Source organism: Parus major, chromosome 3 (genome assembly GCF_001522545.3).
Source record: "Parus major isolate Abel chromosome 3, Parus_major1.1, whole genome shotgun sequence".
Classification (NCBI taxonomy): Eukaryota; Metazoa; Chordata; class Aves; order Passeriformes; family Paridae; genus Parus; species Parus major.
Window position 1 is genome coordinate 9,559,545 of NC_031770.1, and position 70,491 is coordinate 9,630,035.

Here is a 70,491-nt window from a genome sequence, read left to right on the forward strand (position 1 = left end):
GTGCAAAAGGAACCCCTCTATCTTTGCTGCAGGCCTTGTACTTTTAAATTAAAGTACTTTGTTTTCCCCTGAAGATTGGAGTGAATCTGTTATATTCTTGAGAGTGTTTTTTTCTACCTAGAGCCATACTCTGTCCTTTGTTCTGGTCTAGATCTCTCTTAGACAGCCATTATCTTTCCCACTGGACAGAAAATTTCTTAGAGAGCAGCCAGGAAAGAATCCTCTCTGCCTCCTGGAGCATGCAGTGCTGGAGCTGCTACTGGAGCTTGTCATACATTATAATATTGTCAGCACTGGCTTTTTGCCCATCAGAGGGCTTTTTGAAGCCAGGCAAAGGCAGAGACACAGAGCACTGTCAGAAACCTCTAGCAATTCCCATCCATGCTTGGCAAGAGGCTGCTCCACAAGAACGGAGCTTTACTTCTCTGCTCCATCGAAGCAACTCCAGCTCGTGGCCCTGCTGCTAGTATCAGATTGCTTAGTATTGAAATCCTGCTTTTCTCTGCTGCTTAGATCTACTGCTCAGCTTCAGTGGAGTTTCTCTGATTAACCAGGCTTTTGTTCCTGCCTTTCAGAGGCACAAGGAAGCCCTGCTCTGCCAACCAGGAGTCAGCATAGCTCTGGTTTGCTGTTGCTTCTTACTCCTGAGAGAGAGCAGCAGGTCTCCTTCAGCCTGCTGGGAAGCAAGCTGCTGAAAGACACCTCCTTCTCGAGGTCTTTCACAGAATGACCCCTTCTGGATCACAGCCCTGGTCTAGCAAGGCACCAGTGAGGAAACTGGAGCCTCAAAACTTCAACAGGATAAGAAATGTGTAACTTCTGAAGAATGCTGGAGCCGATGTGATGTTTCAGAGCCAGACTCTATTCTTAGAAAAGTGGTGGAAGTCCATAATTTAGAAAGAAACTCAAGTGCAGTGCTATCAGTCATATTGGTGGTATTCCTGTGAGTAAATCCTTCAACATAAATTGGCTTCACTTGAAGCTCAGAAACATTCCACCAAAATAAGGCCCAGCTGAGAGATGTCTGTAGTACTGATCTGAACGGGGGAGTACACATGGCTGTTGCCACACCAGGTGTCCTCCCCGCCCCTTCTCTTTCCCCCAGAACATGCCTGTAGTTTACTTTAGTGTTACAGGAGAAATGAGAGCCTTCCAAGGGCCTCTGCAGGAGTTGGTCCATGCAAGTGGTGAAATTTAACGTATATCCCCCCAGGCACTTCTGCAGGAGCTGTGCTTCTGCTGTCTGGTGTGCTTTTATACCATTCACAGCCATTTCTGGTTTGCATTGAGGTTACCCAATGCTGTGTTTTATCTCAGAATCTCCAGATGTCAATATACTCCTTCTTAGGGTTGTGTCCAGTAAGCAAAGGGCCAATCTCTGTCTGGCTTTGAGCAGGGATGGCCACAGATTAATACTTATGGTTTACAGCTAGAATGAACTTCCTGTGCAGCATTTGAATCAGTCATTTTACTGGGAGAAAACCACAGAACTAGCTGTATTCAAATCCTGTTCATCTGCTGCTTTAGTACTGTTCGAATTTTGAGGTTTCCCTCAGAAAACTTCCCATATGTTTTACAGCCACAAGAGGGTGTAGGGCATAACCCTTTACCCACTTGGGTCATGCAGAATTTTTCCAATAACTTTAACTGGGAGAAGCTGAGACCTCAAAGTTTCCTCTTGCACTCAGTCAGGCCAATGTGAACTTTACTTATGGTGACACCAAAAAGTGAAACACTGGATCTCACATTAATGTGCCTCTGGAGCTGATCTGGTGGTTTTACTCACCCTGTAACACTCACCTATGAATCCAGCCCCACCAGGGTGAGCTGAAACACAGTGAGTAACTCACCTGTGTGAGTTACACTGCTGTTTTACCCTGGGCAGAAGTGATCAGTGACCTGTGCCTCATAGCCTGGCTCTGAGGTCTGAGTCGTGCCTGTTAACTCCTGAGGCTGCCACTGCCCAGTGATGCCACCAGGAGTCTTGCAGGAGTCAGCAAGCTGTTCTTTCCTCTAATGAAGATATGTGATTGTTCTGCATGGTGCATTTAAACTGTAAAAGCAGTTTTACACAAGCTGCTACCAAAGCTGCACATCTCATTCTAAAGTTTCACCCTACAGTCTAATGAGGGAAAGAGTCTGAAAACAGTCAGGAGATAAAAAAGCCAGAAGTTAAAGAAGTCAGGAGGGTATGTAATGAGCTTTGACAGTTCAGATAAAAGACAGAACAACCTAGTGAAGATTTCATGTTTTATTGGTATTAAAAGTTCATTATGAAATCAGCACAAGACATAAAAATAGATCTGTGGTGAATGATACATATTACTGTTATTGCCCGGTCATTTTGTGCACACTCTCACTATTTAAAATCAGAAGATAATGAATACAAGACATTTCACCAGCAAACTGTGAAACCAGTGTTCCTGCAGCAGAGAGAGGCTGTGCTTCCTGTTGACTCTATCCAATGTATAATGCAGTCAGAAATAGTCCTCTATTCACACTTAAAAATAAACTCAGTTTTAGAGTATGCCCCAGCTGAAAATAACTGGAGAGTGAGAGCTAGAAATAACTCTTCTCTTAGGGACCTATTTCCATGAAAGTCAAAGAGATTTTTGACATGGATTTTGAAAGCAGAAGGACATAGTTATTTGTTGACAGAGAGATGGATAGGCCTAGCAACAGGAGCTAGGGAGGACCTGTGGCAGAGTAGGAGTTTATTATTTTGATCTCGCACATGCTGCTGAATCTCCTTGTTGTAGTAATTGTCTATGTTCATTACAGCAGTGATTGCTGGGAGGAGCTGGGAGGGTGTATCAAAGCCAGATAGGGCGTCTGCAGCTCATTTTTTTCCCTCCCTGTTTGGGTTGGCCTTAGTTCTAACCCTGCACACCATTCATTGCAAAGTGACTTTCACCTGTGCAGCTTTCTGATCCACATGAGAAAATCAGAACAATACCATGATTACAAAACCCCTCATCAGGTCATTTACTGCTCCTACATTGGTGTAAGCTTTTCTTCCTTGCTTCTGGGCTTATCACAGCAGGCATTTGAAGCTGCCTTCAGCCCTCCTCTCTTGTTCCTTACCTTGTCATGTCAGCTCCAGGGGTGCTGGAAGGGTGCTAACTGGCTCAGCAGAATTGTTGTTCTGCAGTTTTCTGCATGGAAAGGTCTCTGTGTAGTGCAGAAAACAGTGCTGGAATTCTCTGGGGGAGTGTTTCCTGTGGATAGGAGGCCAAATGAACCCCACATCAGATATACTGCTTGAATGTGTGTGGGGAAGAAATGACTTAGTGGCATGGCTACTCCTATATTCTCCTGTTATTTATTTGGGAGCTTCTTTTACATCAGGTGAGTAGGAACATGAACCAATCCATGCTGTCCAAGCTTGTAAGCAATGCTGGTTTTTCGCCACAAGTCCCGGTAGGGGGGTGCAGAAGGTGGCAGCTAAAAATGTGGAAAAAGCCCATCCCTGGGAAGCTGCCCTGCATCTCCATAGCCTGTGTCCTTGTCTGGCTCTGAAATGCCCCCTAATGCCCTCTGAACTCCTGCTCTGTTGGGGCTACAGCACATCATGTCACCCCAACCTCACTACCAAGCTGATGAGCGCTGTGGCTACTCTGGCCTTGTTTCCCCCACACTGAATCGTTTCAAAGCTGAAGATAAAAATCTCAGCGCTGTTCTCTGCGTGAAAATCTCTGGGCTTCAGTCTCAGCCTCACAGCAGGAGAGTGACAAGGGTGGAAAGCTGGCACAGCAGAATGATGATTCAGGCTCTCCCTTTGGTTTTCAGGCTGTTTACTCAAAACAGCCTTTGAGAAAGATGCTAGGCCTCAAGCACATGTCACATTCAACCGGTTTAGCAATATTACGCCTGTTTCTGCTCAAACTAGCCAGGGAGGGGAGGGAGAATATAATATGTTAGTGCAAGTTCTCATGGACAACATATGAATATTTAGTACAAAATGTTCTTTCAAGGTGGGGCAAACATTTCTAATTGTGACACAAAAAGAAGGTATTTTGTAACAGTTTTAACAAGTTGCCTGTGAAAAAGCGTTTGTGTGAAATATGTTTAGACAGACTACCTCACATGACACTGAAATATTTCAAGGCTCTTTCTGAGCAGGCAATAACCTAGTTTTGGTTTTTTTAAATCAAATCAGCTTTATCACAGCCAATCCCAAACATAACTAAATAATTTGGTTGCGATTTTTTTTTTAGTTAGTTGTATTTTTTTTTCTTTTTCCTCTTTGGAAAAATAAAGCTATGCTGAGTGTTTCCACTCCACATGGGTTTTACCCATTCAAGACTTCTTTCACTGCAGAATCAACTTCCTCATTCAGAGGAAACCACAGAAACATTCAGCTAATAAATTTTAGCATAAGATTTTAAGGGCTGGTTTATTCACTCCTGAAGTCCTGAAGAATTGTAGCTTCCAAGAGGCTCACAGACTACCTGTCCCTACTGAAAAGCATTTTATAAATGTGGCCTAATTTGGAAACAGTCTTTATTTCATGTCTGTTAGGGCTTACATCCAAAATGAAGATATGAATAACCCTTAAATTGTGGAGACTGAAAAATTCAGGTATAAATTTTTGCAACCCAGTCTCCCATTTGAAACATTTGGATTTGACCCAAAGTCCAGCATGGTAAAAACAATTAAGGCCCTGGTTTTCTCTGATTTACACTGCATGTGCAAGTGCTCTGCAGTTGCTTCTCAACATGATCAGCCAGTGTAAGTCAAGCACGAGTGGAGCAGCCCTTGGTTACACAGACATCATCCTTTTTTTGTCTGGTATCGCCCAGTAGTGCCAAGAGCAAAAGAAAAATAGAAAGGCTTTCAATCAGATGATAGATGGACAGATAGACGGAGGTGGAAGCTTTCTTTAACTGTGACTTTATGCCCTTTCTTGAGCTCCCAGCCAAGCCATAACCCATCAGAAGAGGATTCACAGCCATTCTTGCCTCGAAGCCTGGCTCTGAAACCACAACAGGGCAGGATCAGGTGGTGTAGTTATGCAAAGGCAAAACCAGAATCAGGGTCAAAAGAGCATTTTCCCCAGAGAGCAAACTCCTGGAGCAGGAACAAATAGGAGCACCCAGCACAGCAGGTGGGAACAGGAGCAAGGCAGGATCACCAGGCCCTGGCTCCCACCAGAGATGCCCCTGACAGTGCACTGAGCTCACCTTGGCATCCCTGGTGTAGGCACTGTGCTGTGCCAGGCCCCCGCGGGAGAGCGAATGTGTGGGGGCTGTGAAAATCCAAGGCAGCCAAAATGCTTTTTCTGGGATGCAGTAAAGGCATGGAGGGGGAATCTCTGTTGGTGGGCTGTCAGGGAGATTCCCCTTGCATTTGTGCCACTGTAGGGTCATGGTGCTACTTACACTTCCCACTGGCCCTGCATTGGCAAATCTGGCTTTGGATGTCCAGCTGGAGAAAGCACTAGGCACAGAGGGTGCTAAATTTCTCTCCAAACAGAATTCATTTTATGCCTGCATCAGCTTTGGAACCATAGGGAATTTCCAAGCTGGAGAAAAATCCAAAATACCTCATGTAAAAGCACCTTTCCCTCGGATTTTTATTATCATAATTTTTAAGAATATATTTTGTACCGAAACACTGTCAGCATTCTTTATACAATGGAAAATGACACAGTCATTATGTATCATGTAAAAGAGTAAAAACAGAGCAAGACAGGAACATTTCAGTTCAATCTGGAGTACAAACAGAATCTGATGTACAGCTTAAAAGCCACACACCAGATAAAAAGTTCATCTGGAAAACAATAGGTTCTCTTTCATTTTGGAAGTAAGAAGAAAAGTCAAGGAACGTCAAATGTTAAGGCTAAAAATTAAAATTTTAACTTGCATTTTATAGGTGGCAGCCTGATTCTTAATTCATTTGCAGCAGCAGCAACAACCCCCCCTTGCTTTACAAAGAGATTTGCACTTGCAAGAAATAAGAATCAGGCTTCTATGCTCGGAGGACTCTGATTGACCTCAACAGGCTTTGGACTAGAGCCACAGTTGGAATTTCAGCTTGCAGTCTAAGGCTTCTTAACTGCAGGCCAAATTAGCACAAAATGAGGCTTTGCATTGGCATTCTACCCTTAACTTTGGATATTCCAGTTCTGGTTGCTTTAAACCACACTTTTATTGCAGGTTTAACATAGTTCCGTTTGTGAGATATTTTTTTTTTTCCTCTTAAATACTGTGCTACAAAGGATGTTTTATAGTCTGTGTTTTAGTCCCTATATTATGAGTTTTCAAAATTGCCTAAATGTATGTTTATACCATGATTATAGCTACTCAGAAAGACCCACTAAAGTCCACTGTGAGCAGCCAAGGAAAAAAGTATATTTAGTCCTAAAGAAGTCAAGAAAAGTGGCTGTGTTCATTTATAGTGTAGCGCACTGACTGTGTTTATACAGCTATACCTACTATTTTAAAAGCTACTTGAAAAGTTATTATTCATGTGCAGTAGCTGATTTTCAAGCATTAATAACTTGGCTGTCTAGACAAGTTTTAATTGCCATATCAAAGGCCAAATACGTTCTCAAACAAGTGTAAAGAATCTCCCATCTCCCTTGGAAAGAGGCTGGTTCCCTTCCTGAAGTAAGAGATTGCCAAATTTAACTTTTTCTCAGGTTATGAAAGCACAGTAAAACCCACAAATTTGCTGTTTAAATTTTTAAAATGGATCAACTTCAACTCAAACCCATCCTGTGCAGCAAAGTTAGTAAGCCCTGAAAAACAGATTCTAGTGAATATGCAGAGTTCCCCCCCCACCAACTACCATGCCCACGTTTTCCCAGGGCCTAGAGGGCTCCATTAAAATGTAACTAAATGCGTGATAGGAAACATGGTTTTTCAAGAACGATATGTAAAGTTTACCCAAAGAACCTAAAACATTTTGTACATTCAAAATGTTTACACTTTTGCTGTTCTTAAACTTCAGTAAGATTGTTCATTTTTACTAATAATACATACAATGAGTATAAATAAATAAACTACAGATAAGTTTTAAAAATTGCATTAACAATACGTTGTGCAAAAACTCATAACGATCTACATTCTATGCAAATACCCTGACTAAAATACACAGGCTGTGTCCACACACCCTCAGTCAGTTTTTGCACAGTCCTTGGGCCAAACCAGTGGCTGAGGGCAATCAGCAAAATTCCATCACAAGCTATGGAGGTAATGCTGATTTACACCAGCAGAAGGGCAGGCCCCAAGGTGTGTGCAAAAATGCCATAGAAATCAGTGGGAATTGTGCTTGACTAAGGACTAGACAGTTTGATTGTACCCCATTAAAGTGAGTGGGAGTTTTGCCATTGATTTCCATGGAACCAGGCTCAGGCCCTGGGTAAGGACGTCAGCACGTGGCCCTATGTTGTGCTACACTACTCCACTTCAGTGCAGAAACAATATTTGCAAAAGAAAAACTTGTTTTTTGTCGTCACTACTGTTCAGTAACCGGTTTTAGCGCTGCATTTCAGAGATTGCCTTTTCTGTGAGATTTGAAACGAGACTGCAAGTCTTTCTGAATCCATTCCAATTTGATTATCCAGCACAGGTGGGCTATTTTGATCCAAGAAAAACGGCTCAAAGTCTATAAACCAACAGTGCTCTTCGTTAGGATAAAAAACAGCCCGGTTCATCGGCACAGGAGTGAAGAACTGCATGCGGAAAAGGAACAGGGCAGCCTTCCTACCATAGCTGTGTCCAGAGCTGGCTGTCACTGCTCCCAACGGACGATGGCACCTGAGCTGGTTTGGAATCTGCAGTCCTAACAAGCTCAGCCCAGTTTTGTAAGCTGAAGATCTCCATTTATCTTTATTGTGTCAATTGCTGACAGTGTTTCAATACGGTGGTAAAAATCAAAGAGCTGATGTCCATCCACAAATATTCTAAAACGGGGATGCTCGCAAAGTATCTCAACCTGTAAAAGATAAGATGTTGAAGCATGTTGTTCAGAGTGTAACTGGGAAGTTGTTTCACAGCACACAAAGAGCACTTCAAATAGCATTGGTGCAGCTGCACATTGTGCTGCTTATGTGCCACACAAGAGACCAAGGTGAGACCAGTTTGTCCCCTTGACACCTGCTACACTATGGATGGATCTGCTCTTACTGCACAGGGACGTTAATCCAATCTCACATTGTCCTAGCAGTAAGCACCCTGCAACCCACTGGCTACTGGGAGCTTTTGTGTCTTGGAATAAAGCCAGAAACAGACTCAAACTGCTAATCACAGCAGGAGGAAATTTCACCTCCAACCCAAACCTTTCATTCCTTGCTACAAAGTTGTTGGCTTCAGTGGTTTGGGTGGGTTTTTTTTTGCTGCTTAAGGAGGCAGCTCCCTCTGCAACGCTTTCCACACTACTTTTAACTTACTGAAAGGGAGTAAACACGGAGAGGGGGTGTAAGTTTGTCCTCCCCTCCCACACATACACAGCTGCTGCAGAAGTAACAACCCTTTACTCCTGTGGCTGCAGACAGTTCTTGTCACTAGACTCCATCCTGGGGCTGCAGTGAAGGAAATGCAGTGAAGGATTGCTGGGAATTCAGCTAGACTGTTCAGAGGGACACAGCTCATTCCTCCCCCTGAGAGACCTACAGAATTGCTCTGGAAAAGCAACAAAGCCTGAAGCTGAACAAGCTTGGACACGTTGGGAGATTCCTGATGTTTCGAGTGGCTTGAGAGGGTGCCCTGTTAAGCTTTGCTGGAACTGCCCCAGCAGGAATCTTGGACATGAGGGCACAGAATGTGCACTTTTACAGGCCCTTGAAGACCTCCAGGTCTAGACACACTAAGAGGAAAATCTTCAGGGAAGCCACATGTAAATCCTGGGTCATTTCCAGAAGCTGGAAGTCCAGAGTGAAGTGTTGCTACCAGGCACTCGACTCTGCTGCTATTACAGTGTATAAAAATGGGAACAAGGCCCGTGACAAACTGACTGTGCCAAAGCCCAAGCGACTTAGAGCACGTTGCACTGGGAGAAGTGGCAGCAGGCAGCCCAGGAGAGCTGGAACTCCTGGATCCCTGGTACACCCAGGTACCAGGGAAACGGCTGTGCTGCTATGGAGCTCCTGTGTCACTGCAGCAGTGCCTGCCTGAGGCCTTGTTATGTAAAAGATATGGTTAACACTGCTCACGGTCCGCTTTTCACATCACCCGCGGCCACGCCACAGTGCTAATTGGACTGGATCACAAGTAATTGGCAAGAACACTTAATAATCTAATTTATTCACTGAGAGGGAGACCATCAAAGGTACAAAGTCAAGTGGGAGCCTCAATTCTATTTGGGCATTTGGGAAAAAAAGGAGGAAAAAAAGGCAAAATAACAACTCCCTTTCTAGTCTCCTATGCTAGATGTGCAATATTGCTGTCCTGTAACGTCATCTGTCATTAGTGGGACACACACAAAACTAGCTCTGGATAATTTGTCTGGCCCGTCTGAGGGCCCAGTCACCACCCAGTGCAGAAAGCAGTGGAACCCTCTCAGATGGAGCAGGACCCAGACTCCAAGCCTTTTCAAGTACATTTCCCACACCACCAAAGGGTGTTGCCAGTTCTGATGGGAGGGTGAGTTTGTAGAAGCAAGTAGAGCGCAATCAATTTGCAGCAAAACCAGTCATAAACACCCTCTTAACACCAAGCATCTGGGGAGATGGTGAGCTTTTGGGGTTGGGGGAGATTATCTTTGGGGCAAGAAGGATTAAGAGAGTTTGGCAGCTGGTCATAGCGCTGGCATTTAGCAGAGGGGCCAGTGAGGTTTTGTAAGAGGGACAGGGAGGAGAAGGAGGAGGGGTTTTCTGGGTCAGCTGCATGGAAGAGGCATGCAGTCTTTTTTCCTCAATGTAGTGAGAAGGAAGCAGCCCTCTGCAGCCGCATACTTTGTTATTCCTGATTTGCAAAGACATCTTCACATAACCATAAACACTACAGATGGGAATCTGCTTCTAGGTCAACCCAGTCCATCCACAGCACCACAGCACTTCCATGTATACCATTTTCAAGTGACTACTGATTTAAATTTCATGGAAGGTTTAATCCCAGAGTTCAGAAAAGAATACCACTATTGCTTAGCTGTTTAATCTGCTAACATGAAGAGCTACGGTCAGCCTTAATGTAACATCCCTGGAGACAAAGGATGAACGTGATCCTTATTAGCTGCACTAAATTACAAACAGTATGTCCATTAAAAAAACCATCAATACATACAGCAGTCTCACTGAATATTAACATTCTCCAGTAATAACTTGTAATGCACTAATAACATAGAGGTACTTCTTAATTTATGGTTATAAAACTAAGCTCAGGAAGTTGCGCTTCATCACACAGTATTACAACCTCTGACTTGTCATAGCGCCCAGGTGAGGTGTTCACAGCCCCTTCTGAACTGCCTGCAGCTGCATGTAGCAGCGGGATCTCCAAACAAATCGATGGATACAAACAAACCAGCAACTGGTGTCTCAGCCGGAGCAGTGAGGGCTACACTGTGATTTCATGAAAGGCATGTCAGGTTCTGCTGCAACTCGTATCAAATGACACTTTATCAGACATGGTGTAAGCCACTGCCATCCTGGTACTCACCCTAAAAGGCTGGTCCGGTATAAATGGAAAGTAAGGAATAGACGACTGCTCTTCCCCCCATTCTCCGGCTACACAAGAGTTTCTGACAAACTGTCTCTCTGTAAACACAGCTTTCAGTTCTATGGCTACATCTGCAGGAGGATCTTCTGACTCCCCACAAGTCAGACTGATGCCAAAGCTGCAACACAAACAGAACAGATCTCATTCAGCCAGAAAAAAAAGCACGTAAGCCCCAAATGCCACCAGTCTTATTTCTCAGCTTATTAGAGCCATATAGCGGCACAGGCTGGAAGACAGCTCACAGCTTTTCAGCTCTCTGAAAGCTCAACGAGGACAAGAACATGGTTATGGAATATATATGTGTGTGTGCGTGGCGTTGTGCATATATCTGTACATATATGCAAATATATATGCTTGATATGCTCCTTCACTCCCAAGTGAAAACGGAATCCCTTGAAGAAATGCCCCCTCTATGGGTCAAAGGAGAAATCAGCATGCTATATTTAAAATGATAAAAATAATCCTTTCCAGAAAGGAGGGATCCGTGCGGATGTGTGTGTGTACGTGCGGGTGGCCGTCCCCCTTCGCCCCCTCCCCGGGCCCGGTGCCCCCGGCACGGACAGCCCTGCCCAGGTGTTACCTCTCGGGGTTGAGGTCCACTATGCCCATAACTAAGATCTTCTTTCCCGGCCTCATTCCTCCTTTGATGTGCCCACAGAAGGGGACGATCTGGAAAGGACAGGGGGAAGGTGGCGAGGGTCAGCTCGGCATCAGCAGCGACCGCCCTTGTGCAGCCGGAGCTGAGCGGGGGCGGGGGAGAGTAAAGGGGTTGACAAAATAAAACACACCACCACCACAAAAAAAACCCAACAAAACCAACAACCCCACAAAGGTGATTTTTACCAGGCGAGGGAAGTACACATCAGCCTGCACCGGAGATCCCAGGGAGTTGTTTAAATGCCCGTCCTCTATTTTCTGCAGGTAAAAAGGAGAGCGCTGAGGCAGGGCCGGGCGGAGCCCCCCAGCCCGCCCCGCTCCGCAGGTGCCCTGCCCGGGCCCCAGCCCGGTCCCGGTGCCCGTCCCGGTGCCCACAGCCGCACTCACCAGCGCGTCCCGCTCGGCCACGGTCCCCGCCATCTTGTGGAAGCGGTGGCGGCGGCGCTGGGGACAGGGCGGAGGGCGGGGGAGAGGGAGGGAGGGAGGGATGGAGGGAGGGGGGTCTGTGGCAGCCCCGGCGGCGGAGGGGTAGCGGCGGAGCCGGAGCGGAGCCGGTGCAGAAGTAGGAAGGCGAGGAGGAGGAGGAGGAAGAGGAGGAGGGGAGGTGGCCGGCTGGCACTGCCTCGCCCGGCGGGGAGCCCAGCCCTTGGCCCGAGGGGGAGCCGGGCAGGGCGGGGCGGGGGCTGCTGCCGCTTCCTCCGCTCCGCAGCCCCGCGGCGGGGCCGTCCCTCGGCGAGCGGCGAGAGCGCTGGGCCGGGGGCCGGCGGTGGGCCCGGCCCCTCACCTGGCGCCTGCAGGTGATGGGCGCCTGGGGAGGGGCCACAGCAGCCCCGCACCCATCGTGTCAGGGACCACCTTTATGTCCGAGCCCGCACACCTCGGCGAAGAGGATGTGCCGAGCCGGGCGTCCTGAGTGAGTCCCTTCCTCCAGAGGTGGGGACACTGCTCGGCCCCTCCGAGATGAACCTCCACCCCTCTCCTCTCCGTACCCCGTTGCCAGCGCCCTCAGGGGGCTGAGGCCCCGGGCAGGGTGGGTGGGCAGAGCCCCGGCCTGAGGGTGAGGGGAGTCTCCCGGCCGAGTGCGGCCGCAGCCCCGCTGGGCCCGCCGTGCCCGCAGCCTCCGGCGAGGTGCGGTAATTGCATAAGCCGGCCCGTGCCGGGGAGCTGCCATTGACATGCAGTGGCCGTAGTTACGCAACGCGGCGGTGTCTGCGGGTGTCCCGCTCTGCGGGAGCACGGCCACCTCCGGCCGAGGCCACCGGCCTGTACCACTGCAGGAGCGACTCAAACGTGCTGTCATGGTCCTTTGGATGAGTTCAGGGTCTTGGGTGGGGGGAATTGAGGAAGGCTTTCTTGTCGCTTCTTCACCGCTGGGATTTGATGGCATGAGCATCCCTTTAGGAACGTGACACAGCAACTGGATTTGGCCTGTGCTCTGCAGGACCTCACACGCTGCCTGGGCTTCTTGCTTACACACTGGGCTGGGTTGGTGAATGTCCCTGTCCTTCCTCCTCCGAGGCACTGTGAGGATTAATTACATAGAGTAAAGTGGAGTGGGAGAAGCAAAGTCACTGCAATATTTAGGGTTTCAATATGATGGTGTCTGTTGGGAAACGCTTGCAATCAGTAGGTGATGCCATTTAAGAAATCAAGAGGTACTGAGTGTAAGAAGAGATTTTGCAAGTGTTTAGATGCTTGGCTATTTTTTTCAGTAGTGCCCACTAATTTGGGCATGTTTTGTTCTCTGGATGTCCAGCTGGAGATGGCTCATAGAAGCTCATGTTTGGAAGTCAAATACTGAAGTCATGGCTTCTTCAGGGTGTACCAGCACAGCTGGGCACAGAGGCAGTGAGCATCCCTGTGACCCAGGTCTCAGCATGGGAAAACCACTGGACTGTTTTCTTCTTGCCAAAACACTGTCTCATCACTGCACAGGAAAGCATCTCGCTGGTGACTGAATTTGTAAATAGTGCAGTAACATGAACCCATCACACATCAGAAACAGCTGGCTTTACAGTGGTCAGGTGAGCACATTCACAAGTTTACCACAAAGTGGAACTGGAATTAGCTTGATGTATTTCAGCTCTTGTATGCTGCTCACCTCACCACGATGATGATACTAACTGCATTATGTTTTCTTTTTCTGTTGGCCTAAGATACGACAGAAATCGTCCTAAACTTTTTTTTTTCAATTGAGTTGTATGGTGTTACACATTGTCCAAAGAGCTCTTTTCAGAACTCTTTGTCTCCTCTGCTGTACAGAGAGACACTGTTGGATAAAATTAAACTCATTGTACATAAAATCAGGCCAGCCAGTTGTTTGTGCCAAAGCATGGTGTTTTATGAAGGGAGAGGCCATCATTATGTATTTGTTTTGTCGCTGGTTTTAAATGAACTTTTTCATTTCAAAATAATTAAATAGCAAGAGTTGTCCATTTGGCTAGCTGCTTTGCCTTGTGCTTGTCTTTTTGGCGTGTTTTCCCAAAACTGGCATAAATGCAGCATTTGTTTTGCTGGCCATGGTTTGACTGGAACAACCCGCACTATGAAATTTTGATGGAAAAAGACATTCATGAGTTTTTAAAGCTCTGGTGGCCTCTGCCTGTCTGTTTCTGTGCCATGTTATCCTCTTAGCCTGTAATAGTCCAAGGGGGCACTGAAATCCTCTGTATACCATGAACAATATGAGGCAGCCAGAGAGGAGCTCTGCCTCTGTGTGCTGCTGTCCTGCCTGTGTGATGGTCATTCCTGTAGTTTCTCTGAGGGAAGTGTTCTCCAGCAGAAGATTCCCTGCACTGCCCAGCAGTCCATGGAGCAGAATTCCATGTCTGGGTAGCACTGTGCCTCTCACCCATGGAGGGGCTTCCTTGGGACCCAGGTTCCCAAAAGGTTCCCCTCTGCAAAGAGCTGCAGGGTAAGTGCTACACCTAAGCTCCTCTACTTGTCCTTCTGAAAAAGGAGAGGTCTGAGCCAAGTCTGTTCCCTCACCCATGTAGTGCTTGTTAAATCATCTGTACAAAATAGACCCCCTTCAGTATTTTTAACAGCTTTCTTGGCAGGGAAGCCCTTGAGTTATCATACTTGAGGGCCTGAGCTTGCAGACCTTGTGGTAGTAGCTAGAGCAACATGATAAATATTTGTGCACCACTGAAATGGTGCTGATGTACAAGCTACCAAACTTGTCTGGTTGACCATGTGCAAAAAACCTTGTGGATAGGTATTGTCTTCCATTTCTGGGTTTGTACAGCCTTTTGCTCAGTGGGAGGCTGGGACTCTTGAAATGCAGAGAATCATATAAAGATTAAAAAGAAGTGGCATGGCGTGAACACCATTTGGGAGCAGTTAATGACATGCCCAGCCCAGCCACCAAAGCCATTGCTGAGAACTGGCAAACCCAGAACTTCATCTTAATCCCAGCACCTTGTATCTTGCAGCCACTCCCTTTGATGATTTAAAAAGGTGTATCTAATTCTTAGCTGGCCTTCACTGGTAAGGAATGCAGCACGATTGCAAATTTGGTGTGGTATAATTACCCTGCCTTTCTTGCCCCATTACCACTGACATTACCCTCCTCATGCCTGGGTTTATAGGCTGACTTGTAGAACCTCTCTGGTTTGTTTTGCTTTTTTAATGACAATGTTGAGGGGATGGGAGGTGTTTGCTGGTTTCATGGAAGCTTCCTTTGGTTTCTGGGTGGCAAGGCACCCTGCTCCTGGTTTTTGTAAGACTCGGAAAAAGCTGAGTAATACAATAAAGGAGAATGTCTGGGAATAAATGTGATTCAGTGGTTGGAGCCAAGTGTTTAATAGTTCAGAGGAACTATTTCAGAATTACACCTGAATGGCAGTGCTGATAAACAATTACTTGGGTTGTATGGTGGGTTTTTTTTTACCTTTGTGGCTTTGCCACTGCAAATCCTCAGTTAGAGTTTTTTTTTTCAAGTATAAATTTACCCTGGATGGAGTGTCCAGAGCAGGACTTGATAGAGGATGGTACTGACAATTACAGGGGTTTGGAAGGGGCAGGGGACTGGAGAGCAGAGCAGGAGATGTTGTGCATGCCCTCTTGCTGCGTGGCTTCAAAGTGTTCCGACGACAGGTTCCTCTGGCACTGTGCAGCGAGGCAGAACGAGCGAGGGGCGCTGTGTTCTGGTGGAGATGTCCCTGAGCCTGCCCTCCCACGCTCACCCGTGGGAAAGACAAGTGACAGTTATCAGTACAGACAGCGTGGAGGGAGTGTTTAGCAGCCTGTGTGCTTTCACAGGCTTGCGCTGTCACATCCCTGTGGACAGAGGAGGAAAGCCAGGGCCAGGAGCAGCACCCCTTTCTTGACATTTATTTCATGTGGCTTCACTGCTTCTTGTTGCCCCCTGAATTATTGAGGTCAAGGGTTTTGCCCTTAGGGTTTGAGCTCTGTCTGTGCGTGAGCCCCTTGGAGAAGTTGGTTTTCTGGGACTCCCAGTAACACATTGTGTAAACTGGTGTTTATGGAGATGGTCCTTGCAGCTGAGTCACTTGGTCGCACACAGAACTGCTGCACATCTGGTGCAGAACACGTGTGTATCAGAAATATCTGTCTTGAGGACTGTTTACTGAAGTTTGCCGCAGGATCTGAAGGCATGTACATAAATGCATGTCAGACACAGTGGAAGTTACCTCAAGCTTACTACTTGCCTCTCCTTATAGCAAACAGGGCACCAAACTGCACCCACAGCTCCCTCTGTCCCCTGGAGCAGCTGTGGGTGCTGGGTGGGAGGAAGGAGCTGGCTGGGGAAGAGGAAGAGCAGGGAAGTCACCATGAAGACATGACATTCATTCCCTGCCTCTTTCCCACTGTCTCCTGCATTGCCAGTTTCGGATGAGTTGTGGTTCCCACATCCAAGAGGCAGGCAGGAGAGGTTCCCAGCTGTGCTCATGCCACACAGAGGGCAGAGAGAACCAGAGCTTGGGCAGCACCTCTGTTCTGCCACCATGCCCTTCCCCATGAGTGCAAAGACCCTTCTCTGCTCTCCTTCTGGGGGCAGCAGGGCCTGAGGCTTTCTGCTCTCTTTCTGCAGAGGAAAGAGCTGTGGGTGGACACACTGCTGGGGTAAGCTGGGGGATGCTCCAGGCACAGCTGGATAGGGGAACCCAGCTCCCCACATGGGGAGAGGTCTCCCTGTGGCTGCAGCAGGACTTGGGCAGAGTTGCCTGACAAGAGAGAAGAGATGGCTTGGAGGTCAGCTCACTCCATGTCCATTCCTGCTGCACAGGACACCACAAGGAACTGAGAGAGCCTGGGTGACCCACCTGGAGTTGAGCTGCCTCTATGTCATGGAGAGTCTCTCTGCTCTGGGCTCAGTCACTGAGTGCTGGTGCTCCTGCTGAGCAGTAGAGGCATCACTGCACACTTTCTCCTACTCCTTTTTTTCCCAGTGGAGTCCAGCCAGTGCTGGGAATCTGGAGAAACTGGTGGAGGCCAGCAGAGATGACAGTGGGAGACTTTCAGCTGCCTCTGGCTGTGCTGTGGTGCAGGGATGTGCAGCCAGTGGAGTGAGCTTGTGTGGAAGGGAGGGGAGTCCCACAGTGCCAGTCAGGGAGATGGAGAGGTCTGGGGAGCCACCAGCAGCTCTGCTATGTGCTCACTGGCACTACTGGGAGAAAATCTGTCATGCAGGACAGGGAGCCTGGGAGCACAGAGTCCCAACTCTGCCACGTTCAGTCTGCTGGTGCCAGGTGACAACTCAACAGTGGTGCTTTGTGCTAAGGGGCTGCTCTCCCAAAGGGAACAAAATCCTGCCTCCTTCTGCCTTTCTGGTTTTCTCAGAGTTCTGTGACTGTTGCTGCAGGTGCTGATTCATGTTCATCAGCTGAAGCACTGTGACTCCTGCCCTCCCCCCCAGTCCATCTCCACAGTAAAATGCTCTTTTCTCTCTTCTGACCGTGTTGCCACAGGATTTTCTGGAGTGGAGAGCTGTTGTTTGGGGATGAATCTTGAGAGAGGATTGAGTTTGGGATCATTCCTTGTCCCAGAATCCTTCCTAACAGGCAGCCGGTCTGAGTTGAGGTGCTTTAGGAGACAAACCAAAGCAGAGTATCGCACTCAAGTGTGGAGGGTAAGGGACCTGTGGAGCTCTTCTGGTCCAATATCTGCCCCAGCAGGATTCCCTAGAGCAGGCTGCCCAGAACCATGTCCTGGTGAGTTTAGGGGATCTCCTCAGAGCAGGGCTACTTGGTCAGAGTGAGGGCAGGACACAGGCAGGGCATGATGTCAGGAAGGCTGTTAAGGTCTAGAGAACCTGGGTGTTTGAAACCGAATTAATTAAGTGGTGAAAGAGTGAAATGGCATGTTAGATTCCTATGTACAAAGGAAATTGAGCCTTTATTTGCCAGAGTTTTCTGTTTGCTTTCCTAATGAATTTGTAAAATGTAGCTGAATTTATGAAGTACCTTGTACTGCAAAGATGAGGTATCCAAATATACCATGACACTGCTCAGTCCAGAAGAGGCTTCCCATAGCTTTTCACTGTCTTCAGGATAGGGTGGGGGCTGTTCACTATTTTGAAAAGCTCTACGGGGAATATTCTTCACCTGTAATTTAAAAAACCTGCCTTAATATTCTTGCTTTTAAAGTACTTTCTGCAAATGAAATGTGGAACATGGAAATCTCATCTTTACCTTTTAATTGGTGGCCCCAGCAGTTCAAGTTATATGCAGAACAAATTCTGCACTTAGTCATATGTGGGCAGTGCAGTCCCTGCTGGATTTCCTGGACACCACTGGTTTGCCCAAAGTGGTTTGCTGGTTTTGGTGCATTAGGAGCAGCGCCAGCATCTGACTGAACATCTGCAGGTACAGTGTGAGACTCACAACTTCTCTTTATCATCCAACAGTGCCTTCAGAGCACCCTATTCTATCAGCACATCTGCCCAGGCTGGGAACAAGGCCATTCCTGTGAGGAAAAGGAGAGATGGGAACTGCACTGAGTGGCTGATCCAGTCAGGTTTCCCAGCCTCTGCACAATGGGTTTCAGGTGCTGCATTCCCACCCAGCACTTGTTGCAGTCTGAACTCCTCCTCCTGTCTGGGTCATGCGAGGTACCCTCCATGAGCAGCACTTTGCTCTTACAGGCATCCTGCTGTGCATTGCAGCAGTTCAGAGCTAAATTATTTATCTAGGAAGAATGTTTTCTACATTGACTTAGAAAATGGAAGAGAGGAGGAATATTGCAACAGCAAACTGCTGGGTGGACAAATACATTCTGCCTCTCAGTTTCTGAGCATTGCACTTTGCCACTTTTGTTTCAAAATTGCTTTCTCTCCCATAATTATATTCAAAAGAGAAAGCTGATCCAAAAATGTTTCCCTTTTTTTTTTTAAATATATATATTTTAGGGTGGTTCATTGATTTCCATTTTTAATAATAAAAGTTAATAAACAAAAGAAAAAAGCCCCGCAGCGATATATCACCTAGCATTTAAAATAGAGAAAATGATCATATGTGCTGCAGCACACTTCATCTGTGGACATCAAAGTGTCTCCCAGAGGTCGTAATCCTCATTTCAAAGATGAGGAAACAGAGGTGCCAAGGGAGAAAGTGGCTTAGCAGGTCAGTGACAAAGCAGGGCAGGAGTCCCCTGAGCCTGTACTGCAGGCAGAGGTGAGGGAGCAGAGGAGAACAAACCTGTCCTCACCTAATCAGGACAGCTGAGTGCCAAGTGCAGTGAAGGCACAGTGACACTGCAGGGAATGCACCCAATCATGCCACAAGCCATAGAGCCAGCAAAGCCTGGTTTCTTCCAGCTTTGTGTCTGATCCAGCAGTCCAGGGTTGTCTGCTGTTGGCCTTTGATGTCACAATAATGGGGTTCCACTTGTATTTCTCTCACCAAGGACACTGGAGGAGTCTGGCTTCTCAGCTTTATTGCCTGTTTTCCCAAAACTTTGGGGTACTTGAGAATTTTTGAGCCTTTCTGTTGTCTGAGATCACTGAGGCAGTGGAGCCACAAAGAACACATCCTTGCATGTACACACAGGCATGTTTGTCTTGGCATTGCAATTGGGGGTTGCCTTATCCTATGGAACTACTCAATCAGTCAGCACTTAAACACTGCATATCTGTGACTTTGAACATTTTCTATTCTATAACAGAGTTATGGAAGTGGATAAAGGGTAGCACAGGAAGGATGTTCACAACGTTGGTTCAGTAAGCACTTAGGGGAAAATGTTTCCCAAGGGAAGACAAAATTGGACTTCCAGCTCTGTAGCTTCAACTTCTTTCAGCCCTGGGAGGCTCACAACACAGTAAGACTCATTCATGTTATTCATTTGATGAATAACTTGAGTGAGAAGTCTTCTTCATGCCTGCAGCCATGCCCCCTTGGGTCATGGTCCTCTCACATCTTGTTACCCAGAGAGGTTCCATGGGAATTTTGATGGGAAGATCTAATGTAAGCTGTAACATAGGCTGTGAGCTCTCCTGATTTGTAAACTCTGGAAATACTCTGGGGGGGCTGTTCAGCTTCTTTGGTGGTAAATTGAAACCTGCTGTTAAGAGGTTGGTTTTCTTAACTTTAACAGACCTGTTAAAGGTAGGCCATGGATGCCACAGGTCTGCTGGCCAAAAACTGAAGGCACTTGCTCCAAAGAACCCCCCTGGTATTTTAGGAGTGCTTCTAATGGCTCAGAAAAGAGCATCGTGCTCTCTGAGGACTAGATGACAGCTGCTGGATGAGTGGTATGAGTTTCATGGTGTGATATGGCCATAAGTTAATTAAAGGTCTTGGAGTGTTCCCCATAAAGGGATTTGCCTCTGGAACACAGACACAATTTAGGAGATTGTCCCACTCTACTCATCTTGTAGGAAGCAGCAAAATCAATGGGAGTTTACAAGTGAAAGTAAGTTGGCTAAACAGAATTTTTACTCCCTCCAAGTGCTGTGAGTGACACTTCCAGTGGGTGTTGCAGTGGGTGGGATCCCTGTGTGTCTGGTTACTCCTGGCAGGATGGTTTATCTGGAGAGGAAGGCCTTCACCCATTAGCTTCTAGTCCACTGGGTTGTCTACTGAATGTTTTACATCCCCAGGTGCTTAAGTAATCTTCCCTTAATACCAAGACTTTTTGCTGATTATCAATATGTTCCTTGGACTAGTAAGGCTTTATTTGCTGTTCAAAAACAATTACTTGGACAACATATACAAATGGTGGTGAGAGAGAGATACATGAAGATCCCTCTTCTTCACACCTTACCAGAAGAATATTCTTTTTACAGGGCTAGGTGGACTTGGTCCTCCATCTCTTCTGTGTCATGAACCTAACATTCCTCATTGGCTGCCCAGTGGTCTGATGTCAAGAGGAGCCAAGACATCTTTCCTTCCCTCCAGCCAGTGTGGGTGCTTTGACAGGATGTGCTGGATTGATCTCAGACTGAAGGTGACATTTCCATGTCTGCCTTGCCTTTGATGAGTGTCACAGTGCCCTTAGTTGATGCACCAAATCTGGGCACGACAACATGAGAAATAAAACAAGGAACAATCCTCCTTTGTTCCCATGTACCAGTGGGATTCAAAATCCATCTGGAGGAGGCAGGAGGTTCCTTTCCTTAGTGTTTGGTGTTGGCCATTTTAGGTGTTAATTGCAATTACTCAGCAATTATGGTACCTCATATTGGAAGTATAGGTGAGTAGCTGGGGTTTAAGTATTTTCCTGCTGGATCCAGGCACACAGAAGGGAGGTGTAGGAGTTTCTGTCACCACACCTAAACCCTTTGTCAGTCTTGGGCCAGAGCGCCCAGGGTGATTAATTGTTAATGACGGAGGATCTGTATTGTTTGTCCTCTGAATAAATAAGGCATATTTTCCAACTCTTTCCTCCTCCAAGTCTCTCCCAGATCCTTCCAACTTCCCCACATCACTCCCTTTTCCTAATCTCCCCATTTTTTCTGTGACTTCTGTTTTAGCTCTGGTGGGCAATTCCCAGGGTGACAGAGGGCTTTCCAAGTGCAACCTGAACGTCCCAAATGTCACCATACAACCCCCTTCCCAAAATAATCCATGTTAAAAAGTGATGATGGTTTTGCCTTTTTGCAATGATCACATTTAATTATTAGTTAAATATCGAGGTCAGCAGCCACTCCTATCCCTAAAGAAGCGCCATGCCTTTTAAACAAGCGGAGCTGGAGGGCAAGGGCATTTAATGATCAAACCATCTGCAGAAGAATTGACCTTTCCATTTGTCCTTCAAAGCCAAGGTTACCGTATTTTCCCAGAACCTGTGACCTATATTGCAAGTTGGTGTCCTATCAGGGTGGCTGGTCCTAAGGTGCCCATGTTTCCTGCCACCTGTTTCAGAAATTACCATGGTTTCAGCATCCTTACAGAAAACAATTCAGTCATTCCATCAGGTTTTTCCAAAAGCAGGAATGCAGCATGATGGGACACACCAAAACCCATTCTGAAAGTAGTGCACCAGTTAAATGGACAGACCCTGAGGACACTCTGAATCAATATGTAATAACAGTGGTGCTGTATGAAGCTTCCATTCCATCAGAGTAGCTCTGTGACATTGATTTGTGCCAGAGAATAACTGAGAAGCTTTTCTCTCTGTAAATCCACTTCCTAATGTGGCAGACTTTTACAGCATGAAAGTGTCTGTGTGATATTAATTCAGGTTTCTTCCATGTGTTCTAACAGGGATATGTATCTAGTCCTTTTTGCTGAGGGTACATCTCATTTAGAAGTGGGGTTTTTTTCTGGAAGAGCTTTACTTGGGGAAAAAAGTTAATTTTAATTACAGTTTTATGATGTTCAAATCTTAGAGTCTTTTCCTAGCAAAGGTACATGTGTTTTTCCTAGCACAAAAACGCATGTTTGTGCAGGGTTCTGGGAATCAGTAGAAATTATGTTGGCAAGAACATGGGTTTTGTCCATATGTTGGGAAAGCCAGTTCTGCCATTGAATGTAATTCTAAACAAAAATAAGCTGGGTACTATTTTTCACTCACAGGGTACCCAATTGAGAAATGTTCTCACCATCACCATATCAACAAGGACGACTGTGAGAAGTCAAGTGCGTTGGAGTCAGACTCATCTCACCACCTTCATCTGTCCAACTTCAGCACCATCGGCTTGATGCTGAGACTCTATATAAAGGAATTTAGGATGGAATGAACCATCATGCCTCCTGTGGAAACATGAGGTCTACAATTATCTATTTCTATCCACAGGATTTTAAAGGAGCCCAGAACTGCCACTTACAGTGTAAATACCCAGTATCAGCTTAGATAAATCCTGTGTTTGACCCCTGAGATACTCAGTAGGTCTCAGACTCCCAGTCTTACCTCCCACTCACCTGGGTGCAGTGCACGCTGTATATATACAGCACCAGTCCCTGCTCAGCCTGTCTTAATTAATAACAGCTTTATTATCTGATAGGGACTAACAGAATATAACCTGTGACACAGAAGGCTCCTGCCCTGAGGATGTTTCCCTGTAGACAGATGGCAAGTAGAAAATATGCCAGAAATGCTCTGCCTCAGAAAGTTCCCTTTCAGGCATTGCTGACTGGTGTGGGTGCCAGTTACAGAAGAGGTCTTCAAGGCTAAGGCAGTGTGGAAAACCTGCAAGAGAAAAACATGAAACCAAACAGGGGAAGAAGACCCAAGCAATTAGTGTTCTCCAGTGAGGGTTTTATTTCAGCCTGTCGCTCTCTCCCTTTGCTTTGCACTGTAGATACACACCATGTGGGAGAGCAGCTCTGCCCAGGGAGATGTAGCATCCACACAGGCAGGAGAAGTGGTGGGAGACAGCACGCACTCAGCTTAATTTTACAGACTCAAAACAGATTTCAGCAGCTGACGTCATGACTGGTATGAGGTTGGTGGGGACGTCGGTGGCAGAGGCAGTAATTAAACCCCTGGCATTCTGGCTGGAGGCACAGTCATGTCCTGCTTCATCTGAAGCAGAGTTGGTCTGACACAGCAGAAGCCTTTATGTAACCAGGCCAGATTCCCACTTTTGGAGCAACAGTTTCAGAAGAACTACAGGAATTATAGACAGAATTTGTCGCTACTTTTGAGCAGGGGGGTGAGCGCACTTCTGTCGCCTCCTGTCTCGCACCTTGCTGGGTGGCAAGTATGTCAGGGAGAGAGAGCTGGTCTTGCAGCTGACTACCAGGCTTCTGTTTGCATTCCCATTTCCTCTGTGCTTTCTGTTGGGATAGCAGAGGTTTGTGCCGGCATGTGAGACATTTTCTTATTGCTCTCTACAACCGCAGCCACATTTCAGAAGTGTTTTGGCACGTTGCCCTGCTGGCAGCCCACAGTCACAGTAGCAGCTTCTCAGGCTGAAATGTTTTTGTTGCAATGCATTAGCCCATCTCTATTATTGCACAAACTTTTCCTTTCCCCCTCATCTGCTCGGACCATATCAGCAGCTATGAACCTTTTTCAAGGAATCTTTAATCTTTTTCAGCATTTGGAGTGAACCTGAATAAACACTTGTTAGGTAAAAAAGCTTAATTGGAAAGACTTAGTGTGTTACTTGGCTTGTTGTTCTGGCTGACACCATCTCTTGCAGGCACAGTATTGCAACAGCAGTAATGCAGCAATACGCTTACAATGGCTTGGTGCATGCAAACATGATTGTTTGAAGGGGGAAGAATCATACTGACGTGCCTTCCGACTCCTGATGTGGTCATTGCCTATCCCATGAGCGTGCTTTCCTTGTAGAAACACTCACACAGTGGTTTCCTGGAAAATAGAGGCTTAAAACTGATAGGCATTTTCTGACAACACTTGAAACTGTGGGATAATTAAATGCTTTAATTCATCAGTTCCCTTTTCAAGTAAAACCATTCAGCCAGAGTAAGAACAATAGATGACTCCTTGTGAGTTCATCAGCTGTAAATCCAGGGTGTAAAGTAAAACAAACACATCATAAAACTTCTGCCCTGTTTTTTTCCCACCTGTTCTTTAGACGATTCATCTCTTTTGGAAAGCTTATTAGCTCAAGACTTTAAAATCATGGGCTATACGTGATTTTATACATGAGGACCAGGTATGATGTGCAGGCAGAGGACACTGAGTACTTGATTTGAAGCCGGGGTGGGAAATGTTGGCATCCTTAGTGAGGAATGAAGTGAGCCAGGAAGCAGTAGGCTTGGGGGACATGCGTTGTTTGGGGATCCCTGCCCAAGTTCAAAGCACTTATGCAGGCACTTGCCTGTAATCATGTATTTAAACACAGACCCAAAGATTTTAAATACATGCAGAAATCCAAAAGTCTAAACCTGTCACCTCAACATGTGCCTGTGTGCTTTTCTGAGTCAAAGCCTGCACAGTGAGGTGGGTTTGGCGAGAGCATTGCTGGGATACAGGCTCACAATGATTGGGACCTGCAGGGTAGAGCTGGAGTCTTTTGTAGGAACTCAGCTACCACTGTCAGAGTCTGTAGAAGCCACAGTCTCCAATTAACATCTTTAATCTTATTATCTCGAGCCTTTTATCTTCACATTTTCTTGTCTGTTTGTTTGTTTTCTTTAAATTTGTTTACATAAACCGAACTGAAAGTTTTTCTGGAAATGCTGGTATGGCTTTTAACTGCAAGAGTGATTCACAGAGAATAATTAATTCAAAGATCTTGGCATCTCTTTTCCTTGTAAAAAAAGGTGGCGGATATTCTGTGATTTTCTTGAAAGATTTTTCCCCCTGAATGTGCATGTTTACACTCACACCCACACAGACTCACACACATTTGCAAATGCAGACACTCCCCTCTTCTTTTGGAGCTTTTAAGTTCTGGAGCAGCACATCTGACCTGTACAATTAACCCTTTCTGCTATGTATCTCCTTTATTTATGTCTAAAAGCAAGACAGAGCTTTTGAGGTTGGTGGGGCTCATCCTATAGGCTTTTGTCCACACCTTAAACTTCTTTAGCTTCCTGCACTGAACAGGCACATGCAAACAGCAAGGAAGATCTGTGCCTCATGCTAACTCCTGCAGGAGTGGTAATTTCAGACTCCATATGGGAGGCTGCTGCTTGGCCTGGGTCAAACCAGCCATTTTTCTAAGGAATTAAACAACACTGGTCATCTCCCTGTCCCCAGGATTGTTCCTCAGTGTTGTTTAATTTATTAAATATTGCTCTTGATATAAAGGTTATAGCTTACTCTCATTTTACTATCTATTAGCAGCAAAATGAGTGAGTTCTATCTCAGACTTTGTAAGCCCTCAGGAGTATTCTTAGGCAGTAAATTAAGCCTGGACCCTGCAAGTCTGGAAAACAAGCTCATACAGAGCATAAGGGGTAGGATTTCCCCATTGGCATCATAAATGAAGTCTCTCATGAATCTTGGAGTGGCTCCTCACTGTAAACATCAGCAATGCTTGAACTATTTACTTATTAGAGCTCACAATTTCATTTGAAATTTAGGCATCTAAAGAAAAAACAAGGTGCTAAACACCTTTGTAGAGTAAGATCTTATTTTCCCCTTGTTCTGAAAAAAGGTCACTTATGCAAGACCAGAATTCCTGTAGCTTAGTACTTTCCAGAATTATTTCAGGAGTTAAAAGCTATGATGCTGCTTTTTTTAATCACCATCACAGCATGACAAAAAAATCCTATTTACTTTGCAGTGATGGTCATATCACTGCAATACTGACAGCTCCCTTGGGACCTGTGCAAGGTAACAAGAAGGCTGGAGGTGAGCTGGATTCAGCCAAATGAACACAAGGAGCCCACAGCAGAATACAGAGTCACTCTGTAATTTTACTCCAGTTTTTTCTGCCTTGTCTATGAAGCAGAGTCACCAGAACAGGAGAGCTTTTAAAAATTCAGGGAGGACCAAGATTATTATAACTATAACAACTCTTGGCTCTTTGAGGGCATTTATTCAAATGTCTCCAAGCCCTTTCTCTTCACAAAGAGAGATAAATGTAATTTTCACAGTTCTAAAGTGGTGAAAGATGAGGCTTAATTAACTACTTGTGGATATACAGTAAATGAGTAGCAGAGATGGGAACAGAAACCAGTTTTCCTGACTTCCTCTGGAACCTGAATCCCAGTGCCACCTCTATCAGGTACACACCACAGTGCAATAATTAAGACAAAAGTACCACTGGTCAAAGCAGAGATCACAGACAGTCCCAAGTCCAGCTGAAGTGTCTCTGGGATACACCTATTGCCTGTGGTCTGGCATTTAGTGAATGCAACCTGGCATGAGGAGTCTGCATGCTCTATGGGTGAGAGACAAGTTTGATTGTCATAATGTTGTCTCCCCAATAATCCTAAAGTTCTCCTGTGGGAAAGAGTTACCTGCTGAGGCATCTCCCACCTGGCTGCTCTCTGCTGCTCCACCACTCCAGCCGTGCTAACCAGGGACTCCTGGCTTTATCCAAGTCGGTGGTTTAGGATGCAGCCACAGTGACACACACCCTCCACCATCAACTGAGAGTTCTTGGTTTCCAACTTCTGTCACTTTTGTTCCAATGGCAGGAATGTTCATGCAGGCTCAGGCAGGACCTGTGGCCACTGAGCCATTCACTGGGAGACTCCTTGTTCCAGAAAACTGAGCTATGCTCCTGGAAGAAGAGGCTGTACTAGGAGGTGCAGAGATGAGATAAGCCAGGCACTGATTCCTCAAAGGCAACATTTAGCCATTGTTTTCCCAAAAGGCTGATGACGGACAAGGATAGCTTTAAAGTGTTCTGTTCTGAATAAACAGTTCCAAAGCAGAGGAAGGGATCTTTCTTTCACCCTTCTTGTTGACTTTGGGGCAGAAATATTCAAACTCTCTTTTTCCTCAATGCCTACACAGCCTGGGTGCTGTGTCCTCCTTAGGCACCGCCAGCTGTCGTAAAAACTCTGGAAGTCAGGGTGCTCATGGCATCTCCACAGGCTCTCCAGAGGTTTATCCACCTGTTTTTCGTATCCTGTGGTTGTGATAGAAGTTGTTTCAGCAAATGAGGAGAATTCATTGCTACACAACTGAGATCACTTTCCTGTTTGGGTCAAAATGTAACCTAGAGCTTTCAGATTACACTGGCTGTGGCTTCCTGATGCTTCCTGAGGCATGCTGGTGTGTGCATGAAGCCATTTATCCAACTCCAGGAGGCAAATCAAGTTAAAGTGCTCAGAACAAGCTTTTTCTATATTTTCCTCATGACTTACTATGTTGCAGCAGTTTCAAGACAAGAGGGTATTTCTACTTCAGGCTGAAATAACAGGCTTTAGCACAGCCAGCAGGTGTCTTGCTGCTCACAGCCTGGGCAATACCTGCTTTTGCTGAGAGTAGAACTTGCTACAGCTGTGGCAAGGGGTGACTTTGATCAATGTTATTTTTATCCCACTAAAGCTTAAGGGCGAGCAAAGAAAACTTTGAAAACTTGCTGTCTTAACTAGGTTGAGCCAAAGTGGTTACTAGCCACTACTACATGCAAATGCATGCATGTACGTGTATGTATCTTGTACTGAAGGCTCTCCAGTGTGATTTTATATCCAGGGCTTTCAGGTCAGATGGCACTTAAAGATACTCAAGTGCTTGAAGAGAGAAGTGGAGACTCTGACTCAGTGTTCGGATGGCAGCCTCATCCATCAGCCAGATACTTTCTTCCAAGGAGAAATTTCAAAACAAATGTCATTAAAGTGCTTATTTGTGAGAAACAACCTGAAGACTGGAGGGAAGGAGGAGGGAGGGAGAGAGAAGCAGCAGCAGCCATTACCTAAAGGTGCTGTGGGTGGAGATGCTGCTGCAGCTCTCCTGCATCCCCTTCCACTCTGCAGATGTCAACAGCTGTAAGAGGAGCCCTGGGTGTAGCTCAGGTTTTGCTGTCATCGCAGATCCCAGAAGCTATTCTGGAATGCCACCTGCTGGCATTTTTCCTGTTAACTACCCTGGAGATAAACTCTTCTGTGGTTGCATCCCAAGCCCGGAAGCAAAGAGAGAAACTTGACTTCAGTCCCTTTCAGTGAACGTCCTTCTTGGTTTTTTTGGAGAGAGGTTGCCCTGAGGCCCTGTAAAAAGTCCAGTTATGTAAGGGGAGTACTTGTTAGGTGGGACCGGGAAAGGGGATGCTGATGACAAAAGAAGTGATGAGGATGTATGCAGGTGAAAGAAACAAGGAAAAAAATAAATCAAGAGAAAAAAGTCTGCAGGCACTAGTGAGGGATAAATTAGATCTTCCATCAAGCATGAGTTTAGATGGCCCTTAAAAAGGAGCATTTAGGTCCGTGAATTTGCTTTTTCCAATAAAGTTTGAATGGCAGTGATTAAAAAATACCCAGCGGCTTTTTAGTTTTTATCTCAAATGCTTTAAATTGGAAAGGAAGAGGAGGCACAACTTCTGATTGCTCTGCTTTTTGGCACCAACATCAAAATCTGCAGTGCTGATGTTTATAATCCCTGACAGTCCCGACAGCCAGACCAAAGCAAAGAACAAAGGCCCATAGTGGTCAGTGGCCCTCATTGACACAGCAGGCAGAGCTCTGTGTGCTGCTGCTCCAATGTGCCATGGGAATAAACCTCCCAGCTGCCATTCTCCTCATGGAGACACTGTCCTGCTGCTCCTCCAGCTTCCCAGCTGTGGCCTGCTGCAGCTTTGAGGTTCTGCTGAAAAAGCCCCAACAAACTCCCAAAGCACCCAGAGGGTCCCAAGTGCTCTGAGCTGCCTCATTTGGGACCTCCACCCAACCCTCTACTCCGCAGCTTTTTCTGAGTCCAGCCCTGGCTGCCTCACAGGTGGGTTGGTCTCTGGTTTTGCTGTCTGGATGGGCCCTTGAGGGGATGTCTAGTAGCTTGTCTCCAGCCCCCTTCAATGATTGCACCCCCAGGTGACCCCTGGGCTTGGGCCACCCCTTTGCTGTGTCTGGGGCTGTTGATAGAAGATGCTACAAGCACCCAGCTCTGCTCAGGGACTGTGTTGTGGGTGAGAGCACAGGCTGTGCTGGGTCTCCTTGTCCCCCTTCATGGCACAGTGCTGCTCCCTGACATAGATAAATGCTACTGGTACTCTTCTATTTCTTGTCACTCCAGTAACTGTCTCCTCCAGGATTTTTTCAACAGAAGGTCCTCCCATTGCATTATATATGTAATTTTTAAAATTTTTTTCTATATTTCTATAGTTCTGTTCTCAGGAAGGTCTCCAAAAGTTTCTTTTACTAAGTCCTGTGAATGAAATAGTTCCTCTGAAAGTCACTGTGTTGAATGATGGTGAAACCTTGCTGTCTGTGACTACCATGAATGAATAGTTTTGAGCAATGACCTCTAGCCTTATCCAAGACACAAAGATCCCTAGATAGTCTGGTTGGGAGCCTTGGCTTCGCACTCATCCTTCTGGAATGGTCTGAGCTCTTTTCCAGGCTTTTATTTCAAGAGGCCTGTTAACTTCTGGGTGTAAATCTGATTTACACTGATGGTTGAGAGGGCAGAAATGTGACTGAACAGGACTGTTCTGCTGCTGTGCATCCAATGGTCTGAGTAAACCATCCATACCTGCAGAGATCCTGCTGGCATCTCTGGAAAGCCTCCTCCTCATGGGCAGGTAGGGGAGGCTACTGGGACTTTGGTGGGTTTTGTTTGGTTTTACATATTTATTTCCTTTTATGTTGGATGTAGAAGTTGATATATAAAATATTTATCTGGCATGTGGAGCAGCCTTTAGAAGTAGAGCTTCTTCAGTATGGTGTACTAAGGGTGTGAGCACAGCATAATGGCTTTTAATATTTGGAGTTTTATGAAGTGATCATGATGGCTCTTCCCCCAGTAAAGCTGAAATTTTCTTCTTTCAGACACTTTCACTTTCTGTTGTACAGCATATTGCAGAAAAAAGCTTTCACTTCTGTGCCATATCACCCAGGGCTCTCCTTTCAGGTGAACACTGCCAAGTGACAGATGTTTTCCTGCAGAACACTCACATGCCTTGAGAGCACATCTCTGGCTCAGCAGCTTTCTCTGATTGCGAAAGTGCTCTTTTTGTGGGGAGTAAAATAGGAGGAGATTTATAGCCTCCACTGATATAATGTGATCCAGCCATGGCAGTCCTTTCATCATAATGAATGATGGATCTCGTTGTTATTACTCTGTTTTACTACTGTAGCAGGTAGGTTTGATCTACACTTGCCACAAAGGATGAACAGGTTAGGAAGGACAACGCTGGAGTTGTTGTGGTTCAAACCCAATTTAGAAAAAACACCCTGCATGTAAAGTGTGGACAGTTTCATGTTGGTGAAAAAAACCCAAAGGAAAATCCCCAAACCTTTGCTGCTTGAGTTTGCTCTTTTCAGCGTGTATTTCCTAATTTTTGAAAGTGGAATTCCTATATTCATTTTCTCACATTGTTGGTGAGTTCTGTATGGAAGTATTCGTGGTCAGAGCAAGTCTTTCAGCAATTGGCACAAGCCCTGATTCTCCTTGATTTGCAGCAGCTGAGTTTTTCAAGGTGGGTTTTAGTTCTTCTGGTGTTTTAACACAGGAGCTTTTCAGGACCATGTGGCAAACAGGTAGATTATATAGCCTATAAATAACCTCTTTAGCAGTAATAACTAGTGTCCTTAAAAAAAAAATACACTTGGTGAGAATGGTCTTGTGTTTATCTCTAGGACCTGACTCTGTCACTTCTACAAACTTTCAAACAAAATGAGTCATAATATGCCTCAACTTGTGTCTGAGCTTCTCAAGCTGATGAGAGAGGGGTGGGGACTGACTGGTCAGTCGTCTGCATCTTGCACGGCCCACTTTATGTGCCTTAGTCTGTGAGACTGCCAAAGCCCTGTGCTGATGGCTGATTTGGAAGCTGGGATGCAGAAGGATGTTGTCCTATTATCCAGAGAGCTGATAGTTCATCTGGCTTCCCAGGCATGACAGCGAGCTCGCAGTGATGGCACTACTGAGGCTTTGTGGATTCTGACTGTAGACAAGCCTCAACAGAATAACCAGATCAAAACTGCTAACACCAGAAGTTTCACTTAAAAATTAATTAGTAGGAAGGACGAAAAGGAGGAAGGGCGGACACTGCTTTGATGATTGAATTGCAAAAAGTAGCACCATGATAACCCTGAAGGGTGTTTGGGCTAAGAGAGCATAAGATTTGGAAATATGTGGAAAATATGTTAAGAGGAACCTCTCCAGTTTGCACAGGGTTTGGACTCTTACTGGCTCATTCTGACACTTGTGGGGTCTCAGTCCTCATCAATCTGCTGCTAATCATTTTTGAAAGAGGTGGCTGATCGTGATTTCGACCTTTCTGAATGCTTCTGATGTTCTGAGGTTTAGATTGGATATTTGGAAACATTTCTTCATTGAAAGCATTGCCCAGCCATGGCATAGCCTGCCCAGAGAAGTGGTGGAGTCATCATCCCTGGATGTATTTAAAAGTTGTGTAAATGTGGCACTTGGAAAAGTGGTTTAGTGCTGGGTCAACATTTGGGCTCGATGCTCTTAGCAGTCTTTTCCAGCTTAAACAATTCTAATATTCTACATTGCCCAAGGGAAGGATTCCAGTCCCTTCAAAGAACAAGCCAAAGGACAAGATAAGGCACCTCAGGTCCAAAACACAGCTTAGCACAAATCACCAGCTGCACTGGGGTGCACTGGGGATAGGTCCTCACCTACATCTGCAGGAGCAGGCAGGCTCCAGTGGTGGGTGGCAGGGCCTGGGAACATTCATGTGTTGAAAAAGGCTTCTGTGAGAAACTGCATTTCACCTTCTTGAGATGTAAATTGTGTTCAGCTGGCTTTCCATGGGCATAGCTGGTCTCCAGCTTGGAGGAATAAAAACACCTACTGCATGACTCCGGGGAGGCTGCAAAGTGAGAATCTGGATATATGGATGTGCATGTCTTCAGTAACATGTGCATTTACTGTAGGCAAAAATTACACCATTGTTTGCAGTTATGACTTCCTTATTCTTCCTGCTAGAGCTCCCTTTTTTCTCTTCTGACTTCACCAAAATTCCCACTTTGGCTATAGTTTTCCCTTGTTGCTGCAATTTTCCATTGTCTTTTTTTTCTTGCCTCAGGCTTAGTTTGTTTCTGCCAAGTGACAGTACAAGAGGTCTCAATGGTTTTGACTAAATTTAGAAGGGAACTGATGTTTTATCTTAAATTTGTCTGAATTTTTTCATTATTTGAACACTTCCATGTTCAGAGAGGCAGCCTGGAAATTTGTCTGGAAGATGAACATGGAGTAAAGGGTGTGCTATTTTTGTGTTCAGGAAGTAGCCAAATGATTCTGTTGAGTTATAGGTCTGAAAGAACTTTTGCACGTCTTTGCAGAAGAGGAGAGGGTGGACGCTGGCAGAAACCGGCCTTTGGAAGTTGTATTTCCTCTAAGGAAAAGGGAATGGGAGCAATTGTATGGAATACTGAGATTGAGACAGATGAGCAGATGGAGAAACAAGGATAAGGGAAGTGGGAAGGAAAGTGAATGAAGCTTGTGTGGTAGCAAATAAACAAGAGAATCACTTAAAGGGACTGCTGCCTAAAATTTGCCACAACACACAGACATTTTCAACCTCTGCATTTCTGTATGGCCAGCCAGAAGCTGTGTAATTTGTTGCCATGTTGTTCCCTGCCCTGGTTCACAGGAAGTTGACGGCTTCCAAATCGTGCCAAGATCTCACGTGGTTGAGACCTGCTTGATGTGGAGGTTTTCAGCAGAAATACCAATACTGATGTGAATGGAAACACCTGGCTGAAGACAACAGAAAAACAGCAGATGAAGGGTTAAAGGTGTGGCATGTATTAATTGCTGCAGAACCACACCATGTGTTTCATGCAAATAAATAACCAGAGGACAAAACCCCAAACCAGAGCCTTTAGAGATAAAGTGACAAGATGATGACCCACAGCAGAGAAACTGTGAAGTGCCCAGAAAAAAGGTAACAAAAGACTCAGTTTTGCCTGAAACTCTTGGAGGGTGAGACACAAGATGATCATATCCACTGCTGAAGGGTACAAAAGATGCATACAAAAATGAAGAAGAGCCCACCCAGAGTTGCAGGGGAGTGGTGGTGTTATCCTCGGTGCTTCCTGCTGTACTTGGCTGATCCTGAACACATTGATGCATACAAACCTGTGCATGTGAGTATGTTGATGGGAGAGTGGGAGTGGGTAGGACCAACTTACTGGAATCTTCTTAATAAAAAATCACCTTCCCTATCTCTAAGGTCTTGTAATGGGTTTTGTTCCATTAATTTCCCACAGTCATGAGACTAAATATTCTAGTTCTGCTAATAGTTCATGTAGGAGGTGTTATATAGCACCATATATATCTAGCCATATTATGACTTTTTATGTAAACCCTAATTGCCTTTAAAAAATACCTAGATAATTAGATAGCAAAGTTGCTATGTTAAAGTAGTATTCCTACTAAAGTGAGGCACTCAGCTGCTGTGAATGGAAGTCATCTGTTTAATCTTCATGGTGCCCTCTTGTAGGAAAGCTGCTGCCATCCAAAAGTTTCTCATTTCCTAAATGCTCATCTTGAGAGATGCATTGAATGCTGCCAATTATAGGTGACACTACTGCATTGAAGCATATAAAGTGCCACAAAAAAAACCACCACAAAGAAAATCAGGCCACCCGAGTTCCTCTCAAGCAGGCTTTCTGCATGAGAGGTTCTGGCTGACCTGGATGCTGCAGCTATAAATGAAAGCAGCTCTCTGCTCCCACAGAAGTAAGAAAAACTTGTGCTGTGACCACCATCCAGGTGCCTTTCCTCCCTTCCTATCTGTTCCTGGCCATGTTGGTAGCCATGTGAGCTCTGCAAAACAGCCACCTGTAGCCAGCGAGGGCTTAGAGACAACTCCACTGCTGCCAATGCAAGGGGCTGGCTTTTGCTTTTGACATGGAATTGTAGGGAGAGAAACAATTAAATGCTTGTGAACCATTCCCAGGTGATAGTGATGAGGTATCCAGGAGAATAATATGTCTGTGTTCTTAAAATCAATAAGGACAGAAAAGTGACACTGAATGAGTGCTCTTGGTTTTGTCATTCCTTCAGTGGTGGAGGAGGACATGGAAGAGTCCTGTGAGTGATAGTAATGCCATGGGATTGAATAAAATAACCTTTATGCAGTGAAGAGGTTTATAATTGGATATTGAAGGTATCTAGCCATATAAATGTGTCTTTGTTCATTGCTGCTCAGCTCTGCTGTTTTCCTCATCTCTTCACAGCCATCCTGTTTGAAGGGGCGGGTTCAGTGCAGATGAGTTTTTGGTTCATTGTGCCTTCCTGCTGCTGCTGATCTGATGCTGTGGATGTTGTCTGCCAGACATTGGACACTGCTGCAGGCAGCCTCTTGGGCTGCCTTTGAAGAAGGCAAGCTTGCCAGAGCTTAACCAGTAAGTGAGAACATCTGGGGATAATGGTTTTTATTACTTCTTAGAAGTTCAGCTTAAAGAAAGAAGTGCATTGTCTTTTACCCTCTTTCTCTCACAAGACTGGGCTGGGCTTAGTCTGAGTTACTTAAACGTTTGCTATAATATCCTTAATCTAGAGTTCAATGAAAAGACTTGGAGATCAGTCATTGATTTTTAGCATGGTAGTTTAAAGTCTAGTTAAAAATATGAGGGTAGTGAGTTCCTTACTCTTCTTATTCCCTCAAATGTAGAGATATTTCTCTGCTGCCGAAGGGTGGATCTGTTTTGCTCTCCAACAATAAAAAGCAGATGATTTTCCTTCTTAAAATGCCCAAAGGGGATTGCTAAACACAGATCCTCTTCGTTGTGTGCCCATCCTAATGTGCACAGCCAAATCCCATCCCTTCTAGCAGCAAGGAAAAGCAAATCCCTGGCATTGAGGGCACCCAGATTAACCCACTGCAGGATTAGGATGCTTGAGCTGTTGTTAGAAGATTAGTATATTTGGTTGTCAACACTTGCTGAACTTGGCCTGGAAATTATTTCCAATGAGGTCGCTGACTCGTGGGTGCCAGTTTGCCCAGCACATTGGGAAAGCCTGGAGTTAAAGCAAGTGACTGTAAGGATTAAACTGGAGCACTGAGTGTACAGAATATCTTTAGGATTTAAACCTGTCTTTGCTGCTGGTGGGAACAAAAGGCTCTGGCAGATTGATGATAATACCTGAGCTCCTGCCTTGCTGGGGAGGTGTTTCTGAGATTTGCTTTCTGGAGTTTCCTGCTGATGTTAGTGTGTGCCATTAGGTGGGTGAGCTGCACACAGATGAACTTTTCTCAGTTCCTGCACAGTGCAAAATGAGTTTATTCTGAGGACAGGGCCTCCACAGGGACACCTCTATGTAGAAAGCAATTGGCTTCCACTTTCTGTTCTGGGACTCAAACTGTCTGTGCTCATAATGTTTTATTTCAGCTACTAGCAAGAGGATTCATGTTGAGGATTTTTTAAAAAATATAGAATCTTCCTCTTGTCAGCAGGGCATTAATATCAGCACAAAGTCCCCTCATGCTAGATCATCACCTTGTAAATGCTTACATGGCTTTCCAGTGGAGCTGTGGTCCCGGTGCAACCAGTCCTGCTGTGCTGTGTGCGCTGATGTCTGAGGTGCCCTGCTCCTGGTGGAACATGTCTTGGTGCTGCAGGGAGTGTGCATGGGGAGGGATGGGCATGGTAGATCTCTCCTTCTTGAAAAGCTGCTTTTATTCCTATTTATTTTCTTCTTCTGTTAAAAGAAATGAGGGCTCTGAAGAGTCTAAAGGTAGATCCTTTAAAGATTTTTTAGAAATACAGGAGGAGTCTGTATTTATCTGTCTATCAGTGGAAAGCTGCCCTGATGGTAAAATAACTGTTAGTTGGAAACTTTTTCTCTATCATGAGCCAGATGAATGCAAGCTTATATTTGATTCAAAACAACTTGTCTTGAAAAGTACCAAGCTCTGTCTGTGTCATGGAATTGGTTCCAGTGATTTCATCCAGCAGCATATCTGGATTTCAAGACACATCTTCTTGTAAACATGGATTGTATCGTGCTTCTTTGTGCATACAAACATTAGCAACCGTTTCTTGTTGGAAATTAATACAACTGCATTTGCCACCCCTCTGACAATATATTTTTATTTCCTCAGCAGGCCAGCAAAGATATTCAAACCTGTGTCAAAGAAATAAGCCTAAAAGTTCTCTCGGAGAAGTTACACTGTAGAAAGGTAGGGGCTTTCCATAAAAGCTTCCCTTGAGTTTAACTCTGGTATCTTAAAGCTATAGCTGTCCTGAGCATTCCCACTTTTGGGAATGCTGTGCAGCCTAGTGAAGCAAGAGATGTTCAATTTTAATAACTTTACAAGCACTAAGTACATTGCTCTGTGTTTTACGAATGTACTTGCGGGGATTTTTGCTGCATGATAAAATTATTTTGAATATTTTATCCAAGGCCTGTGTTGTGATTTATTCTAAAAAATAGCAAAACCTTCTGAAACCAGAAGGTGGGCTTTAAGTTTCTGCCTGGATTACAGTGTGGCCAGAAGACAAGGCCACCACTGTGGTGGCATTGCTTCCAGTGGTTTCACTGCAACAAGAGATGCATTGTGGAATACCCAGCAAGAGCATGGGACAGCAAGGTGTGTGGAGGGGGGGAGGTGGGTGTTTTGGTTTTTCCATTTGTCCAGTGTTTCCTGCATGCAGAACTTTCCCTAGATTTAGGTCAGCATGGACCTAGCTGACCAGCTGTGCCTAACAGGCACACGTATGACAAAGTGGCCTGGATTCAGTGAAGAATTTCAGGCCACTCATTTGTGGGATGAAAATGTAGTGTCTGACCTCATGCTGAGGTAATTTGGGCTGTGTAATGAGTAAAGACATATATATGGCTATACACACTAGGTATATATAAGAGGGCTGTAGATAAGACGTGGTCCAGTGTGGGAAAAGGTGCATTGTAGATTTTAATCTACTAGGAGGAGAGGCCATTCAGTGTTTGTAATGGTTCTGCCTGTATGTCAGCCCATGCTTGCTGCAACAAGTCCTTATAAACTTGTGACTTGAAAGCAGCTTCTAGGACATGGGCAGAGTCACTGTGAACATATCTAGGGGATTCACAAAATGAAAAAAGGAGAGAAAAATGCCAATGCCACCATGCTGTGAGCTCAGGCCTTTGTCCTCTTCAAGGAACATGCTATTCACAAGCAGCTCTTGTTTTTGATCCATGTGTTGAGCACAACATGTCATCTGGCTAATAATAAATAATTGTACTTAAACCACCGGTTTCCACATCAGAATACCTCCACAGGGTGGACCTCAGAATGCCTTCAAAGGGTGGACCTCACACCTACACTGATAAATAGACAGCAACAGTGCTGGCTGGATGCCCTGCACTTCCCACAGCTGGCAAATCCATGTTCATATAGGCTTTCCACCCCTATCTCCATGGCCAAGGAAGCTCCAGCTGGGTTCATTCCCAGTCCCATGATGTTGTTTCCAATGAGTGAAGATAGGTGCTAGTTAATTCACTGCCTTTATATTTGACATGGGGCAGTTCCCAGCCAGACTGTCTGCTTGGTAACCACTGTGGCTGCACAAGGTAAATAACATTTCAATGCTGAAGAATATTTTAAATTTGCTATAGAAGTTTAAATTTGAGAGGAAACAAGCAGAAATATAAAATGAAAGGAGTGGATGTGGTGAGATTGTGGTTCTGTAGCAGACAGAGGTACAGGTGGAGACTGATCAGCTTGCACTGCTTCTGTGGGGTGGGCTTGCATTGGGGGGCAGGAGCCTTTTCTATGTCAATCTATGTCTTTCTATGTCTTGTGACTTAATCTCCATCTGGGGCAATAGGAAGATCTGAAGATGCTCACGGGATCCAGACTATGGATCTATGTTATTTATGGATTCTTAGAGTTCTTTTCCAGCCTAAACTGTTCTGTGTATTACATCTGTGTGTCTATCCCTGGAAATGTTCAGGGCCAGGCTGGATGGGACTTTGAGTAACCTGGTCTAGTGGAAGGTGTCCCATGGCAGGGGGGTTTGTTGGAGCCACATGACCTCTCAGGTCCTTTCCAATTCAAGCCATTTTTATCTCCATTTTCCCCAGACCCCAAATCCAATCTGTTTCTCCAGCACCCTCTGCCAGCATCTCCCACTCGGGAGCACTAAGATTTTGAGATGCAGTGTTTTGCATCAAGTGCTCAGTTTCCCTCCTCTTGGCAGGGATAGGGAAGGACAAAGCAGGCAAAAGCCCAGAGCATGCACTCATTAGCTTCTGTCTGCCAACAAGTTGGAAACATGCAATGTTATACGAAATGTCTGGCTGTTATAAAAGGCTTTGGTTAAGTAATCACATTTCTCTTGCATAAGTGCTTGTTTTTGGGAGGCTTTAGCCAATTGGAGGCTGCAGTAGCAGCACACAGGCAGAAAGCATGTCTAACCTCTGTGAATTTTCATTTTTCTTTTAATAATAAGTGATTATTAATCTGCTGAGAGTTGTATGAAATCTCTTTAGATAAGGTTAGGAGGCGGAGACTCCCCAGAGCTGCTTGTAGCTGAACCACAGCTGTAAAACGCTGCCATAAAGCCTGTGTGGATTGCTGTGAGTAATATTTCTGATTCTTCTAATGGGTGTTTGTGACTGGAGACTGCAGGCAGGAAATGTTGCAGACGTTTATTGCAAGCAGTAAGCTGGAGGTAGGAGGTGAGAGACACTAGTGAAACTATTGACCTGTTTAATAAGGCTTTCCTCCTAGACTTCCATAAGCAAGCATGGGTTTCTTTGAAGCTGTGCAACCAAGGTTCTTCAAAATATGCTAGTGAAAAAGAAGTGTGGTGCTGAAGTCAACTACAGGACTGTGGGAGGACAGGGTTTTGGCCTGACAGGGAGATCACAGGACCATCTAGTCCGGTGTACTGGTTTGGAGCAGGCAAATGTCCTATTCTTATATTTTTTCCTTGATTACTGACAAGTGTACAGTGATTTTTTCTCCTACATTTTCATGGTGTTTAGAAATCTGCATGTCAGTTATTTCCTGAGCCAGAAATGATATGTCTGATATTACAATGCAATAGCACAACACAATAGTACAACAGTGGATTTTTCTTTTCAGCATTTGCTAATCCAGTGTATCTGTTGAAGACAACACCTTGTTCTGTGATTTGGCTGACATAAATCTAGTTGGGATTTCATATCTTGCTTTCTTCCACATAGGATTTTAATTTTTATTTTTTAAAAGGGTGTTTTTTTTCCTGTTAAGATAGAAGTGAAAAGGAAAAAAACAAACATGTATAGATTCACAGAAAACAGAATTTCCTTTCCCACTTCCTTGTGATGTGTCTGGATGGAGCACTTTCTGTGAACAAAGCCTGGAACTATAAAACAATCCACTGAAGTGGGAACTGGAATTTATTGTTCAAGACTGAGAAATGTGAAACAACTCAATTGTTGCTCCTGCCAACCCTGGAAAGCATTGAAGTGCCACTGTAGAGAGAAAGCAGCTCAAGTGCTGAGCTGTGAGGAGAAATAAAGCTGTTGCCTATAGTTGGGTGCATGTGTGCTTACTCTTAGCGCTGAATTTTCTGGGATAGAATAAATGCTGGACTAACAGAAATCACTTGGGAAAGCCCAAGTCACTACTTACTAACCTTGAAAAATTGAAGAATGTGGGTTTTATAGTCTATAAAGTTCTTGAGACGTGCTAAAGCATTTAAAGCTTATTTGCAGCCAGTAGATGAGGAGGTAATACCACCATGAAAGGAAGTTAATTTGTCGGAGTTATAGGATTAGAGAGGTAAATGTGAGAAGTTAAGTTGAACTAAAAGGCACTTGGCTGCAAAGCAAGGACTTCAACATTTTCATATATGCTTCCTAGAGTGGGTAAAAAATGGTAAGTTTTTTTGCTTCAGTGAAACTGCAACAGTGATGCCAGATAAACTAATTTTGTGGGCTAATTATTCAGGCCTTTGTGAAAACCTTAGGCAAACTTAAGCTATGACTATTGCAATGGAGGGTGGCAGAGCCAAAGCTTCCCATTTCCATTCTTCAACCTCATGAGATCTCTTCAAATGGAGATGCTCCCAGCCCATGCAACAGCCACCTTAGTTCTAATGAAAACTCCATAAATAAAAGTTGGCAGTTAAAGTTTGTGAATTTACAACATCATTTCTAAAACAGTCTCTGGGATGTGGAATCAACCCAGGCTTCCTTTAGGATAAACCAACAATATCTCTAATGTGTTCCAGAGTAAGATGGATGCTCTACATAAGTTGAAGATTTTAGTGATGTTTCTGTCTCTGGCTACTTTCACAATCATGGTGATAATGAATGCTGGAAATGCCACTGGGACTTTCAAAGGTAATGCAAGCAAATTTTCTTTGTTCAGAGGTGGGTTTCATGCTTTATATCATGGAATGATACAAAGTGGCTTAGATGGGATAGATGTGTTTGCTACCTCATCAACTCTCCAAATACACCTTGTTCTGTGAAAGGTGGAAGTAGCGGGGCCATCCTCCAGGTATTACAGCCAAATGCTTGAATTCTATCCAGCCTGTTGGAATCCAAGTAAATGTTCCCACTGAACCTGGATCTAGTGGTGGCTGGAAAGCAGTCTTTGCACACCCTTGTATCCCTGGTGGAAGATGTTCAGGCTGCTGCTGTGGGTTTGTAGATGACAGTGGTGCTGCGTGTGAACACTACCTGGCTGAATCTGCCAGGAACTGCCCTCATGCTACCCTCTGGATTACACAAACAGCTGGTTTTTCTGGTTCTGTGTAAGAGGGAAGGTGTGTGGTGTTCCCAATAAGGGATGGTGATCCCATAATGGATGTCTAAACCAACTGCAGCTTGTGGCTGGTTTACACCAAGGACAGGCTCTCATCATCCCTGAACCACTGGGAAGGGAGGAAGACTAAAGGTTGAGGAAAATCAGCAGTCTTTCCCCATCCTCTGGATGTAATAACACTTTTGCCTGCAATAACACTCACCACCACAGGTCTGTTCAGAACAACCCCTGGAAACATCTCAGACAAGTACAGCACTGATTTCACACCAGCTGGTTGGACTTTCCTCATCTGGAATGTCATCTATGGCTGGCAGCTTGCCTGGCTTCTCTACGCCTTGTCAGGGATCTGCCGAAGGTATTTTCCCTATTTACTGCTTACAGTATAAATGAGAAGGGACAGTGACTCTTCCCTTTTGGAGTAGCTCAGTCTCTTACCTCCCTTTCAGGGGTTTCTAGCAAGAGCAAACTCATTGCCATTTATCTTGACATGAAATGATGAAGCTCTGTGGCTGGAGCATCTCTTATGTTCAGCATCCAAAGTGGGGAAGCAGTTTGGAGATGTACATGAAGTTCTCTAAAGTGTGGACAGGTATCAAAGTGTGTAAACTCCTCTATGAGGCCACATTTTCAACAATTCGGGGAATCTGACAGATTTATCCACTACCTGCCCATACTCACTGCTAGAGGCTGAGAATCCACAGGGGCAAAATTAATGGATTATGGAGCTAATGCTTTGAGTTTACTTCCTGTTAGAGATCAAACAACCAGCACTGGGGAGTCTCTTGGTTTGTTGAACTGGACTGGGAACTTTTCCTGGGGCTATGAGATCAATAACTGCCTGATAGGGAAAGCCACAGGTATTTCTGTATTGTATCAGAGAAGGACACAGAGGAGAAATAGTCTGATTTAAACCAAAGTGTTTAATTCCAATGTAGAGTCCCTCCTAATATAAGGAAAATGAGGTCAGAAAGGTTTGTTTGGTCAATGTGTGCATTGTTTTCCTTTCTCCATATCCACTTTTTCCTGGCAGGAATGAGCTTGGATATGTCTTCATAAAGCCAGACTTGCTGCCAGTACCTTTTTATGTGGCGTGGTGTCTGAATAATGGCCTCAATGTTGGATGGCTCTTTTTGTGGGACCGAGAGTAAGTTGTCCTCTGTTACAAATACTTTCTAACACTCTTGATGGGATTAACATGGCCCTTTTTTTTTCCTTTATGTTTTGTTTTTTTCCTCTGTGTGTGAACACTTAATCACACCTGTAAAACTCTATGCCAGGACAAAATGTAGCCTTCATAAAAGTTTGGGGGTTTTGCATTATGTTGTCATCGTGCCCATGAGCCAGACTGGTCACTGAAGTCTAAGATTGCCTCAAAGCTACTGTTCTTCTAATTGGATTGTTTCCATAATGATGGTCACATCAAGGGCTTATGAGAGCACCACTGTCAAGAGGTGAAGAAATCACTTGCAGTCAGGAAAACAACCTCATGATTAACAGAGTAAAACAGCAAGAGCAATATGTCAAAATGAGGGGCTACATGTAGTGATTACCTTTATTAAAGGCTGATCGACTTAAAGCCAGTAAATACCTAACACTAAAGCTACAAATTAGGGCATTGTGACACCACTGAGAAAAATGTGATGTCTTTTGTGTGTGTGTACATGTGCTTTGCCCTAGATTCCTCCTTCCAGCCCTGGTGTTCCTGGCAATCCTCTCTCTTACCACATGTGCCTGCCTGTTTGTGTCCCACCGAGCCTTGAGCATCCATTCTTCATGGTTTGTGAAGGGTCACAAAGCTGAGCTCTGGCTCATCCGTATTCTGGTAGGTGGCTTTTGAGAAGCTGTGCTGTGGGTAAATGGTAAAAAAACCAACCTCTGTGCAGTGCTGGAGGTATCAGAGGGAAAGATACAGTGGCAGAACGTAGCTAAGGAAGTATTCCTGCCCTGCACAGAAAAGTTCCTCACAACCCTTCTGGAAAGGCATCTACATCTCTTGGCACAAACTGGGAGTGGGCTCTGTTTTTTGCACTTCCTGAAACACCAGTATAACACACTGCCGGGCTGGATTTCCAGAGCCCCTTGGGACTCCAAGGTTTTACCTTTTCTCTGTTGAGGGACTTTTCCTGCAGATGGGTTCAGAAGGCTGGCTTAACTACACCTGCATGTCACCAAAGACAAACAAACATTACCTGTGTGTCACTCTTGTCCCCTTGCTGCGCTGCGTGGCAGGTCCAGAACGGGCTGGCACTGTACGTGACGTGGACCAGCATCGCCACGCTGCTGAACTTCGCCGTTGTGCTGATCTACAAGTGGAACGTGCCCAACGAGAAAGCAACCACTGCTTCCCTGAGCATCCTGGCTCTCAGCCTGGTGATATGGTGAGCCACACCAAGGGTACCCACTGAGCCTCAGAAACCCCTTCCACCTCTCACCAATGGTGGCCATCTGTTCCAATTCACTTGTCACTTGGTCCCTGTCCCAACACCGAAAGGCCTCTGTTATAATTCATGGCAGATGAACTGGGAGTCTGGGCAGAGCTTTTATCCAATGCCAATAAGCATTGTGGGCCAGGATCATGTTTTTGTGACTTGCATGAGCCCAACCGGCCTGAGGTTTACAGGTGAGGGTGTGATACAGAAACCATATGAAATATGGCCTTATTTTTTCCTAAACTTACCTTAAATAAATTACTTATTAATTTTTTGAATGTTAGTAAATGAAAAAGTTTGGACTCTAGGCCCACAAAACCCTCCATTCTCTGTCTAATTCCTTTCTTAGGGAATGGAAATAAAATACAGAGAAAGTTCTTACTTTGTTCTCTCTCTCCCCACAGGTTTTATCTAGAAAACTACTTGCTTGACAAATATGTCCGCTATAACCTCACAGTCTACCCAGTGGTCATAGCAGCTCTGGCTGGCAGCGCGTTCAGGAACGGCTCATTTTCATCCCCACTGACCAACGATGCTTTTATAGGTGAATCCTTCTAACTCCTCTAAAAGAAGGCCAGTAGTAAACACTTCACATCCTTCCTCTGTATTGAGGTCAGAAAGACTTGCAGCTTGAAAAGCATTATTTGTTAAAAGCAGAGCTAGGGACATATTTGAAGGTATTTATTTTGCTAAGGAAGGAGCAGAGCAGAAATCATTGCCCATGAGCCTTGGGGCTGAACCCAACCCTTGTGGTGTCTCAGGTTCACTTCTCAGTGCAATATGTTTGTCCTGCAATCCTCCATCACCCACTTGGCTCCTCCAGCAGCTCCATTGGACGTAGGGCAGGCCAAAGGAAAAGCAGGGCTGGGATGAAGGCTGTGGACTTCCATTGGCCCTGTGCTGTTGGGCATTTTGGAGCAGGGCATGAGCATCTGACCCACAGAGGGCTTCACAGTGCAAACCCCTGCACATGCTCCTCTCCTGTGCAGAGCTCAGGCTAGCCTTAACAAGTTTTCCTGGGATTATCTGGTTGCTGCCAGCCACTGTAGCAGACTTGAGTGTAGTCATCCGTGGTAAAAGGGCTTAAGCTGTCCAAATTCTGTACAATCACAGTCTGGCAGAAGCTGTACCATTATGAGCAGTTTTATGCTGGCGTGAAAGGGACTGAGCTGTGTGAACTCTGAATCTTGCTGAAACAGTTTGAGATGCCTATTCCCACCAAGGGGTCAGCAGAAGGGAGCATGTTCCCACCCTCCAGCCTTCCCACTGCCACATACCAGTGGCTAAAGCTAAATTCTGGACTGGCATCACCGTTAGAGCTGCTCCAGTACAGTTCCCTTTGCTCTAAGTGCAGCTGGAGCCTGATCATGCCTGAAAGCACCCAGCAGGACTTGGCAAAGCTTGTCTGCCACAGCCATGGGGGCACTGGAGGCTCGTCTCCTGATGGTTGTGGCCACCAGGAATGTGGAGGTGTTCATGGTCTCTGGCAGGCAGCTCTGTTCCAGCAGTAGGTACATTTCTTACCAGCAAAACTTCATTCTTAGTGGTTCAGCTTGTTTGGCTGGTAAGACAAGAATGTGCTTTTCCCAAACTAGTACATGTTTCTTTATATAGTTCAACTATTCTTGGAGTATTTTGTTAATGTAATGTATTTTAACTCCTGTGTCCAGGAAGCCTCCAACTTTTTAGACATTCCTTGAGCTGGAAGCATTGGACAAGTTTCACTTCATAGCAGTAAAACTCTGAGAGAGACAGCTCTGGGGGTAATGGATCCTGTACAGGGGATTGTGTTTTTTTAATCTTTCCCTGAATACCCCCTGTTCTGGGGGCTAAAGTATGACAAGAGGCAATGCCTTTTTTATGCTCCAACATGCTTCTGTGTTTTTTCCCCAGTTGTTCTGCTGGCACTGACGTGCTTGATGTTTGCTGTTCGGCTGGGACTAGTCACATGGAGACACTGGAAGAGACCACTGGAAGCATCCCGAGGTCCATCAGGCACAGTGGCCTGAGACCTCTGGCACATTGTAGCCAACACTTGAAAGGGAGAAAAAAGAATTGGGCATGTGCTGGTCCCTCCTTCCTACATCAATTTCCTTGTGCTTTTCTCTCTTATACTCCATTCCATATGCAGATATCTCATGTCTGCAAATGTTCCCACATCCTCTCGGATTAGCTACGCACAACCCTGTCTTGATTTCCTTTGGTTTTACCCTGGAAAAGTTCAGGGAAAGGTCCTGTGCACTCCTGTGCACCATTGTGATGGCTGGGCTGTGGCCCTCTTCTCCTGCCAGTGCAAGGAGGGCTGCCAACAGGCACCCAGCAGGCTTGCACACACAGTTCTGGTTCTTTCCTTGGTAGCTCACTTTCTTTGAAGTGCAGATCCAAGTGAACTGTCCCTGGAATTCCAGGGCAGCAGTGGCAGGTCTGTCACTCCCTTGGCCATCAGTGCTGAGCATCCTCAAGCCCTGGTGCTGTCAGCAGATCTCCTGCAGGCAGCCACTGCTCCTTTTCCTGCTTCTCTTCAGTGTGACAGGAACAGATACTACAATTTGGTATCTACCTTTGCAGTTTCAGCTCTGATGTTTGATATTCAAGGGGGAAGGGGGAGTGACTGAAGATTTCTGACACAAATGTGTTGCTTTTCCTTGAGCTGTGCACTGCTTGGGCTGGCTGGATCTCTCACTGGGGGAGGGTTTGTGGCTACTCTGGAAGGAGGCTAGATGTACAGATGAGCTGGTACCTGATGTGGGGTGAAGCCTGATGCTTCAAAGGAAGCCTGTTTTAAAAAAATAAAAACAAAAAATTGAACTGGTAGAGCGAGTTCAACCCCAACATGCTTTCTCATGTGGCTTCACCACTTCTGAGTTGGGATTAGGAAGCCTAAAACTGGATTGACTGAATTTTTGGACCACTGCCTCTCCTTCCTGTGCCTAATCAAGAGATGGTGGTGCCTCACAGGTGTCTGGAAAGTCTTTGCACCAGGAAGGTGCTTTCAGATGTTGAGCATCTTGCAAAACTATTAACCAAGTTTAATTCTAAAATAACATGTGCTATTGTTTACATTTAGCAAAAACCAAAAGCAGTGTAATGCAATTCCTCTCATCATTCTGCTGTGTTTTTTGTTTTTTTTAATTTTCAAATAAATCAGCTATTTCCACCACTGCCACTAACTCTGTAAATCATCTAAAACAACTGTTCTGGCTCCCACCTCACTCAGGCCCAGGGTTCCAGAGTGATTCTGGTCCCTTGCTGGGATCTCATGGATGTAGCTGCTTCCACTGATGATCAGGCTTAGAGATGAAGAGTTGGAGGATGTAGACTGCCAGGTATGATTTAAACTCCTTTGTCCAGCACGCTGCTCATTAAGTTTCTATTTTATAAGCTCTGCCTTCCAAGGGCCCAGCTAATAAATTCCCAGCAGCCTCTCCATAAGCTGCCTTCTTTAATACAGAGGTATTAAATCCACTTGCATGGGATTAAGGGGTCCAGGCAAGGTGAGAAGCTGCTGTGAGGTTGTGCAGCGGTTAATGCATGGGAAGGTTTTGCATCCTCCTGAACAAGAGAATTGCAAGCAGCTCCTGGACTGGGGCAGCTGCACTGCTTTTCCACAGGACCTTAAAAATGCCTTCTAGGAGGTTTCTTGGTGTCTGTACCTCATGTCTGTGCTGGCCAAATGACCAGAATCAAATGCCCATATCAAAGAATGCAATTCACTATCTGGGGAGAGTTGACAGGGCTTTTGCAAAGGGAAGTCATGTCTCACAAACCTCTGAAGCACTCAAAAAACACAGTCAAGGGTGGACTGTCTCATAAGCCACTGGCTTCTACAGATTTTTTTTGTTACAAAAATCGAAGTCCTCCCGCTGGAGATTAAAGCTGGGAAGCAGAGGGGGTGTTTCTCCAGGAAGGGGTGTTGTGGGTACCATGTGTCATGGGCTGGATAAAGTGGTCACTAAAAATTAAGGGATTGCTTCATGCTGGCCACTTATTTAGGATGCTAAAGTAGAGGGCAGACTGGGGAATTGCAAAAAGCTGTCATGGAACTGAGAGAGGATGGAAGTCCTCTCCACTGCAGGAGTGTACCAAATTTAATCCTTGCTGACGTCCCTGTGAGAAAGCCCCTGATGACTGCCCTGAAATGATAATGCTGAGCTACTTCAACCCTCATCTGGCCACCCACAAATAATTTCCTGGTCCCCAAAACCCTCTCCAAGCCCTATTTTCCCATAGCTGGTGCAGACAGAGGTTCCCACAGCCGTCCCAGCACACAAAGCTCTAGGCAGCTTTGGGAAAAATGGCTTTTCTTGCATCTGCAGCAGGAACAGGAGCCTAAAAATAAACCACCTGCCCCTTTCTCTATCAGTGGACGGGGGAAAAGCAGATGAAAAATAAGTGTGACCCTTCTTCTTCCAGGCTTGGGGATAAAGATAGCTTCAAGACTATATTTAAAGGTTTTTTTATTTTTTTTCCCTGAAATGCCTTATTTTGACTTGTCTTTCCAAAACCACCAGTGCATGATTCTGCCCACAAAAGATTTTTCTTTCAGCAGAGCTGCATTTCAGAAAGCTGGAAGCCTGCCAACCTTTTAGCAAAAAATAATCAGTCCAGCCTTTGTTTCCATGAGGGATTATGGGATTTGGGTGAATTTTACAGGATTTAAAATTTCTTGGAAAGCTGGCGGCCTTAAGAATGCAAAAATTAGTTTAGTTTGTGAAAATGTGGTTCTGAAAAGGTTCATGTGCCTTGTAGGCCAGCCTGGGATGTAACCCAAGTCCCCTAGACCCATGGGGCTGGAAGATGGATGGGGCTGGCAAAGCCAGGCATGACAAGGTTCCCAGGACACAAAGGTATACTTTGCTTTCTGATACAAAAACTGGGTTTAGACTTCTCATCCTCTGCAGAGATTCCCTCTGTGGCCAAAGAAAATAGGGAAAAGCAGGGTGAACTATAAAACACCACTGGGTGGACAACTTCACTACTGTGTCTGGGGATGCATGGGGATGCTCCTTCCCCAGTCTGGGGCCAGCTCCTGCTCAGGCAGCCTCCATCTGAGAATGACCCATCAGTTTATCACAATTTTTCCATAGGGATGTATTGGCTGGGCTGGATATTTCTGAGGCTTCTAGACTGTTGTTTTCAGTAAAAGTTTCTGTGAAAATCTGATTCAAAAGAATGTTGTATGGGAGAAGTTGTGGGGCAAGGGAAATATGCATTTGAGCTGAGAAAGCAAATGTGCTAATTTAAAAGGAATTCTCTTTAAAAAAGGAGGTTATAAGACCCTGGGTCAGGCTTTCATTAAAGCCCACACAGCTTCCAGAGAAAACCATGCTTCATTTCTTGCCTTAGGACTCAGCTGGCTCCTCTTCAGCCATGGTGAGGGCTGCTGGGAGGCTGGGACGGGGGCAGCTTCCCTTTGACACCTCCCACCAGCAGCAGCTTGCTCTGGGCAGCGCTCCCTGGACCTCATCCTGCCCACAAGCCCAGAACACTGCACCCCCTCGTGATGCTCTTGGTTACAGAGCTCAGGCAGAGCCCAGGCAGGAGCCTCGCCTGCTGGGCTCCCAAAAAACAGAGCACCCAGGCAGAGGAGACGCTGTGCTACAGCCTAATTTGTTCTTGGCTTAATGCTACCCTGAGGACTAATTACTTTATATTAAAGCATCTGTGAAATGGAGTAATAAATAAATAAATCTGAGCCTGCTGGAGAGAAGAGAGGTTACTCCATCATGCAAAGCGCCAGAACAGAGAGCAGCATTGCTTTTCCTCTGCAATTCAGAGCCAGTGTGCAAACCCATCTCCTGGCTGCATCCAGGGGCAAGGGGCACAGTGGGAACAGGGACTGTTGCTGAGATATGGGCACAAGTGGCACCAGCCACAAGGGCCACCACCACCAGCAGGAACACCTGGAAACAGGAAAACCCTTCTCATGTCATCTTGTCGGAGGCGTGCCGGCCTTGGAGAGGAAACACAAAGGGTGGCTTGAAACATGGCACCCCAAGCACCCCAAGCCAAGCCCTCACTGGCTGCACCTCCATTTCCTTATCTGTGATGCAGAGATGAAGAAGACAAACCTCTCTGCAGAGGAGTGTGAAGAACTCCAGATAAAAGTGTGGAATACATACGAGGATGATTAAAGACAGCAGCGCCCTTTGCTATGCACGCAGTCTAAACACGCTGGGCCATCCTGGCCTCTTTGAAAACTGTTAGATGTTTTCCAGCTAAATATTTATTTTATCTGCCGGGACAGCCCCGTGTCAGGAGATCAGCTCCCTCCCTCCCTCTGTCAAAGGCATCTCAGCAAAGACACACGGGCTGGGGCAGGACTCAAGCATGAGCTGAACATGTGGGAAAAATTTTTGGAGCAGCCTCAGAGCCTGACCCTGCTCCCAGCAGTGCTGGGACACTGCTCAGAACATGGATTGGCTGTGTGATAGCGCCATAGGCTTTCCCTGCTGGAAAATTTGACTCAAAACCTTTGAATAGCCACACAAGGGTGCTGTGTTTTCTCCCTCCTCTTTGGGAAGCAAGGGTCTTGAAGGCCTTTGGCCAAGAAACTGGAAAAATGTGATATTTAGTCAATCAAGAAGGGCTGTTGTCTGCTCAGAATGGGACTGATTGGGTAGTGCTGCAAGTGACAGTGACATTAGCTGGTAACTTGGGTTGTCTCAACACTGTTCTAGTAAAAGAAACACAAGCTTAAAAAAAAAAATGGGCATTACTGAAAAGTATTTAGCTTAAGTAAGTGATCCATGACATATTTTTAACCAAGAGAGGAAAAAAAAATTGTGTTTGGGCCTGTGGTTGCCGTTGCTTATCCTGGTGGCAATGCATATTTTGCCGCACCTATTTCACAAGAACAGATTAGAGGAATATTTTGTTGTGAAATGGTCTCAGGGCTGAGAGAGGAGCACAGGGATTGAGCAAAGACATCTGAGAGCAATGTCAGACCAGCTTGGGAGCCAGGCTGGGTTTCCTTGTCCTAATGCTTCACCTTAAGCCCGTTAAAAATGGCACAGACAAAACATCTGCATGCCATTGTTGTTTTGGGCTGTGGTCTGAAATGGTCAAAAATGCAGCCTCCTAGGAGACCCACTGTGTTTCCCCTTGGTTATGGGGTGCCTTTTCCCCTGCAAATATATTTCTGTCCAATCCTAGTTCCCTCCAGGAGTGGCAAATGTATTTGGTGAGAAAAGCCCCATCAGACTGAAGTTCACCACAGATGCACTTAGGGATGACCAGAAATCACGAGGAGACACCCATTGAGTGCCTGATACCAGCAGCAAGGTCAAAGTTGTGGCTTAGGGCTGCACATGTCCTCCATCACTCTGGAGCAGGTGGAGATGTTCCATGAAGCATTTTTGTCTGATGGCTCCTTGATACCCAGGACAGGCTCTACACACCAGTCATGCCAGGCACATTCCTTCCCTGATGCACCAAACCACTGCTTGGATGCTTCTGACATCTCCTTGGAAAGACACAACCCAATCTGATTTTGGACACTGTATTTATATATCTCTTTACATTATCACTCCATCAGGAAGACCATCTCTCCAACCTGGAGCTCACCTGACCAAAAGACAATAGGAAATGACAGACAGACTGTCCACATAACACTAGCCACAGGAGTCCTACTCTAAACTGCAGGAAGAAAAGCTGCTAGTGTGATTTAATAGGATGGATGGAAAACCAGGAAAAACACTGTTGTGGTTCCTCAGACAAGAACATCTTGTTCAGCCAAATGCAAAAACACGTTTGCATCCTTGAGGACACTCCTGCAGAGACAAGGAGACGGGGTGATGGCAGTGATGTTGGTGCCTGGCTGGGAAAATGTAAAGGAAGCATTTGAGAACTATCACAGCATTACCACAAAACATATGCAGGCAGGGTAGGAATGAGGTCAGGACTTCTGCAGCATCTGATCCTTTTCCCTCTTCTTCCAGCTCTGGCACGGCATGGAGGAGGGGAATGTGATGTTCCTGCCCAAATTCCAGGCTGAGGGTGGGGAAGATCCACGGTGCCCTTTAGGAAATTCGGTCTCGTGGCTGCTGCCAGACAGATATCCCCAGTGCTGGAGCTGCTCCAGCCTACAGTGGCAGTGGGGACACTGATGTTAGGCAGCACCTGCTGCTTGATCCTGCAGCAAATCCAAACCCTGCACAGCCAGCCACAGCTGCTTGTGGATTTCTTTGCTCTCTGTAGCAAGTTTTTGAGTGCAGTATCAGTTCCACATTATCATCTTGGGCAGGGAGAATCTGAAACAAAGCAAAAAGCCATCCCAAAACTGCCCGTGATACTGCCCTTTGTGCTGCAGTTCGTGGTGACCTCACTCAGACCCTGTGTCCATGTCCCTGTGTGGGATGCCAGCCCTGCTCACCACCCCATTTTCTGCCTGAAAACCTGTCCCTGGGGCTTTCCCCGAGGGTATAAACCAGGCAGAGACTTTGACAAGTTACAAATGTGCGCTTCTTAAGCAGTCAGGAACTGCAGCCCAGGCCCTGGGATGTGTGCCTGAAGCATCACTGCACAAAGCCTGCACTAAAACCCAGCCAAGTTTTAATCTGCTCTCTGGGTACTGAGGGCAACCTGCACGTAGGCATCCACTCATGGGTGCAGAGAGCTTGCTGCAGTCAGCTGAGATGATTTCAGCTGGCATGAGGGCGCAGTGAGACAGTTTTTTTTCAATATTAATGAACCCTTATATGTTTCATACTGTTAAATGGGAGGAAGTGAGCAGCACAAGGTGTCCTGGGGCTGCCTTACACCAGCCCTCACACTACATGAAACTCAGGCTCTTGAGAGTTGAACTTTAGTCCTACCACAAAGCTCAGTGTTAAGTTTAAAAAATGCTTCGCTCCCACCCACTCAGGGATTGCAGATGTGTTGCTGAATGGACAGACAACAACTTCAGCAGCTCAGCCAGCCGATGGGGCTATCCAGTGCCTGAGGGCAGGAAAACAACTCACAGCAAGGCTGTGACCTGGGGCTGGCATAAAGAGAGTCCACACTGGGAAGGCCCTAAAGCATCTCTAGGTTGAGACCCACTTGTGGGGTTTCCTATGATGGTGCCTTTGATGTGTTGATCAGAGAAGCCCATGGGGGAAAAGGAGCTTCCATTTCTTGCTCTCTTGCACTGATGCTGTCCAGATGCAGAAGCAGTTGAGCCTCTTGAGAGATGCAAGGCTTGGCATAAAGGGTTGGGCTTCCTCACTGGCCCCAGCAGCCTCCTAAAGGCTGTTTCCTCATTACTCATTTCCTCACACCCCTCCTTTAAACCTCTTCATCTTCAAACATCTCTCAAAAGGCAAATACATTTGGTGTGAGGCAGGGCTGGAGCAGCTGCCAGCACACTGCCTTCAATGGCACTGGGATGGAGATTGTCAGGGAATTGACTCCAACTCAGCTGGTGAAACAAGAATCTTTTTTCCCCTTTCCCTCTTCTCATAGAAAGGCAACTCTTTTCCTCAGCCAGGATGAGATCTTGTGTCTTTCAACACTGGTCGATCACAAATCAAAACAGTGCTGGGTTTTTACCTTCTGGAACAGCACTTGTTGTGAGCAGCATCTCCAGCAGACATTATCCACGCTCTGGATTACACTGAAATGATAGTAACAAAGTTTTGGGAGGGTGGCAGTGCCCAAAATGCCACATCTGAGAAGAGGCCTGGCTTCTGACTCCTGCAAAGCCAGTCTCTTTGCTCAAGCTTTCCCAACCAGGGTGTGTAAAGCAATAAAGATCATCTTGAGACCTCTTGACAGCTTGTCAAAGGAGACACTGTGTACGCTGAAGTTATCCCTCACGCAGTGTACAAGCCTCTCTGGGGGATTTGTCCTGCAAAACCGGATTTCAGGAAAGGCTTGTTGGGCAATGGTTTCTGTCTTCACCATGGGGGGTTGAACAGGCTTCATAAAGAGCAACAAATGCAAAAACCCATCAGCTGATTCATGGATTGGAGGCTTCAAGATGAGACCCCCACAAACATTTTGAGAAGAAAACAGAGGAGATAATCAGGCAAGAAAACCATGAAAATCCTTTTTCCAGCCAAAGCAGCCCACGTCTGTCCATGGGCAGCTCTCTTGCACAGTTAGAAAGCCTCTCCACTTCCATGCTGTACATAAACACATGCCATATTCCCCATCAGAGGGTGATAAACACACTTTTAACTCTAAGTGTGTTTATCTGTTGGCTGACAAGCGCCGCTTAAGAGCTTAGTTTGCTGAGTCCTAAAGAGGAATCCTCCTTCCCGAGGCCAGGAGGGTGCTGGAGTGTGTCTGGTGCTCCCCAGAGCCAGATTTGTCACTCAGCCCACCCAGAGCTTCAGCTCCCTGCAGCTCCACAAGCTCTGGCTGAGGGTGCCTTTTGCTTTTTGGTACAACCTGCCTGAGCCCAAGGGAGGGCAGGGCTGGCTGGGGCTGGCACTTGGCTTTTGAAGGGGTGATGGAGGAGGCACAAGAATGTCGCTCTGTTGGGAACAGTGAGAAGAACAACACAGACTCTCTTGTGAGTTGAACAGGAGAGTTCTTTCTCTCTCTCCCTTCCTAAGGTTTATTACTTCAGATCTTATTTTATAGACTGATAAGTGAAAGCACAGAAAAGTAAAACTCTTATTGGTTAGTGAACTAACACATCACCATCATTGGTCAGTGGGGTACACCACCTCTCGACCTTCTCTTGCAAGAAAACAAGAAACTGACAAACAGCACCTGCAAGGCTGTCTTCAATCTCTGAGGGTTGTTTTAATTCCTTCTTATGATTTCTCAGGCCACTTTCTCAGAGGAGACTGAGAAAGTTATGCAGCCTGCTATTCCACAGGCACTGTGCTCCCTGCTTCACAGTCAGCATCCATACAAGAACTCCGGTCTCTTGCCATGCCCGCAGCTGCTGAAGCTCCCAGGACACTTTTGGAAGTGTTTGCTCACAAACCCTGCGCCCACATGGTTGGAGAGGGGAAAAGCGTCTTCCTTCAGTCCTGGCCAGGGAAAGTTTGGACATCCTCTGCCAGTTCATGATTCTTCTGTGGGGGGAAATGAGTGCAAATAAGGACCTTCCAGGCAGGGGGGAAATGATCGTGCCTTTTGCTCCATCTTCTCAACCTCCTCTCCTTCTTGCACTTCCCACTGCATTTCAACGCAGCCTGGGGTTCTTCAAACCCCCCTGCCCATCCTACTTTGCCGCTGTGGAAAGCATCCCCCGAAGAGGAAAATATCTGTTCTCCTCCCACCCGAGGCTGCAGCTGGAAATGCAGCACCAGAGGAACGGACTCCGACTGTAAAAGGGATTTTTTGGGAGGGCGTAGAGCACCATCTAATGGGAACAAGGGGACCATCAGCCAGCCTGGGGAGCGGCAGTGACCGGGCTGAGACCGGCTGCGCCCTGGAATCATGGAATCACAGAATTGTTTGAGTGGGAAAGGACCTGTGAGATCACCGAGTCGGACCATTAACCCAGCGCTGCCAAGCCCACCACTAAACCATGTCCCTTACCACCACATCAATGCATTTTTTGAACACTTCCAAGGATAGTGATTCTACCAGATCCCTGAGCAGCCTGTTCCAGGGTCTGACCACCCTTTCAGTGGGGAATATTAGTTTAGTAAGATGTGACTTTCTCTTCAAGAAACCTTTCTGGCTTTATCTGTAGGGATGTAACTGCTTGCACCCTTAGGTAGGCACTGACCAGGATCCTGCTGGTCTTCTCCCAGGGCACAAAGAATATTTGTCTCACCAGCAGAAAAAATGGAAATTAGAAGCGATGCAACTTCTTGTGGTGTTTTCCCAACTTTCTCCTGTCCCTTCTGGAGGGATCAGGGCAGCTGGAATTTGTTTGCAGACAAGGAACAGAATGTGCTCATAGTTGAGCACAGCTGAGCTGGGCATTGCTGCCACAACTGGAGCAGAGCCCTTTGTCAAAAGGCCTGGGGAGAATTTCAAGTTCCCTACAGCTTCATGTGTTTGGACCTCAAATTGTTTTGTTTCAAATTGCTCCAGGAAATCTTAAAAGCACCCAAACCCTCTTTCCTGGTGCTCTTTTTTGTTGTGTGACATCTCTGTGTCTGTGACTTTGGCCTGAGAGGTGGAAAGCCAAGACCCCCTCAAAAAGGCTGTGAGATGTTTCCTACCTGACAACCTACCCCTGCAGCTGCTCTAATTAAAACCTCAAGGATGAGTTAACATGCCTTTGGATGTGTTTGAAGTGCCTCATTGCTTTGGGCAGTCTGGGCTGTAATTAAGTTATTATCAAGGAAACCTAAAGATTTACAATCACCCTTTATGACAAAAAAAGCTCTCAGAGAGCTGTCAAGCAGGTGTTTTAGAAAGTGAAAATGCCTTTTGGTGCCAGAGCAGTCGCAGATGTCTGAGGACAAGTCCGTGACAGCAAATCCTTGCCAACAGCCCGGGCCAGGAGCAGCCTGTCCCGTGATGAGCTGCCCCTGGGTTGCTGGCTGGGTCTTCTTCCAAGGCTGCTCCTTCACACCAGCGCTACTCTGATGAGGAGCTCATCCTGGTGTCTGTAATTGGGATCTTCCTGGTGGGACGTGTCTCCTGGTGGCAGCTCCTGCTCCGAGCTCTGTTGCCTGTGTAGACAGGTCCCTTCCTTGCCCAGAGGTGAGGGCCAGCTGCCTTTATGCAGCTCCTGCTCACAGTCCTGCTCTCACTTCAGGATATGCTGCTCGGCCCTGAATGGTTCCAGCCCCTCAGCAGGATCTCCAAGGTGGGATTCAGCTCTGCACCTACAGCGCAAAATCACTTCCAATGCCCCTTTCCCCAAATCCTGCTTGGCTGAAATAATCCCTGTAAACACGTCCTTGTGAACACACCGAGTGTCTGCCCCTGCCGCGCCCCTTGGCAGAGCTGAGGACGCTCATGCTGGACCAGGGCACTTTGGGGATGCTCTTAAGGCCACCCCAAGCAAAGCAGGACCCCAAGGGAAGGAAGGGCTGAGCCCTGGAGCCCGTTCCGTCTCCTTCCCAAGGCCATGGAGTGGCCATTTGCTGGCTGTGCAAAACCCTCTAGAGGGAGCCCGGAGCCCAGACATCCCCAGGCAAGGTCCCAGCAGGTCACAAAGACTGTCTGAGCGTGTTCAGATGGAGGTTTTGGTGGGGGTTTTGTGTTTTCCTTGGGTTTCTTTCTTTAAGGCTCCACTCTGCTTTAATGATGCATCAGTTGCAGCTTGGGCTTGCTTGCTCTTTCTGAATATTTCTGCATGCTCCCTTCTCCCCAGATGCCTCCTCACCCACTCCCAGCATCTGTCCCTCTTAAGCCTCCCTGGAGAGGGTTGAAATCTCCCCCCATGATGCCTCCAAGGGCACTGCATGAACAGAGGGAGAGCACCTCACTGCCCTGGCCCCAAAAGCTGGCTCTGGTGGGGAGCATTTTGGGGCAGCAGCCATCCTTATTGGCATTTACAGCTCTTCACACAGCAGTGCCCTGGGCCATGGCTGGCTGCTGGGGGGTCCCCAGTCTCCTGTGCAAGGAGCATGACTTTGTTTCCTTACAGAAAGAGCCCTGCAGGTCCCAGTGGTGGCTCCATTCCCAGCCCAGGGCCAGCAGGAATGAGCTTCCCACGGCAAGTCGCTGGGAAATGGCAAGGACAGGCCTTTTGTGCCTGCCTGGCAAGCTGAGCATGGTGCATGGAAAGGGACACTATGAGCACTGTGCCTCCAACCAGAGCCTGCCCTGGACCTGCTCACTCAGTCCAGCAATGGGTCATCCTAGAGCCCTCCAGCCTCCATGCAGGAGAAGCAGGTTCCAGCCAGGTGTTCAGCAGCTCTGAGTAGTTTCTAGCAGAAGTCTCTAAGCCGTCCCCTGTTTGGCATGGGTGATACAGAGCTCACAAAGGCCTCTTTCGTTCTCCCTGCTGCTTCTTGCATGGGTTTTCCCTTTTAGCAGGTGGGTACAAACAGGAGGTCCTGCAGGAGATACTAGATCAGGTGGTACCTCAAGGATTTGTGTGTGCCTGTGTATAATAAAGGCACGGGCATGGGTAACTTCTTCCATCAGTCTCAAGGTGTATCCCATGGTCTGACTGCACGTGGAACAGCAAAAGTCACTTGAGAAACAAAGGTAGCTGTGTCCATCCTGCTGCAGACCTTCCCCAGGGTGTATCCCACCTCCCCCACCATCCCTCTGTCCTTCTTCTGCCACTCTGGACCTCTGGGTCATCCATGCCCAGCAGATACCCTGGCATTCCCAGGCCACGTATCTGAGCAGCCATGAGGGGAATAGGGAACAGCGATGGAAGCTGCCTAGTGCCACTAGAGCAGCTGTGCTCCCTTGTGTTCCAGCAAGGGTTGCAATGGCTCTCTTCCCCATCCTCATGACTCCCTCCTCCTCCTCCTCTGCTACTTGCAGCATCAAAGCCCTGAAGCCTCCACTCCTCTGTTCTCAGGAGATCTGGTTTAGCAGTTAGCGAAGGATTTATGCTGCGATAGGACAGTCACTGATGCTCATAGGAATAAGTCTCATGGATATTAACCATATTGGGATCAAGGCCCTGCTGGTTTGCCTTCTCCAGCCTGGCTGGATCTTCCTTCCTTTCCTGCCCATTCCTTTATTCATTTACAAGTCCTGTGAAGTCTCAAGCAACATCTGATTTCCATCCAGCTGGACAGCAAACTTACATTTTTCTCACGGTCTCTGTGCTCTTGTGCTTTGGGTCTCTGCCAGGCACTTCACATCTTTAACTTGCCTTTTTTCTTTTTTTTTTCTTTTTCTTTCTTTCAGACCATATTGCTCGGGTCCTCTCTCCCTCCCTCTTTCCTCCCAGCCTTTAAAGGAAGCAAAGTAAAAATGGTTGACAAGAAGAGCCAGACTCCTTCCAGGACTCCCCAGGGATGGACCTGCTCCCCTCCCTCTAAGCAAAGTGGCCCAGAGATGCTTTCCTGCAATCCCAGAAACAGCAGTTGTTCAACTTTCTACTCCAAAAGTGAGAAATGTAGCAGCCAGTGCTGATAAAAGGGGCTGCTCTCCCTCTCCCTCCCATTTTTCTCAGGGCTCTGCTGTCACTTGGGCACAAATCGTTGTCCTCAGTCTCTTGCCAATGCCAGATACTCTTCATGTTACTTCTGCTCCCCAAAATTCTGGGTAACTGCTCTCATTTTGGGGGCTGAGTGGATGTTCCTCTCCCCAGAGATGGTGGTGTTCTGCTGCTCACCCACTTCCACCCATCATGGGAATGCAGAGGGAATGCAACAGGTACCCTCAAACTTATTTCCTTTCCCACCACCCCATGGCCTTTTCACTTTCTGCTCTGCTTTTGGTGGCAGGGCAAGAAAAAGACAGGAGCACATCCTGGTTTCCCCCTTCCCAAATCTCTTTCTTCCCAGGACTTCTGACAGCCATCTGGCCAGCTGTGGATACAGGGATGATGCAGAGATGCTGACCCAGGCACCAAACTCCAGCATGGTAGAAACTCCTGCTGGTAGCAAAGCTTTGGAGCTGGCTGAGGACTGCAGGTACCAAGGCAGTTTCCATAAAATATCCCAAAACCAACCAACCACAGGAGCCCTCACCAGTCCCTTTGAAAGCTGCTGGCTCTCGAAGGCACCACAGCTACCATGGGATTGGGGATTTGCTAGTGATCACACCGAAATGGAGTGCCATGGTGGCTTTTCCTCTGCTTGGAGGCAACCTTGAGGCAGAGTGAATCTGAAGACACGGTGAAAATATCTTTCTGGATCAGATGTTTTCTGGGCTGCTGGGGCTGTGCACCCCCTTCTCACACACAGGCAAGCATGTGGAAATCTGCTCTTGTGCCAAGACTTATTTTGATCACAGTGAACTTTGCTCCCTCTTGATTTCCTCCAGAGGAAGCAAAGTCCCTCGGGTCAAAAGGTCTCTGTTTTACGCAGGGGAAGTCTTATGGCAGCATAGATATACAGCCTTGCCATGCAGGCTTGACTGTGTTTTTTTCTAGGGAAAAATGATTGATATTTAAATTACATCATGTTTTGAATCAGAAGTAGGAGTTTTGCGTTAGCAGCTGAGCCTGCTCTCAAGTTTTTAAGGGCATGACGAATCTCACCAGTCAGTGATGACTGAAGGCAAAGGCTGCTCATCCCTTTAGGTTGGGCGTTTTCTGCATCTGCTCGCTCATGGAGATGCCTATTTGAAGCCAGGTAACTGCAGAAGTGTCTGTCATGTTACAAAACAGCAAAAGACACACTTGATTTTTCTTTCAGACTGGACTAATTGATTTCTGCATCCCAGAGGGAGACAGGAATCTGCTGAGACGGCAATAAGTGCATTTTGAGAGAATTGCAAAGCAGCATTTTCTCATTTTCCTAGTTGACAAAACTTTGATATGTACTGGATATATGACCTTACCTCTGCTCCTCACCCCGAGCTGCCACCCCACGCCTGGAGCAGGTTTATGGGGTGCCACCACAGCACCCTTTCCCCTGCCTCTGTCTTGGTCAGTCTTTCCACCACATTAAATAGGCTTCTCTCAACATTTTCCTTGATTCTAGTCAGAATTGCAAAGGCAGCAGGTTTCACCCCGTTCCTAGGTTTCATCCCCCAGAACCTCCTGTGGCAGACGGGTCTCCCGTGCAAGCCTTTCAGGAGAGGTTAGGCTGGAATGTGATGGTCAAAGAAGAGTTTAGGACTCTTTATCCTGACTCATTTCTTTTACCTTCCCCTTCATGAATCAGTTCTGCTTCTTTTTGCTGTGGTGCCTGAAGCTGCTGTGGGCTGAGCTTGGTGCAGAGAGCTGAACACGCGAGCACTTGTCCTGGAACTGCGGGGAGCTCGGTGCCTCCTGCACGGCACCTTGGGCCACACCAGTGGTGCTGTTTTGTGTCATCTAATTTTAACACACCACCAAGAGACTCTTCTGGCTGTGTGCAGTGGAGACTGGAGGCAAAGGCAGGCTGGGTTATGCCAGAGGAGTGTTGCTTCCCACAGGGGCAGGTCAGTGCAAGGCTCTGGTGCAGCCTCGAGGTGCCAGAGCACCACAGCTTAGCAAAGTCTCCCCTCAATTACTGCGCTGCTTCAGGGAGAGGAGCCTGCCCCTTCACCTCTTTTGCCTGTAATCCTCCTTTTGTGAACATCTATGGAGTCTAGACAGGGCTGGGACCCACACAGGGAGCTTCCCCTCATTTTTAGCTGTCTGGGTGAAAGTCGAGAGTGCTCCATGACTTACCCTGCTCCCTTGCACAAGGAGGAAACTTTCCTTTATTGCTTCCCTCTGTGATATCTTCATGAAAAGAAGTCCTGCTGGAATGTACCAAATCCCTGTTCCAGGAGATTTGCTGTGTGGGGCATCCTGCAAACACCCCTTTTCCCTTTTTTTTTGTTCCTGTTGCATCTGCACAGCATCTCTGTTCCACAGGAGTACCTGGAGGCCATGCAGTGATTCCAGTGTGGCTGGAGTTTGGTTTGCATCTGAAACAGAAATCAGTTGTGGGAGCAACAATGCAGAAGAAGATGAAGGAAAAGGAGGAGGAGAAGAACAGCAACAAAAATGAGAAGGAGAACACAAAAGAAGGACCTGGAGTGAAACAGTGAAGGAACACACGCCACACTTGAGTGAAGTTGTGTTTTACCCCTCTCTATTTATCCTCCATAATTTTAATTATTCATCTTGGAAAGAAAACAGAGGAGAAGTGTGAATCTGGATTTGAGATGCTTTACAGGAGTGACCTGCTCAGTGTACCTTAAAGCCTGGTTTTCATCAGCTCTCTCATGTGGATTCTCTGATGTCTGATATGGGATGGGGTAACCCACAGCCAGAGCCATCAGCAGGGTTATTTTTTAATTTTGTGACCACTCACTGTTCTTTGTGAAAAAAACTATGGATGCAGTGTCTTGCTGAAATTAGGCAAGAAGTGTCCCTACTCAATGGAGATTGCAGGATTGTGCCAGATGGTACACACCAATAAACAAATCTTAGAAGTGTCACAGTCCTTCTTAGGTAAAGTAGAATAAAAGAGTTCAAAACTTCAGGGGTTTTGGGGCAGAAGTGGTTTCAGCAGCATGCTGAAATATTCATTACAACTTTAAATCGGTGCTTTAAAAATAGGTCCTGTGATGATGAAACATGCTGTCAGGAAATGTCACTCACCTTGTGACGTGGCAGATGGAGATTTATATGGTAACACCTAATGATTTTAATGGGTTCTGCCTAAAATGGGTCTTGGAGCTAAAAATCAAATTGTACAAGGTTACAGCCTGTGCTGGGCTACTGCTGGCAGAACCTTGCAAATAGAGGAAATTCTGTGGTGAGCACTTGGCGACAGCACTGAGACATTGCAGCAGTAAAACCTCAAAGCACATCTCCAAAATGCAGTGTGGGACTATGCATGAAAGACCTCAGGGCTGTCCTGGGCAGGACAAGCCTGTGGCACCCTGAGGGTCTGGCATGAAGGCACGTATGGATCCCATTCCTCGAGTGATGTTGCAAAGAAAGGATTAAGAAAAGACTTATTTTGGTTGCAGACAAACCACTAGCAGCTGAAAATAAACAGGCAAGACATCAGCTCCAACTGAGCTTTGAATAAAATACAGGATTTGAAAAGAATAGTTGTTTGTTTCAAGCACAACTTCAAGGAAGGCAGAAAAACCTTTGATCTCCTGAGCCCCTCTACAGTGCAGCTTTCAGTTTTAGATGTGTGTCTTGTTGGGTGCAGATTCTTAATATATAAGTCATTATCTCATATGCTTGATGGAAAAAAAAAAGAAACTTGCTGGTCATGGTTTTGGTGCAAGACATCTGGGTGGCAGAGAGCTTGGGACAATGAGTGATGGAGACAATGGCCCAGCAGCACCCAGGAAGTTTTCCTTTGAGGCATCTTGCTTCACCCCTACCTACCCTCTCTGCTGTTCCCAATGCCTTGGGAAGCTGGACCCTCCAAGGAAAGGGAGCCCTGCTACCCCCAAAGACTGATTTTCAGAGGAGGGACAAGAGGGATGGAATATTTTGTATTTTCAAAATAACTTTTGGTTCAAAGCAATGCCACTGAGCAATGGAATGATTTTGAGCTCAGTTTTCTCTCCCTCCTCCTGATCCTCTGATTCCAAAGCCTTTGTTTTTCCCTTTAAACAGACATAGATTGCTTTAAAGACAGAGCATTGTTTTCCTGCTTGGGTAATTAAAGCCCCAAAATTTGTGTTTGTGCAATGGGCCTGTCTGGTCCTCAGTGAGCATGGAGATAACTCTGTTGTAGCACTTTGATCGTGCCTGGACACGACTGCACCTGCTCCTGCTGCCCTGGCACCACTCCAGGCACGGAGAGAAGGCACCCAGGGAGGGAGAGAACCTCTGGCACATTAAAGGGATCCCACCTTGGATAAAAGATGTGGTGGGTGCAATTCCTGCATGATTGGTTGGTGGTAACCAGCTCTGGTGAACAAAAGGAACCTGGGGGAAAGCTCTGCTTTGGTGGGTGGAGGAGGAGCAGATGATCCTAGCTGGAATGTCACCAGTCCAAGGCTGCACCATTCCTATTCCCCTTCACCTCCTACCATATCATCTGTGCATGATTCCTGCAAGTTCTACTCTCAAACATGCCTCCTATCTCTCTAACTTGTGATTTTTTGGGGGTGACGCCCTTGGGAAAAGGGTTCAGGGTGTGTAGCAATGCCACAGCACTCATATGCTGAGGGCACTCTGTTCTTTACCCAGCAGGGTAGGAGACTTAAGCAGACCTGTCTTAGCTGAAGGGATAATTCCTTTGGCCACAAAGAAGTTGTGCATGCCCAAGGGGATGTGGGATCCGTGGGACCTCAGGCACAGCTCATAACCATAAGTAGGAGGAGGAGATGTGGATGTAATGGGAGCAAGGAAGAGGGAGGGCAGCAGTGACAAGTTTTAGGGACCTGGGTGGTTGATGCTGCAGGTAGAGTGAGCTCTGTTCAGGTATTGATCCTGTATCAGTCCTGTGTTTGGGTTGATGACATAAACACCATTCATCAGACAGTCACCTGCAGGGTGAGACCATGGCACCAGGGCTTTTTGGACAGGAGGTTTTTCTGGGGAAAAGAGGAACATATAAGAGAAAGAGGGAGAGTGAAAAAATTGTTGCATGAAAAGAAATGAATGGGGATAAATTCAATATGACTTGCAGAAATCACTGGAAACATTGTCTGGGGGAGGTTGGAGGGTGGAAGGAGAGAACCTATCACTGCTAAAGGCAGTGCTCCAGAGGAGCTGGCAACACTTGGGGGAAGCAAGACTTTGGCTTAGCTCTCTACAAAATCCCATTGCACCAGGACTGGCCCTGACTGGCTGTGCTGGGGCTCCTGGTGTCCAGAGAGCTGCCTGGATCAACAGGACAAGCAAGGTCCATGGACACCTCTCTTTCCTGCTGCTCCTTGTGCCCACAGCATTGTCCCAGTTTCCAGCCCCCAGTGGTCCATTCATGAGCCTCTGGTGGGTAATTAATTTGTCAGCCCTCAAGGCTTCTCCCCTGCCTGAGCCCACCTCAGTGGCAGCAAGCAGAGCACAGCTCCACATCACCTCCTCCAGCTTTTCCTGCTCCAACCCAATCTGGTTTGCATTGATGCAAGAAAAGAGTTGCACGAAGTTGCTCAGAAACAGGCCCCTCCGGTTATTTCCAGCTACTCCAAAACTCTTTGAAACCCTACACCAAGACCTCCCAGTGCTGCTTTTTCCCATTGCTCCTATTCTTTTGTCCTTGCCTCCACCTCGGTGGCTGAGGTTTCTCCAGCACACAGCCACACACCCAGAGCTGCTGGAAGGAGGCAGCAATCACTGCAGCCCCAAATTCCCACCCAGTACCCTCTCAGCCAGGCTGCAGCACAGGAAGCCAAGCCCTGCAGCAGCAGTGGCAGCAGCAGCTGTACCTTCAAGAAAAATCAGCAAATTCTCTCCTGAAATGGAGAATTATCTCCCCCTTCTCGAATGTTTCTGTCAGCTATAATAATAACAACATATTATTAATATTTATGATTACTATTAAGCCCAAGAATGATGCCATCTCACTACCTGTCGCTTCACAGCATCTTGGTGTCACAGGCACCCCTCCCCTGTGGAGCACATCTGCCACAGCTGATGGATCCTGGGAGCTGGTTTTGGAGTGTCTAAGCTAAGAGCTGGCAGTGCTATGATCAGGGCTTGCTGGGCATGGCTTGCTGCTGTGAAGGACAAGCTGCTGCCTCCAGGGTCCCCATGGTGTGATGTGTGTGTGTTTAGGCTGGGGTTGAAGATGCTCCAGTGACCCCAGCATCAGCAAGGCATCCAGAAGAATGCTTCTCCACTGGTTTTGTATTTGCCTCTGGATGTCTTTCACCTCCCATCCTGCCACTGGGTCTGAAAACTCAGCTAAAATAGCTGTAGTTGTCCACTAGTGCTTGTGACTCAGTGCTTGGCAAATTTCGGTACTGGTCAAACAGTCCCAAGGGACCTGCTTGTCTTTTGAGGGGTCCCAGAACCTCTGAGTGGGGAAATCTGTAATCCCATGTACTTAAGGGGTCTCCTTGCTTCACTGAACAGTAGGAAAACACTCATAAAAAACATATATCTGATGTAGACATAAATTGTACAGATGTTTTTTCTCCCTCTTTCTCAAACCCCTTTATTCTGGAGGTTAAGAAATACTTTGTTTTTATCTTCTCTGCTGTCTTTTCTCCCTCCCTCTTGGCCTCAAGCCTCAGACCAGTAGCCTGCTCTAATAAATAATGTAACATCTGTCCGGGCAGTTTGTGGTCTGATCTTATCTGATGGATGGTGTCAGTGGAAGGGCTGAGCCAAACCTGCTCCACTCTCATCCACGTAGGAGATCTATTCCAGTGTCCTCTGGGAGAGGTGCTCTGTTCAGGTATTGATCCTGTACCAGAGCTATCAGCAGGTTGAAGCCACGTTTTCCCTCTCTGCGCACGAGCATCCCAGCTCGGCATGTGGAGAAAGCCAACACGGCTCAAGGGAATAAAACCTCAGGGATTTAAGTATAGGCCTAAGGTTTTACAAGTGCCTGAGTGTGTTTCTGAGCTGGGGCCTGAGGGAGCGGTGTTATTGTTTTACCCAGCCTTTATGGGATTGCCATGGTCTGGTGGGAGCAGCCAGGCAACCGTGGAGATTTCCTGGGGCACTGGGCACACGGCCCGTCTGAATTCCCTTCAGTATTCGTTGGGTTGGGTTGGTCTCTCAGGACAAAGAAAGCACAAGGAAGCCTGCACTGGAGATGTTTTCATTGCCAAAACTGTATTGAATGAGTCAAAATCTTGCCTTTTTTCCCAATGCTACATGGTCTGGGGGAAAGGGACTCGCACCTGCATCAGAGCAACAAAAAGCATCTTTTTGGGGCTGTGCATGAGGAGGTGCAAAGTTGACCCTATGGCAAAGGTGTATTTTCATACAGGTGGGACTCCTTCAACAGGAATCTTTATGTACAAATTCCCTGTGAATGCTGACACCTCCCCCTAATCCCAGCCAAAAGAACACCAGGGCCAGGTCATAGGATTCAGTCCTAAATTTCAGAAATGCTTGCTACAAATACATCTTTCTCACCATGAGGAAGCAGTGAAGTGATGTACCACGTCCACATGGGCACATACCCCCTGTAGGAGAGGAAAAAGCCATCTGGGGTCAGTGGGCTGGAGGAGGAGGGGAAACCCCACACTGAGCAGGCCCCTCTTGCACAGGACTCCCCAAAACCTCTGCATTCCTCATCCTGTCATTCATGCCACACAGGCACAGCAGCCTTCTTTCCAATGCTACATAACTTATACTGATAATTTCCGTAATAGAATGATTTTGGGAAAAAAACCCAACCCCAAATTATCAAAATAAAAACATTTTTAAACAGTTGAAAAATGAAAAAGTATTTCTAAATATCTTTGTTTTTGAAACTATCTTTGCTTTTAAAAATTACTTCAGTCCTAAGTGAAAGTTGATTTTCAGGAGTTAAATGACTTGGAAGCAGAGTGAAATAACTTTGCTTTGAGTTGTCAGGCACACAACTGCCTGAGCTGAAACAAAAAAAAAATGGAGGGGGAAGGGAATGCATCCTAAAAACAAAACTAAGCCTGAGATGGGAGCTGTGGGTTCTTTTCCTGCAGCACCAGAGGAAGAGGAGGAAGAAGAGGCTCTGAGCACCCTGAGTTTTTCTGCAGACAGGGAGTTTTCACCCAGCCACAGGTGGCTGCTTTCCAGTGCAATAAACTACAGTGGCTACAAACTCAACTCCAATCGCCTTTTAAGTGTTTTATCTGCTGTCTTGACATGCATCTTTTATTGCCAGAGCTCTTGTAAAAGTGTTTTGAAGCCTATCCTGCTGAGCAGATCCCCAGCTGAGTGGTTCAGCAGTTGTGGTAAGGGGGAACACATGCTAATGGGCCCTCTTAAATCTGTAAGAAATGGCAGCCTTTCCTCTGGAAGTGCTATTTTGGAATGGTTTCAGTCTTCAACAAAGGCAGGAGGAATGGGAGAGTTGCACATATGGACATCTCATGGTTGGATAGATCTATTTAAAGTCTGTTAAGATCTAAGAGCAAGAACAAAGTTCATCTTGATCCTGTCCCTTCCTAAAGGAAAGGATGAAAGCCAATCATGCCCCATCCATGGTGAGCTGATGGATAGTGTTTGTGATAACTATTCTTGTGAAAGTCATTTGAAGCACCTCTCCTTTTATTGCAGCTGAGATCAGCCCAATGGCTTGAGCTTTAAACACTGCTCTGGATCAGCAGCAAGACCCTCTCAGGACCCACCAACGTGTGTAGGGACCATCTTCCAGGGGACACAGACAATTTTTTAAGTCTCATCTATTATTACACAGCTCTTCAATCCTTCCTCAGAGGACATGTTTGCCTCAGACTACTCAAGTTTTCCTCTTCCTGATGAATTATTTTGACATTCACAGCCCTATTACCTGTTAGAGTTTGGTGGCCTCTGAGTAAGAACCCACCACCACTGCTTTGCAAGTCCTTTCATGCTCTTTACACATATCAGGCTTTCTTGTGCAGGCAGTATTGCTGGGCCTGCCTGGTCTCCAGATGCTTATGTATATTAATGTGTATGGAGATGTCTCCTTGCTTGGAGAAGAAAGTGCAGCAAGAAATACCTGTTCTGGCAACCTCTGAGTCCTTCCTACGGAGCTGTTTGAAGAGATGCCACACGAGGCAGCACCAGACTCCTCTTCTGCTCCTTGTTGGGATTCTCAGTGGCTTTGTCAAGCAGGAAATATTTCAGAAGCATATGAAAATGGCTCCTGAAACTTCAGTGCACACTTGAAGCATGTGATTTTTCCTACCAAATACTTTCCCCAGCCACCTCCTCTTGAAATGCCAGCTAATCCTGTCTTCAGGCAAAGCAACCACCTCCTGCTGCCTTTTGCAATGGGAGGCAGATCCCTGCCTGCCCTCAGACTTCCCTTTATTACCATAACTCCTTCTCTTCCCCTTAAAGCTGTTTTCTTCAAATACAGTGAAAAAAGCCCTCTGTTTTTGGCTCAGCCATCCCCCATGGTCAGTTTTCCCCAAGTGCCCATTCCCAGCTAGTTGGAGACTGCTCCATACAGGGCATGGTGGCCGTGGGCAAGGGATGTGCTGTGTCCTGCCATGGTGCACCAGGTGGTCCCCAAGGCTTGTCTGAGGCTCTGTGACTTCCCTCAGGTGCTTTCAGAAACTGCCCAGAGAAATACGTGGGTTTGGGGACAAGGAGCTGGAGGCACCAGGCAGGAGCACACTGGCATGCTCTGCCTGCAGGTTTTGTAGGTGTAGAGATAAATACAGGCAGCCTGTTGAGCAATTCACATGCAGAAGAATTCCTCCCTGGGCATTCACACAGAGAAATCCTGCCATGAGGTGTCGTTAGGTATGTGGTGCATTTATGGCTTCTGTAAACCATTTTCAGAGCCTTAGAAGAAATCGTTTTGGGATGCTTCGAGCTGAAGTCTACTTCTCCATGGTGATAATTTCACATTCCTGCTGTGCTCAGTGATCCTGCCTTCAAAATTATTCCAGTTTCCAGACAGAGGCTCCCTGTGTTTCTATCTGTGATGGGGTGGGTTTAGCATCTCCTGACGGTGCTGTCACCTGAGGAGGGAATTTAGAAGCTGTGTTCTGTGCCCAGCTGCGATGCCAGCTGAATGCTGCCCCTTGAGTAAGGTCTTAGCTCGTGCTCAGCTCAGAGGGATTGAGGGTATCAGTGCTGTGTTGCTTTGCTCCCTGAGAACAGTGTCTTGGGCACCTTGCACACTTCATGAGAAGATGCAGACCAAGCCTTGAGGAGGTTCCACTCTGCAGCCCCAACTTTGCTTGGCATCAGCGGCTACCTGCCATAATTTGGCTCACTTGTCCTGATGAGAGGACACCGGGCTTTTGCAAGTCTCCAGGACCTTCAAACCTCCCCAGCCAGGCAGCTCTGCACTAGAGGTATCTCCACGTAAGCAGGATGATTCCTCACCTTTGAAGCCCAGCTTGTACCAGGTGTCTCAACCCCAACACTTCTGCTCGTGGGGAGCTGACCATGGGGGAGCCACCAAAGATCGGTGTCCCCATGACACACTGACAGAGGCTCACATGTCAAACCTCTTAGTGGGGGTGGTGGCTGAGGTGGACAGGAGGACAAGTTCCTGAAAGGAGCTGTGTGTGAGTGGTGTGACTTGGATAATTCCAGCTCCTGCCCCCTTCCAGCCTCTTGGAGCTGCATTAGCATGCCTGGATTTCCATGTCGTGACTCTGCAAGCATCTGCAGTGACAGCTGCCAAGCAAGGTGCTAACTAACATGACTTAAGGAATTCACAGCTGGCCCTGGGATTGCCAAATCTCTGCCTTTGACTAGAAACATGTAGTGTTTTTCACCAGTGTCATGTGCCCATGGAAAATATCACCAACAATCAGATACCTCTATCCCTTCTTGCCCCTCCCTCACCCGCCTGTGAGGATTTCAGGAGCTTTGGGACTCAGAAGCAGCTGATGAAACCCCAGGAGCATGACCTAAAGCACAGGCTGTGGGATGCTGGGGCTGTGCTTGCAGATGCAGCGCAGTGGGGAGGGGGAAGGAGAAGCCAAACAGCCCAAAGTCAGAGCTCACCCACTGCTGGTGTGGCTCTGCCCTGCAGCCCCTGCTCAGCTGTGTGCAGAGAAGTCTCCTGCCCCCATGAAAAAGCATCCTATTCTCTTATGCATAAGCACCCAGTGAGCCCCTGCTTTCACATCCAAAACAATTTGCACCTGAGTGCTCAATTCACTTACACATGAGCAGCTGAACAACCTACAAGTAAGCATAAAAAGTCATTAATAAGTGTTTTGTGCAGGAGGTGGGCAACCATCACTTCCTAGTACTGAGCTGGAGCAAGAAAAACAGAGTTGGTGACTTGGGAGAGCAGAGCTCTGAGGACACAGATGGAAAAAGTGTTGTATTTGCTCTGCCCTAATGTTTTTTTCTTGCAGGCACAAGGCCTGACATTTGTAAACGGTGCAATAGCTGGGGTTTGCAATGGTTATTTGTTCAGACTGTTGTGGTCTTCCTGGCTAAGTGTTTTGCAGGTATGAGTGTTGGCAATAAATATTGCATCCAGGTTTTTGCAACATTAATTCCTCCATCCTGGTCCTTGGGGACAATGGGTGAAGTCATGACAAGTACGTACATTTGGACTTTGATAATGCTGGCCCTGGTACTCTAGTCCATGGTGTAAGGGGTGGAGTTCATAACAGACAGAAATTGGAGTTGTAATGCTGATAACTCCCAGGCTCTCTGGTCCCTGGGGGTAAGGAGTGAAATTTAGTGCATATGCACACATTGTTTCAGTATGAACCCCTCTGTCTGGTGTGCAGGAAGCTAGAGAGGAGCTTGAAATCATTATGTATTAGGATTATGATGGTGTTGAAAGTAAAGTTGATCGTGTATTTGTGTTCAAAAGGCTTTTAAGGATGATCTTCAAGGAGAGGAGTGAGCAGGGCACGAACTGCAGGGGTTACTGCATTCACCCACGGGTTCTAGTGACCTCACACAGGAGCACCCAAAAGGTTCCTGCCTGAGCAGCTGGTGTGTGCCTGCATGAGCACCCTATTAATTCATGCATGAGTCCCCAGACAACTCCTGCCCAGATCATCCATGCCTGGGCAGCACATCCATGCCCCCATGACTGCATGAACAATTCACACATGAGAGCCCTTTCTGTCCATGCATGAGCGCCCC

General features: G+C 46.5%; 2 protein-coding genes and 1 long non-coding RNA gene across 3 annotated transcripts; 2 read left to right on the forward strand and 1 right to left on the reverse strand.

Annotated features, from left to right (window-relative positions):
• Positions 1-2,236: 2,236 nt before the first annotated feature.
• LGALSL (galectin like) lies at positions 2,237-11,922 on the reverse strand. Its single transcript, XM_015623158.2, has 5 exons — positions 11,703-11,922; positions 11,502-11,573; positions 11,239-11,327; positions 10,599-10,776; positions 2,237-7,941 (listed from the first exon to the last, which is right to left on the reverse strand). Exons 1-5 carry the CDS (start codon positions 11,733-11,735, stop codon positions 7,798-7,800), a joined length of 516 nt encoding a protein of 171 aa, XP_015478644.1. The 5' UTR covers positions 11,736-11,922; the 3' UTR covers positions 2,237-7,797.
• Positions 11,923-30,390: 18,468 nt separating this feature from the next.
• Positions 30,391-36,633, forward strand: LOC117244140. The gene is made up of 3 exons (XR_004496663.1): positions 30,391-33,364; positions 34,460-34,627; positions 36,328-36,633. It is a non-coding gene; the product is annotated as an uncharacterized LOC117244140 (long non-coding RNA).
• Positions 36,634-36,860: 227 nt separating this feature from the next.
• LOC107201108 lies at positions 36,861-46,826 on the forward strand. The gene is made up of 8 exons (XM_033513204.1): positions 36,861-38,783; positions 40,427-40,538; positions 41,176-41,320; positions 41,996-42,109; positions 42,643-42,787; positions 43,195-43,343; positions 43,799-43,938; positions 45,288-46,826. Exons 2-8 carry the CDS (start codon positions 40,433-40,435, stop codon positions 45,401-45,403), a joined length of 915 nt encoding a protein of 304 aa, XP_033369095.1. The 5' UTR covers positions 36,861-38,783; positions 40,427-40,432; the 3' UTR covers positions 45,404-46,826.
• The last annotated feature ends 23,665 nt before the right edge of the window (positions 46,827-70,491 follow it).

Bases quoted from the DNA above. Each gene is read 5' to 3' on its own strand.
- LGALSL (XM_015623158.2), bottom strand. From the start codon at position 11,735: ATGGCGGGGACCGTGGCCGAGCGGGACGCGCTG. The intron at 10,777-11,238 runs GTAACACCTGGG...TTTGTGTTGCAG, and splicing joins GTGGACCTCAACCCCGAGAG to CTTTGGCATCAGTCTGACTT. The intron at 7,942-10,598 runs GTGAGTACCAGG...TATCTTTTACAG, and splicing joins TACCGGACCAGCCTTTTAGG to GTTGAGATACTTTGCGAGCA.
- LOC107201108 (XM_033513204.1), top strand. From the start codon at position 40,433: ATGGATGCTCTACATAAGTTGAAGATTTTAGTGATGTTTCTGTCTCTG. The intron at 40,539-41,175 runs GTAATGCAAGCA...TCACCACCACAG, and splicing joins TGCCACTGGGACTTTCAAAG to GTCTGTTCAGAACAACCCCT. The intron at 41,321-41,995 runs GTATTTTCCCTA...TTTTCCTGGCAG, and splicing joins TTGTCAGGGATCTGCCGAAG to GAATGAGCTTGGATATGTCT.